The sequence below is a fragment of the Ptychodera flava genome, chromosome 5 (assembly GCF_041260155.1).
Source record: "Ptychodera flava strain L36383 chromosome 5, AS_Pfla_20210202, whole genome shotgun sequence".
Taxonomy (NCBI): Eukaryota; Metazoa; Hemichordata; class Enteropneusta; family Ptychoderidae; genus Ptychodera; species Ptychodera flava.
This window is the reverse complement of record NC_091932.1, coordinates 6530305-6602393: the sequence shown is the minus strand read 5'-3', so window position 1 is coordinate 6602393 and position 72089 is coordinate 6530305. Positions and strand designations below refer to the sequence as shown.

The 72089-nt window shown below is 38.0% G+C and overlaps 2 protein-coding genes and 1 long non-coding RNA gene across 7 annotated transcripts in view; 1 reads left to right on the top strand and 2 right to left on the bottom strand.

The window, feature by feature from the left end:
- LOC139132875 (otoferlin-like) overlaps window positions 1–26733 on the top strand; it is a 56627-nt gene extending 29894 nt beyond the window's left edge. Inside the window, exons 27-47 of one of the 3 annotated variants that reach the window (XM_070699229.1) lie at window positions 226–400; window positions 875–1006; window positions 2384–2712; window positions 3770–3844; window positions 4998–5084; window positions 5434–5518; window positions 6011–6081; window positions 12015–12041; window positions 13696–13833; window positions 14769–14948; window positions 15267–15358; window positions 15982–16152; window positions 16780–16937; window positions 17327–17466; window positions 18087–18274; window positions 19067–19111; window positions 19710–19900; window positions 20299–20477; window positions 20918–21018; window positions 22690–22906; window positions 25182–25362. In XM_070699229.1, the coding sequence (XP_070555330.1) occupies window positions 226–400; window positions 875–1006; window positions 2384–2712; window positions 3770–3844; window positions 4998–5084; window positions 5434–5518; window positions 6011–6081; window positions 12015–12041; window positions 13696–13833; window positions 14769–14948; window positions 15267–15358; window positions 15982–16152; window positions 16780–16937; window positions 17327–17466; window positions 18087–18274; window positions 19067–19111; window positions 19710–19900; window positions 20299–20477; window positions 20918–21018; window positions 22690–22870 (2745 nt within the window). In that variant the 3' untranslated portion in view covers window positions 22871–22906; window positions 25182–25362. Of the gene's footprint in view, window positions 1–225; window positions 401–874; window positions 1007–2383; window positions 2713–3769; window positions 3845–4997; window positions 5085–5433; window positions 5519–6010; window positions 6082–12014; window positions 12042–13695; window positions 13834–14768; window positions 14949–15266; window positions 15359–15981; window positions 16153–16779; window positions 16938–17326; window positions 17467–18086; window positions 18275–19066; window positions 19112–19709; window positions 19901–20298; window positions 20478–20917; window positions 21019–22689; window positions 22907–25181 lie in introns of all 3 variants that reach the window. The other 2 variants (XM_070699230.1, XM_070699231.1) reach the window with 2 other exon arrangements.
- Window positions 26734–37608: 10875 nt separating this feature from the next.
- LOC139132859 (uncharacterized) lies at window positions 37609–48823 on the bottom strand. Of its 3 annotated transcripts, XR_011552460.1 has the most exons (4): window positions 48365–48823; window positions 47606–47687; window positions 44480–44593; window positions 37609–39796 (listed from the first exon to the last, which is right to left on the bottom strand). It is a non-coding gene; the product is annotated as an uncharacterized lncRNA (long non-coding RNA). The 3 variants fall into 3 exon arrangements; XR_011552459.1 differs by lacking the exon at window positions 47606–47687 and having other exon boundaries at window positions 48365–48821; XR_011552458.1 differs by lacking the exon at window positions 47606–47687 and having other exon boundaries at window positions 44480–44587; window positions 48365–48819.
- Window positions 48824–59645: 10822 nt separating this feature from the next.
- LOC139132858 (uncharacterized) lies at window positions 59646–70924 on the bottom strand. The gene is made up of 5 exons (XM_070699176.1): window positions 70661–70924; window positions 68287–68431; window positions 65679–65747; window positions 65202–65459; window positions 59646–64710 (listed from the first exon to the last, which is right to left on the bottom strand). The coding sequence occupies exons 1-5, from the start codon at window positions 70661–70663 to the stop codon at window positions 61775–61777; spliced, it is 3411 nt and encodes a 1136-aa protein (XP_070555277.1). The 5' UTR covers window positions 70664–70924; the 3' UTR covers window positions 59646–61774.
- Between the last annotated feature and the right edge of the window lie 1165 nt (window positions 70925–72089).

Below are 72089 nucleotides of genomic sequence, written 5' to 3'. Positions count from 1 at the left end.
ATCATAACAAAACACCCTATACTACTTTCATCAGACAACTCCTTCCCACTGGTCGTACTGTTCTTGCTGCTTGCCCATTCTCGTCTACATTCAAAGAAATTACGAATGGTATTTTCCACGTGGGTATTTTCATAGTCCCGAAACCTTCGAATGTTTTACAGTCTACATCAATTATGCAAAATAGGCTTTGTGACTTCTTTATTGTGAAATCCATTTTGCTCAAAGGATCTACCCGAAGAGGATATATATTGCCCTCCAATCACAATACGAGTAGTGGATTGCAGGAATTTTGGCCGCTATACTCTTGTTGGCACGCATGTCGTTAACAGTTTGCAGAAATTCAGGTATATCCCAAAACTAAAGGAAGTCGTTGAGGTGCCAACCTTTCCCATGCTTCTAGGTAAGTCATATGGGTCATTATCACGACCCTAAGTCAGCGTTACTGTAAAGAACAAGTAACGTTGTTACGTCTGTCCATATTGACTTCGTAGGTTAAAGTAATTGTAGCTTTTCACATCCACAATTCTTTTCCTGGACAAGTCAAAAGCCCTTTGTAAAGTGTATATTAAAATTTTCTTCGGGTCTGTTATTGCTGAAATTTCGGTGTTATGTTCCGAAGGAATGACGTTAAAATGATAGGACTGAGCAACAATCCTACGATTGACTATGTGTAACCTTTGTGAATTATATATGCGCATGTACAATCTCATCAATTTCTATTTTGCATTTCAAAGTTATATTTACGTGGTTCTCTCTAGACACCATATGAGCGAGGTATCATTTTCAGTGCATAATTAGAATAAGCGTGACTATCAACTATTTGCGGTGGGATAATTTTGAAAACCATTGATCCCTTTTCCGTTACTTTTGCTAGACGGAGACGCCATGACCGGAGAAGTGCCGAATGGTGACGTCACGAACAAAGAAGCCAATGATATGGCGAATATTGAAACTAACTCGACCACCAGTAAACACAGCAATAAAAGTAACAAAAGTAAATCCGGAGGTAAATGCAATAAATTGTTAAATATATATATTCATAAAACATATGTGCATGTATACATACATAATATACATAAAAACACGTCTCTGGCCAAATGTACAAAACGACACCACAAAATAAACAACTGATTGATAGTTGAAAAAAGTATTTATGTCATACTAGATATGGAAATATTAATTTACATTATTGAATTCAAAAATTCTTTCATGTGCTAGATGTACTGAGTTTTCCAAATGTTATCATTTTTGATGCCCAAAATGTAGATAACTTATACACCATGGGTTTAAAATAACAATGAGCAATATGTTTGTCCCTCAGCTGTTTGTGCTCGGGGCAAACAAGGAAAAATGCATTTTGTCCTCAACATGCTTCACGTTACGCATTGTAGGAATCTTAATTCAACGTAAGGTTTCAATGTTAAATATGTTTGAAACAGTTCTAACTTTACAAAGTGCAATTTTATCATCACGATTAAACTATAGTTCTAATGTGACTTCTTTTTAAAGTAGCATGAAGCTCCTATTTTCAAAAATTATTTTATCGTTTCAAGTGTGAATATCACCAACAGTGGACCTCTGTTTGAAAGTTTGTGAAAATACAACTTCATTGCACACCCCTTGACCCCACAATTTCCCTAACTCATAAAAATGAGTAAATATCTAACATTTTTTGACCCAAAAGTCGCATTTATCTACTTCAATCTTACTTCATAAAATTTATACACAAACCTGTTTTTATCCATTGTCTAAATTCTAATCAAACTTTTAATGATTCTACAGTCTCATTGCACCCTTAGAGTGTCTCCACCAAATTCTACCATCATCGTTAAGGGAAGGGTGAGGTGAGGTTGACTGGGCTTGGTTGGGCTGGGCTGGGTCAGGCTGATGTATTGTTACGCACATTCAGAAAAAAAAACTTATTACATTATTGCGAATTTTTCAGTATCGTTAGTAAGAAGAAAACCCAAAACTCATACAAAAGAATTGGAAGAATTTTACAATTAAAGATTTTAGGGCTAACTTATCTGGTAAAGAACCTAATTAAAACAAACAATTCTTTAAATTGAAAAGCACCTTATTAGCCTATCTGTCTATCTATCTATCTATCTATCTATCTATCTATCTATCTATCTATCTATCTATCTATCTATCTATCTATCTATCTATCTATCTATCTATCTATCTATCTATCTATCTATCTATCTATCTATCTATCTATCTATCTATCTATCTATCTATCTATCTATCTATCTATCTATCTATCTATCTATCTATCTATCTATCTATCTATCTATCTATCTGAAATATGAGTATATGAGTATGTATATGAGTATTATTTAACAGTAAGGTTTTCATTTACAACATCTGATGTATTTGCCAGATTCAAAGTCTTCCAAGAATGATGCACTGGGCTCGGGACAGCAAACTATACAAACATCGCCCCCTAACGGTCAGGGGCTGAATGGACCTGTGCAGGGACAAATGCCAAATGGGTCTGTTCAGGGACAAGGGCCAAATGGACCTGTTCAGAAGCAAGGGCCGAACGGTTCTGTTCAGGGTAATGGACCTCAGCCAGTAAAGGGACAACAGCCTGCAACGAAATCACCACAACCAAACGGCAATGTAACTGTCACCAAGCCAGTCGGGTCCAATCCAACACAACACAAAGATTCAACAATCATAAACATACCCAATGATAGCGGTAACACGGTAGGATAATGCCCTTAATCATTTTTGTATTAACATGGTATAGCGAAGTGATGATAAGTAAAATCTTTCTGAATAAAAATGGTGGTATGTAGGTAATAAGGAGACATTCTTATGAGAAATTAATTCAGCTTCTAGCTATATCGTCCATGATCTTGTTTATGAGCTTACAAAACTCAATATCTGTGTGTAACAATATAGTCATTTGCGTTTTCTTGACATTTTTGCCAATTTGCGATTTCCATGATTAATGACATGATTTTACTCTAAGGGCCACTGGATATGGTCCCTTTGAATACAAAACAGTTGAAACAAGGTATCTGTTAACTTTAAAACAACAAAAGTTTTAGAACAGGGCCGCCGATCATGATCAATCTACTTTTCAATGCAGTTGTAAATGAACAATGTATGAGGTTTCAAATATGTTCCAACACTTTTCATCTTTGACCCTTTTACATTTGTATTACACTTAGCATTTCTTAACCAAAAATCTATCACACGCAAAACAATGCCAATCTCCTTGGAAATAAGTAGAAAATCTACTTCATTCGGATGAAACGTAAGAGAAGAAGACTTCCAGATATACAAGGAGTACATATATATCTGTGTGCTTTTGTTTGCATTTCATATGTCTAGTCTTTGCCGTAGCCTGCTCTTTCTGTGATATCTTTTGAACGTGCACTTTGCAATCTAGCATGTCTATCATGAAGTCATGGCTCTGTGGCATCTCCCACTTACCTGACACTTATTCTGGTCCTATCCCAAGCCCTAACACCAATTGCTGGGCGGTAGCTGTCGGATTGGTAGGCCTAAATTTTCAGCGAGTTATATTTCTGATGCCATTTGGTTGGGCTTAGTAAATTTCGTTGTGGGACGGTGAAACTGTGGATAATTACCTATCTGACATTTACCTTTAACCCTATCGATAGTGGTCCGTGCTAGTATAGATGGGACATATCCCTTCGATAACTGTCCAAGGGCAACTGTCCCGACACCGGAGTCGCTTCTGATTTTTATCGCTAAAGCTTCACTCCACTTTTAATCTCTTTTTAAACATCAGAAGAAGAAAGAGAAATTAAACCCTACTGCGAAGAGTACAGCTCCTTCTACAACCAATCAAGCAGCCGATATCATGGTCGGTAAACAAGGCTCACCGTGCATGCATGGTTGTCGTCTTCTAGCAGATTCCAAACATTGATAGATTAATATTTTTATATTAAAAGTAATCAGGTTAATTGCATAGTATCTTACCCACTGAACTTAGTAAGTTGCGGTATGGTATGATATAATATGGGATTATATTGTATGGTGAGGTATTGTACAGTACCGTGTGGTTTGGTGTGGTGTGGTATGGTACTGTACGATGTGGCATGCATGTGGTATGGTATGGTGTAGTACAGTATTTCGTGGTATGGTATTGATGCTTTGGTAAGATATAGTAAGGGATGATAGGTATAGTGTGGTACAATACTGTGTTGTTCGGTTTGGCGAGGTATGGTACGTACGGTACGGTACGATTTGGTTTGGTATAGTATATTATGGTATCGTACCATATTTTATGGTACACTGTGGTGTGGTATGGTATGGTGTGGTGTTGCATTGCATGGTAAACTAACTGTATTGTAAGGTTTGGTATTGTGTGGTATGGTATGGTATGGTATGGTATGGCATGGTATGGTATGGTATGGTATGGTATGGTATGGTATTGAATGGTGTGGTTTTGTCATGTGGTTTGATACAGTATAGGATGGTATGATATGGTTTAAAATGTTCCTTGAGTAAAGTTTGAGCAAAGGTTTAAGTCTTTCACTTTCAAGCCGCATACTACCTTAAGAACTAAATAAGAGCTTCCAGAGGGTTGTTTACGTAAGCAGATTACAATGTGTAAAATGTGATTTTGTTAAACATAATCATAATTTATTAATTATCATAATTATAACAATTTGGTTTCCAGAAGGTATTAACCAAAAACAGAGGACATTGTTTATTAAAAATGTTGTTCTGTAAAATTCATATTAAAAATCTGTTGATACAAAGAATTAAGTTTTGAGCATAACAGGGAAAATCAACACCAATAATGCCTACTTCGCCTGTGGTTACGCACTTTGAGATATTGCATGGTATGGTATATCGTTGTATACTACAATCAATATGAATTGTATTAACGTTCTTTCAATTTAATGTAAGGTCAAAGAATAATTGAGGATAGGTATTCCAAGTGTAACTGCAAGTACCTGTGAACATCTTACCATCCCCTGACTAGTTCCGTTACTGTTCTCTTTGCACAGGTGGAAGAGCCTAAGAAGGACGACTTCGATGAAAGCCAGCTCGATTGGTGGTCAAAATACTTCACCAGTCGTGAAAAACTGATTCTTGTAAGGTCACTTTAAATAGATTTGAAAGAGAATTGCATGTTTCAAATCTGTCAGATTTTCATGACATTTTTACACCATGTAGCCCCTATACCATATATGATGACTAAACTACAGGGCTAGATACTTGAGACATTGAAAATATCACTGAGATTTACGACAATATTAATCGGGGAAGTTGTGAAACTTTGTTCTCGCCGAAAGTAGTTCGGGTTCTCTCCTTGGCGACCAATCGCAGAGAGGGGGATTCTTGGATATGCAATGTCACCGTGGAATGTCAGAATTACAATGATATGCTAAAGTTCGTGGTTCCTGGCGGTACTTAAGTAACCAATATATCTTGTATGATTAGGAACAACGGAAGAAGGCCAAGAAGGACAACAAAGATCAAAATGACGCTGAAGATAATGGAGACCTCGACATACCGGTGGTTGCTGGTTAGTAGTTGTTCATATGTGTTCCACTCTTTAAGTGTAATAATGAAGAAACAAAGCCGTAGTTCAGTCCTTAACAAAGCACCAATCACCAACAACTTATCCTCTTTTTACAAACTGATATAGGTCTTTGGTATTTGGTTTATGGATTAACGATGGATTAAATCGGTCTACTGGTAGTACGTAAAGAACTTGAGGATGAGTGCACGCCTCGATGAATTACTTAAAATATATTAGAAACTACTGTCAGCAAATAAAGAATTTTCATGTCTCTGATACAAAGACACAAGACTATACGAGGCAAACTTGTATAGCGGTGTAGTGGAAATGTTTTACTGAAATTTTCAACCTTTTTTGGACAGGCGGAGTCTGAGCTTTGTATATTATTACGCTGTATTTTGAAACTCAAAACGATGTTCGCAAAGGTCTCTGGGAAATTTTACGTTTGTCTCCTATCATAGTATCTGTGGTTTTCTCTTATCTCACAAACGACAGACGCACCAGACGCAGAAGCAGAAGAAGGGTCAGATGATAAACCTGCTGTAGGTTTAAACTTGGTGGCTGACGTATGTATTAGTTATTAACACACCTGTGTTTACTGATATATAACATCACAGAATGAGTAGAGATTGCTTGAAGTATTACAGAACACGTATTATGCGTACTGTACATGATATTGAAAAGGAATGTCACCAGTGTTTTCTCTGCATGTTCATTGAAAGGGGCAATTTCTGCCCCATACATCAAAATTGAGGGGCAGAATTGACATTTTACATGTTTTAGGGGGCAGTCATGCACTGTTGATGTTGATTTTGCCTTCTTAGGAAGCGCTTCCCCGCCGATTTCATTACGATATCAATCTTCACCAAGTTCAGTTTCGTCGTCTATGTCGCATGCAGCACTCGTACTAACATCGACTTCATGATATTTGTCAGTTTGTGATGTGCTCGGCTGCTCTCCATCGTCTGTCGATTTTTCACCCACAGGTTTGCCCGACTCAGACTTTGACTTATTTGTTTCCTTGCATACGGTTAGGTCTGACTTTCGGGTGTATATCCATGAAAATATGCGCCGATCAAACGATTCTGTTTCATTATTGCGATCGAGATCGATCGTCACTGCAGCCTGCCAACACAATGCTAAAGCTGGAAGTTCCCAGAATTGTTTAATTGATACAGTGTTTCAAGTTCTGCTTTCAAACTTTACCGCTGTCAAAACATGAACATAAAATAATATTTCTCTTGTTTCAATGGAGACTGAACCGCAACAACGATCGTTGGCTGTTCTTTTCGATGTGTATACTACACGTCATATATGTCACCGAAGCTGAATGACTGGGGATAGTTCGTCTTTTCCGAGGGAACATCACTAGAAAGAGCAACAAATTCACAGGTCACTGCACTGAGCGCTTGCATCACCTTCATACATGGGGACGTCATTGCTTGCTTTGTTATTTTTTGCATGATTTTTGCGCTATCAGTAACTTTTCCACGGCAGACAATGGTTCGAAATGCGCAATTTGCGCAATCGTGCAGTCGAGAGAAAACCCTGATCCAATGAGAAACGTTTGCTATCTGTAAAATGAACAGATCGCATAGGGAGGGCGGTAGGGAAAGAGATGGCACGCTACGTTAGTCAAACAAGAATGACCCTTCGTTCAACTTCTTTGACCCCAACTGATCGGTAGGGTAGAACATCTGTGCCTGAAATTTGCATATGCATTGTTTTACAACTCTACTTGATTTGACCTGAATAGAAACAATATCTGAACTGAAATAAAATATCTCTTTTTTGTTTTGACATCGTCACTTCTTGACAAACACTAAACTTATCCCGCTATTTCCAGTATCCTTACGTAATATTTCTATGCAACCATAAACGGTGCGGGTGAAATGGGCGGCTGTATCTTGGATATGAAAAGTCCCTCATATTATGGAAATGAGTGATATGACATATTTATTAATATTTTGAAATTAATGTAATATTTAGGAAACGCAGAGGTTAAAGGTTACAACAAAATCGAACAATAATTTTAATTCGGTAATTAGGTTTTACTATTGTAAATAATATAGTTTCACCGGCCCCTCAAGACGTTATATATTTCTCTGAATATAATTTCTGATATTATATTAATCGTTTCAATAAAGTAGGACGCTATGTCAAAAAGCTTAGTTTTGTTACCCGCAAGGTATTTGTGTAAAGTTGGTCGAAGTATTAGCATCGTTGCTCGAAGTATTCAACTGTGCCGATCATCCCACCCTCATGTAGAAGTAATGGTTATCCCTTGAAAGGGTCTCAAGTGTACTTCTCTCTAAAATCGCTCTCACAGGCCTAAACGGGGTGAATTTTGCGAAAAAAACAAACGATCAGCAAAATGTTTACTTTTCCTTACGAAAGGTCGGATTTCAAGCCTATCTGACAACGCACAAAATCTGGCTTACTGTCATCGTCATCTCAAACACTAGATCTACGATATAGGAATGTTGTCTATCGTAATCTCAACTATTAAATCAACAAACTTTGACATTTTTACTAAAAATCTGACCAAATTTACAACGCTGGTGGCGCGATTCCTGGCCAGGCCTACCCATCCAAATTAAGGCAGTGGCCAACTGAAACCCTCCGGCGGGTACAAACAGTCTGTTGATCGAACTTAAATTCTGCCGTTAGCTTTCAAATGGAAGAAGAAACCTTTGATACAATGATTTGATTTGATTTGATTTTATTTTATTAGGCAAATATTCAGGAAAACGATAAAATACAAAATGATAAAGTAAATACACAGAAATACAAATAAAATAACACCAAGTATAATTAAAATGTTACAATTAAAAGAAACGCCACTGAATATTACTTGCCAAGGATCGCACAAAAAGTTAAAAACTTAGTTCCATTGTGGTTCTCAAAAGAAAACACAAAAATCACATGAAGACAATGTCACTCCGAATATCAAATAAATAACAAAATGGAACGATCAAACAAACAAACTGTACACGCCGAATGGAGCAGGACGCAGGTACCCTAGCCATCCAATTTTGTGTACAGATAGTATTTGACCTTCTTTTTAAAAACTTGGGAACAATGGCTAGTTGTGAATACTCAAAGCGAATGTTATTCCATAACTTAGCTCCTGTAATCTGAAAACGAATGTTGACCAGAACCAAAGGCTGGTGAACGAACAGAATATGAGCTTGATCTGGTATTATACGTATGGCAGTTCATTGTCAAATTGAAATGTTCAGAGAGATAACAGGCTGCAGTATTATTGATCGCTTTATAAACGTGATTTAGTTTTAGCAGCTGTACTCTTTGTTCAACGGGCAGCCAGCCAATCATTTTAAAATGCTTGGTCGAAACGTGTTCGCGGAGGTAAATCTAGAACGAATCTGTACCCCCTCTAGTCACATATCCAACAGTATTACTAAATCTTCATTGAAAGGGGCAATATCTGCCTCATAGATCTAAATTAGGGGGCAGACTTGACATTTTAGGGGCAGTCACTGTTGATGTTTATTTTTGACTTGTTAGGAAGCGCTTCCCCCCCGTGAAGACCCTGATCCAGTAATAATCATATCAGGTGTGTGCTATCCGTGAAATGAACAGATCGCATCATTATTTCTAAAAGATCCCAGCAAGTAACAAAACAATAAAATGACTTGTACAGTCAAATCCTGAAGTTGGAGCCGTAAGAAGCAGGCCTAAAACCAAAGAATGCAAAATGGTCTTTCTAAAAATATCAAACACCACTGAATATGGTCAGTCAAAATGAATGCAACTATGCTGCTATGACAACAACTATCGTCAATAAATACGGTAGGGAAAGAGATGGCACGCTTTACTATGGCCCATGTAAGTCTAACGAGAATGACCCTTCGTCGAACTTCTTTGACCCCAACTGATCGGTAGGGTAGAACATCTGTTCGTGAATTTGATATTTGCATTGTTTTACAACTCCACTTGGTTTGACCTGAATAGAAACAATATCTGAACTGAAATAAAACGATTCTATTTATTATGACACCGTCACGTCTTGACAAACACTAACTTATTCTCCGCTATTTGCAGTGTCGCTTACGTAATGTTTCTATATGCAACTATGAATATTGCGGATGAAGTGGGCGGCAGTATCTTGGAAAGGAAAGTCCCTTCATATTACTAAAATGACTGATATGACATAGTTATTAATATTTTGAAATTAATGTAATATTGAGGAAATACAGAGGTTAAAGGTTACAACAAGATCAAACAAGAATTTAATTCGGGAATTAGGTTTTGCTATTGTAAATGATATAGTTTCACTGGCCCCTGAAGACGTTATCAATTTCTCTCAATATAATTTCTGATATTATATTAATCGTTTCAATAAAGTAGGAAATTTGGAAAAATACTCGAATCCTTCTTGTTTTCAATAAAGTAGGATGCTATGTCAGGAATCTTAGTTTTGTTACCCGCAAGACCTTTGTGTAAACTCTATCGAAATACTAGCATCGTTGCTTCGAAGTATTCAACTGTGCAGATCATTCCACCCTCTTGTAAAAGTAATGGTTATCCCTTGAAAGGGTCTCAAGTGCACTTCTCTCCAAAATCGCTCTCAAAGGCCTAAACGGGATGAATTTTGAGATAAAAATAAACGATCAGCAAAATCTTTACTCTCCGTTACGAAAGGTCGGATTTCAAGGCTGTCAGACAACGCACAAAATTTGTCTTACTGTCACCGTCATCTCCAACACTAGATCTATGATATAGCAATGTTGTTTGTCGTTATGTTAACTATTGAGTCAACAAAAGTTGACTTTTTCACTAAAATTTGGACCAATTCTGCGGCCAGGAACCACGCGACAAATGGTGTTGTTTATTATCGGTAATAAGTTTTATGCATTTTGCAATCCTTAGGACATACTGAACCAAATTTTTCAGTTTTATAGTTAGGACTCACCATTATACTATGGGTTTAGGTGGTTTAGAAATTAGATAAATTGTATATGTTTTGATTGCGATACTTTGAAACCAACTCAGATCGTTTGTTTAGCAGCGTAGATTTATCAGCATTGATTACGTTTGGTTTTTCTGCTAGACAAAGATTACATCGCCTGTTCATGTTAGAGTAACTCGAGTTATTTATGCATGCACATATGTTTATTCACATTTTAAATTTTATTACAATCTTTTGTCAATGCAATCATAGGATGACGATTCGGTAAGCTGGGTCTAGCAAATAAATTGTTCTGTGATGACTATTATTGATGAAAAATATTTTTACAGAAAAGCTCTTTCATTCGCCAAGAATTATTCAAAGACTTGCGTGCAATATACCTGTTATCACTGATTTACAATACTACAAACCAGATCACTGATTGAATTCAAAGTGCTATGTATTGTGTGGGTCACATGATTCTTTCTATTTCGAGTCTTTCTGTTCCTCTGATTATATCTGTGATCGTATCATCAGTCCACCAAGCCATCCATTTATTACATTATTCATTCATCCAGCTATTATCTTATGTCTATGTACGCATGTTGTATGTATTTATCTGACTCTCATTCTGACTGGCCGACTCTCTGTCCATTCATTAAATCTACCCATCAAGGTATATAGACTTACAAAATGACAAAATTAATTACATATCAATGTATTTCCGTCTATTGCCTTGCTACTTCACAGTTACTCTTGATTCTTTGTTTATCAATATGATTGCCACAGATCTGACCATCTATCCCCTGTTCTCATATTGTATTGTTTTATCGTTTGTGATACCTACACCTAACAAGGATCGTTGGGTAAGTCTGTCTATCCAAGCGAATGTACTGTCCCCTGCAAGCAACTTGTGTAATCATGCAATGCCTACACACAAATAGATAGATAGATAGATAGATAGATAGATAGATAGATAGATAGATAGATAGATAGAAATCAAACAACTACATCTGACTGTCTCTTCACTATACTTTTGGGGCTTGAACAAATGACCCATGTATGATTCGTACCCACGTCCTTCGTATTCAGTTCAGATGCTCTACCAACTGAGCTAACAGATCAGCTCAAGTTGGTTTGACGTGCGCCGTCCTGTTGGCCTTTTTTCTCCCCCGAAAGAAACCTCAGATTTACACTGGTTATTCTCCCGAAGGAGTTGTTTTAAGGATTGTAATTAAGTGACCAAAAATGTTTGTAGTATGACAGGTTACCCAGTGTTGTGTAGCATATATATGTGTATCATATATATATATATATATATATATATATATATATATATATATATATATATATATATATATTATATATATATATATTAGTATACTAAAATGTATATGTAAACATCGCTAGTATATTCTGACAGTTCTGTTTTGAAGCATGCTATGTTGAAAGACAACATAAGTATTTCCTTTAAAAAGCTTCTTTAAAATACAATATTTGTAATATTTTTTCTTTCCATCAACCTCGGGATTTCCTTCAACAACAAAACTGTGTGCTCGATTACGTTCGATGATGTTGTTTACCTAGATTGACTCAAGGATCGCCACATTCAAGGTAAGTGAAATTATCACATGCGTCGGTGGGAGTTATTCGATTTGTTGTCTCACAAAGTTTACTCCTCACAAGCAAATAGTGACTAATATTTTAGGAGAGCACATCTTGTAATATTTCAGACGGAATCTTGCCATGAATAGCGTTATCAAGTTGATACTGATTAAGCTCGTATTTAACTGCGGGATTTGATACACATTATGTGTATCACTTCTTTTGAGACACATTATATGTATCACTTCTTTGGAGACAGGAACAGAATATGCATTTACCACTGTACATGGCCACTTGAGAAAGTGAAGACAAAGCTTTTACCATACCTGCGTTGTTATAATTTCGATACGCAACGTATGACTGTGGTTATTCGAGGCATTATTCCAATGTAACATAAACAAGTCATCGTTGATGACACAGTCCCCACTTGTTAATGGGTACTTTGATTACAAGTCCTCAGAGAGGATAGAGTCCTCTTCATTAATTAGGTCTGTGATAAAAATACTTTGATACAGATGGCGCTCAATGGCCAAGAATGAGTTCCATGGTGATGAAAACATAAAACCAATGTAGGCCACCATCCTAAAGTTCATTAAATGAGTCAACTAGGAAATAATCAACAGGATGTTGCAAAACATTTTTGCATCCTATCATAACACTGATAGATTATCACTGGTACCATATTTTATAAAGTTTGATGCAGTGCTTCTGGACATTCACCCTAAAAACAAAAGTTCATCATATAAATGCAAATTAGCAATTAATTTAATTTATTGGATCGTATCACAAAACAAATCGACGTGCATATGTATGACATAGGTCAATGTCCTTGTACCAACTTTGAATAAAATCGAATGAGATATGCCTGAGTTATGGCTTCGTACATAAAAAAATCGTAACAAAACGGCTGCACGGCAGCCATATTGGATCGTATCACAAAACCAATTGACGTGCATATCTATGACATTGGTCAATGTCCTTGTACCGACTTTGAATAAAATCGGTTGAAACATGTCTGAGTTTAATGGCTCCGTACATGAAAAAATCATAATAAAATGGCCGCCTGGCGGCCATATTGGATCGTATCACAAAACAAATCAACATGCATATGTATGACATAGGTCAATGTCCTTGTACCAACTTTGAATAAAATCAGTTGAAACGTGTCTGAGTTAGGTCTCTGTACATGAAAAAATCGTAATAAAATGGCCGCACGGCAGCCATATTGGATAGTATCACAAAACCAATTGACGTGCATGTCTATGACATTGGTCAATGTCCTTGTACCAACTTTGAATAAAATCGGTTGAAACATGTCTGAGTTATGGCTATATACATAGAAAAACGTAAAAAAATGGCCGCCTGGCGGCCATATTGGATCGTATCACAAAACAAATCGACGTGCATATGTATGACATATGAAGTAATCCTTGTATCAAGTTTGAATGAAATCGCTCCAGGCATCTCTGAGATATCTGCGTGAACGGACGGACGCACGGACGGACGCACGCACACACGCACGGACATGACCAAACCTATAAGTCCCCCCGGACGGTGTCCGTGGGGACTAACAAGAAAAACCGTCAAGACCGTTTTCACCAAACCATATTTAGTGTCATATCTACCCTGACGTTTGTTCATTGCATCTGTCCCCCATATTTAGATTTACCCGTATGAACTAGAGAAAGTGCCTGACTTCCATGGTTTCAACGAGTGGCTGCATAACTTTGACTTGTACCGAGGAAAGAATACCAGCGATTCAGAGGACGACGGCAGAAATAGACTTGTAGGGTCGTTTAGGGTACGTTCATCATTCATATTTAATATACACCTATCTATCTACGATGTAGCTGTAATTTCTAACATAGCATACACTGCACTGCAGTTGTTTTGGAAGTCTTCCTTTTTAAGCTGACATCAATTGCAGTAGCACAGAGCGCATATCGTTATTTCGAATCAGGATGAAATTCTAAAATAAATCCGTAACAATGGCAAAAGTACGGCAAACAAACAAACGACACACATATAACACAAACATGACTGCAATTGTAAATTCTAGTGGTATATTTTATGTGTGTGAGAGTGATTCTACCATTGTCTTATTTGTTCACTGTAGAATTTATGGTATTATTATTAAATGCGCCCCAGACACAGGTTTTTGGACAAGTAGCCTATTGTAAATTGTGATTAGGTTTGCTAGTGCGGACTCATTTATGGCCGCAGTTTTGATTGTCTTGTTTTCGTGATAATCACAAATAGTATTTCACCCATATACTTAACACAGTAAACGTTAATCCAAAATATCCTTAGATTTGCTCTGTGACCAAGACCTGATATTTAGTCTTAGGTAAGGAAGAGAAAAGTTGAAAGTTTCGTAAGTAAAGTCTGAGAAAAATGTTTAAAACGTCACATTTGGTAGACTCTCGCAAGTCGCTTGTACTGCTTGGTTTCGCGTATTTGCGTAGCACTCGATCTCGCGCCTTCGGCACTCGGCCTCGCGCCTTTGGCGCTCGATCGCCTACGTTGGATTGCTAACGCACTTTAATAAAGTGAAATCCGGTCAAAGAAGGCACGAGGGACTGTCGACAGTCTACACATTTGGAGGCGCGGCGTATTATCTAAGTGAAGGGACTGGTATCAAATTTCTATATTGGTATGTTGTGTTATACTCTCACATTCCATTATTTGTTATGAATAGTGCAATATCTCTCACACGACATCTTTCATGAAATTTAGGGTTCCCTTGCGCTGTACACATTACCGTTACCCGAAGACATCGATGACGTCACACCGTTCGGGACCAATCCCATTTACGGATATTTTAACAACTTGCCCTCCAGCGAGCCGTTGAAAGTATTGGTGCGAGTGTACATAGTGAAAGCTACTGACCTTCACTTTGCTGACATCACTGGCAAGGTTTGTAAAGATTTTGGCCATTGCGCTGGTCTTACTATTACGATGTTCTAAGAGCAATTTAAACAAATGTTAAATTTGTAAAATACGTTTTTTTGTGAAATAAGTCAACGAATTCAAGTAGCCTCCGTATGGAGGGTCAAAATATCTACAACAGTCTTAACAACGGGAAGCATTTTCTTTACCTAAACTGATATCACGGGCATGTATACAATAAAATATGGCCGTTATTGGTATCTTAGTAATTCTTTGCTTCTTATCTGACGTAATAGTCAGTTCAAGTTGAGTTGACTTAATTTACTTTCAAAACGTCTCCTGTAGGCAGATCCTTATCTCGTCGTAAAACTCGGCAAGCAAGTATACAACGAGAAAGAGAACTACGTATCGAAGCAGTTGAATCCAGTGTTCGGAAAGTAAGTAAACATGAAATGAGAGGGGGAAGGCCGATATCTTGAATTTCAATGACCCTTATGAGTGCAAACAGTAAGTTTTGATATTTCTGGCTTTCTCTCCACAATTTTGTGTCATATCTCCCACTTTAAAGGTATACAGTCACATGTACTCTAAATATGGCCATATATGGTCAGAGGGGGATTCATTGGTATTCAAAATTCAAAAACGGCCACCCGCTTAAAATCTGTGATTGCTTAGATTTTCTCTTTCCATGCAACTGTGGCAAAATTGGAGCAGGTGACAGTATAACTTTAACACGGTTGCACGCAAGGGACAGAAGTGTGTGTGATGAAAATGTCCAGTCTTCAGACATTTACTAAGTTTAAGTCGAGTAAAAATCAGTCTCAACGTTAACATACCTATACCGGGAGCAAGACCTTTGTTTGCTTACCCAACAGATATATCTACTGTTCTGCTACCAACAAATCTGAAGCATAATGCAAATTCCTGTTCGAACGACTTACATGTTTGTTCTAAACAGAAATGTAGCGGATGTCTTTTGTTGTTTCTATGACGTTTTTTGTGTTTTATTCTGTATTCTTATTGGAGACAATAATTATTATCATCTATGCAATCCATGTAGGTGTTTTGAATTTGAAGCGCTCTTCCCACAAGAGTCAATGCTGACAATCCAGGTGTACGACTATGATTTTATGCGGTTTGACGATCTGATGGGAGAGACTCGAGTGGACCTTGAAATGCGATATTTCAGCAAACATCGTGCAATCTGCGGATTATCGCAGGATTACGCAATGTAAGATATTATTAATATTATGTAAAATCGTACTGCTTGTACGTGAAAAAATATTGAACCACGGTAAACGTTTCCAAGCTGCATCACACACACACCCGCTTCAAGACAGCCGAGCGGCCATAGCCGTGTTCTTGGCGCTGCTCACAGTATGTCTCAAAAGCTGTCCGCATGATTTCTGTTTGCACAGTTATTAATAAAATGCATGTTTCACCATTCAATTAAAGACAAGTGCTTTTAAAATTCGCCGAGTGTATAAGTAACAGCAGAGCTAAACGGCCACAGCCGTGCACTGCACTGATGGGCACTGTTTACTCTATGCCTCAAAATCTGGCCGCACGATTTCCGTTTGCACATTTGTTAATAAAACGCATGTTTCAACACTAAAAATTCAGATAAGTGATTTTAAAATTCGTCATGCGCCTATGTGCAGACGAACTCATTTCTGGCCATGCATATCAGCTGCCATGCACCTGTTGTTGCCGTCACCAGTTTCACTCCCCCTATTGACCGTAATAGGAAATGATCATGATAGGAAATCGCCCCACTCACCCCATGGAAGTTCCGACTACGATTTGACAACTTAAAAAATTACATAAATTAGATATGGCACTGTCTTTTCTTCTGTAGCCAAGGTTACAATACATGGCGCGATGCCATTAAACCATCACAAATCCTACATAAGCTGTGCATGGCCCTCAAGATCGATTTACCAGAGTATGACAATGACAAGGTCCATGTAGGCGGCAGAACGTTTACTGGGAAAACTGAAATTGAAGATGATAGCGGTGAGAGAATGTTCATGTCTTTCCTTATAAGTGTTATCACACAGTGCTTTTTATGGATTGTTTCGAGTGAGTGACTATATAAATGCGATTTGTTAGCACTTACTTTGCAATAATCATCATCATCATCATCATCATCATCATCATCATCTTTCCAAATGCGATATCGAGGTATAAATGTAGCACTAATACGTATTTGCAATAAATTTTAAGGCAACGAAGCTTCCTTTTGAAGATACAATTAATCCTTTTTGTATGTGAATATATGAGAGAGAGAGAGAGAGAGAGAGAGAGAGAGAGAGAGAGAGAGAGAGAGAGATATCTTTGTTCACATGTATCAGAATATTACTTGAAGTATTGATGAGTCTTTTCACTTTTATATTAAAATGTAGGACACAGGCACAAAACAGTCGAACACCTTGCACTCGAAGCTTTGAAACACTGGGATGAGGTACCAAAAGGATGCAAACTGGTCCCCGAACACGTTGAAGCAAGATCGCTGTACCTGCCCGATACGCCTGGAATTGAACAGGTGTGAAAGACCTCACGTTTTTGTTCTAACCAACTGCCAAGTTTTACCAAGTTGATTAATTCGCTGAGAGTGACCGACAGCTGAATATACCCTTTATTGGCACACATCAAGTAATCTGTGAGTTTTGGACTATACAGACCAAGGGTTTTAGAGCGGTAAACAGGGATAGACAGACAGACAGAAAGAGAGAAAGAAAGAAAGAGGAAGAAAAAAATATAATAGATAATAACATACGTATACGTACCTGTACGTACATACATACATACATTACTTGTACGTACATCCATCCATACGTCCGCCCGTCAGTCCGTCCGTCCGTCCGTACGTACGTACCTACATACATACATACATACATACATACATACATACATACATACATACATACATACATACATACATACATACATACATACGTACGTACGTACGTACATCAATCCACCCATCCATCCATTCATCCATCCGTCTATACATAAATACATTACTCACTTACTTTCTGACTTACCTACTTACATAATTGTTTATATTTTGAAAACCAAAAGTTTTGATGTCCTTTTAAAGTGTTGAATTCACTGGATCGCATGGCATAACTGTATCTTACCAAAAGTTTATTTGACTCTTAGGGGAAATTAGAAATGTGGATTGATATGTTTCCATTGGACATGCCTCCTCCTGCTGCCCCGGTGGACATAACTCCAAGGAAACCAAAGACTTATGAATTGAGAGTTATCATTTGGAATACCTATGACGTCATCTTGGAGGACAGCTCCGTCCTAACGGGAGAGAAGATGAGTGACATATACGTCAAAGGGTAAAGCACTTTCATTGTTTGCATCATTATTTTTTTTTTGGGGGGGGGGGATTAAATACCAGATGAAACTTGACAGTAGCTTTTTCATAAGTACATTACTTGTGCTGAAATATTACTACTGGTTGTCGATTGAATTCTTCACAGTACTTCTCGTTACTCTTGGACTTTTTTCTCTTGTTACACGCTTATGGTTAGATTCTCAGTGCAGCACTCTTACAAGCAAAATTGACTTTGCTATTTTCTTGCCAAGAATAACAAATTTGGAACATTTACCATGATTTACTATGAAAACTTAAAATAGGTCCTGTAGTTGTTGAGATTTGCACTTCACTATATCACATAACATGGTATTATGTCGATGGCAAAAGGTTGACTTCTTAAACTTTTTTCACCAACATTCCCTTTAATATATGCGCGTTATCAGATAGGCTAATACTACGATGTATCGCTCACACGTATTTACACGGCTAGTTTGACGTTTCAATTCATTTTGTAATTTTCAAGTGATGTTCGCTTATTCTACGAGCTTCCTTTTGCTTACTTTTATTACAAATTTAATCTCACTTTCGCGAGTACCCGCTCTCCCTCCCAACACACACTTCTAACGTGTCACCATACTATTCTATTCACCTAGTGAAGCTATGACCAATATTGAAATGTTAAAACCATTTTGATATTATAGTTGATCTTCAACACTTGCAATTAAATGTTCAGGAAAAGTAATCTCCGTTTTTTATTTATCTGTTTTTTTTCTATCTCTATTATCTAAAAATGCGACTTTTTTAATCACAGATGGTTAAATGAAGATGACGTCCAAAGTACAGATGTCCATTACAGGTATGCATAATTTTCTTATGATCGCGTCCATAATGTTGCCATTGCCAATCAAATTAAACATGTATCATGATTTCTTCGTCGTATTCTCGTCTGCTACTTCAAAATCCAAAGTAATGGAGATAGAAGGGACAAATAATGTGGTATGCCAAATCGTAATTAATGTAGTACAGGCCTAGAAAGTGAAAGACTTAAACGTTTGCTCAAACTTTCCCATATAATCTTTCAACCATTCCCTTTCAAAATCAAGAATAAAAATTGGGGATCACCGTGCAAATTTTGGTACTAGAGAAACAAATTACCCAAGATTTATCGAGATATGAAATTCAAAATGGCCACCAACCCTGTGTAAAATCTACAGAGCTAAATGAAATTTCGCTTTTTAAAAAACGAAGACGGTGAAAGTTTTTCTTTCTCCAAGGCCTTCAAAATGAGCCCCCACAAGTGGTAGATCAGAATAGAATTGAAAAGGGAGTCTAAATATCTTTCCCCAGGGCGCATTCTACCGTAAGGGATGTTCATAACCTTCCGAATAGCATTACATCAGAATCAATAAACATCAGTTTTCAGGGCAATGAAAATGTTGAATGTTTCGTTTAAGGTCACTAACCGGAGAGGGTAACTTCAACTGGAGGTTTGTATTCCGCTTTGACTACCTCTCATCGGAGGAGAAGATCGTCATCGTCAAAAAGGAATCCAAGTATGCACTGGATGAAACGGAATATAAGATTCCACCTCGACTAAATTTACAAGTATGGGATAACGATACATTCTCCAGTGATGATATCCTGGGTGAGTCTTCCTGAAAACATAGCTCTATGAGGTCTTTTTGTAGACACTATTGCCATAGTAACATCGTCGATAATTTGTAGAATCCCTACACAGTTCACAAATTAATTCCAGTCTCTGTGTGCAAGGATTTTGATCGCTGCAATGCATCAGAGAGTGTAAAATGGTGATAGCATCTAACATGTATGTAACAAGAAGAAGTCTAAAAAAGGCACATTTTCGAATTTTGCTCAAAGTCGAACAGAATCTGAATAACCACATGAAAATATCTCATAAAACATTACTTGTTCCTTGTCCTGATATATTGAACCAGTAGCTGATGTGAATTTAAAGTAATGCAAGCGAGAGAACATTAATCATTATGTATCTATAATTGTATATTATATTTTTATGGCTTACAGGCAGTATTATTATGGACTTGAATCGTTTTCCACGAGGAGCCAAGGACTCCAAGCATTGCACCTTAAACATGTTAAAGACAGACGGTTCAGTGCCACAAGTGTCCATGTTCAAAATGAAAAGAATGAAAGGATTCTGGCCGTTTGCCAGGAAAAAGGACCAAGAAGAACTCGAACTTACAGTGCGTACCTACAGTTACTCCAGTAATTTGAACTCACATTAACGAACATAGTTTGTCGTTCATACTGAAAATGCTTACTGGGCTTGGTTTTACGTCATTTGGTTAACTACTATTGTGTGTTGAATTCCTGTATGTATACAGCCGATACGCACATTTTTAAAGAAATTGTTGTGGGTTAAATGTTTTTGGGGATATATATTCACGTTTTACGTGTTAGCTTATCCTCTTGTCGTATAAATTTTGATTTCTACAGTCCATCCCATCCACTAGCGCCCCATTTCACTTAAAATTGCTCAACATCAAAGAATATTCGTCTCAAGTTTAAAAACATTGAACGGTCTTTTAAATTCGGAAAGAAAATTGGAATTCTTAATCTGAAATTGAATTGGACATAACAAGGGGAACTTTTACTTGACCAGTCACTTTTGATCGATACACAGGGTAAAGTCGAAGCAGAATTAATCTTGGTAACAGAAGAAGAATCTGAGAAAAGTCCTGTTGGCCTTGCACGTAAAGAACCAGAACCATTGGATAAACCTAAGTAAGCGTATTGTCTATCAATAGATGTAATATCGAAGAAGGCTATGGAAGTGCAATACTCGCGTTGGTTCGATATGAACTTCGTAAAGCGCAGAAAAGATCAACTATCTCAAAACACAGATTCCAAATTTGATAAATAAGGAAGGGGCGCGTTCAGTTTGCGATAAAATTACCCAAATTTTCAATCAAGTATTAATGTGATTACAATTTAGCGTTTTTATTTAATTGTATCATAAAAACATAATAGAAATTAACAGGTCTCCGATAAGAATTCAAAAAATTTCTGACCAAGCAATCGTAGTGGAAGCAGAAGCGAACTTTTTGGGTTACGCATTGATCCAAAGTTATGTCTGATTTTAAGGTAGTATGCACCTCGAAAGTGAAACACTTAAACTTTTGCTCTAACTTTCCTCAAGGAATCTTTCAATTATTCTCTTTCAAAATCAAGAATAAAAATAGGGGGTCACCGTGCAAATTTTGGTACTAGAAAGAGAAATTACCCAAGATTTACCGATATTTGAAATTCTAAATGGCCGCCATCCCTGTGTTAACTCTATGGAGAAAAATGAAAATTTTCGAATTTCGAAAAACTAGGCCGGAGAAAAGTTTTCTTTCACCAAGAGCTTTAAAATGAACCCCCACATGTGGTATATCAGAAGAGAATTGTAAAAGTTTGAGAGTCCGAATGTCTGTCCCCGAGGTGCGTTCTACCTGAAGTTGTAAAATGTTAGTTTTGTTGTGCAGTAGTAGGCTAATCGCAATGGACTTTTTCATTACCTTGATATTTGACTCATCAAGTCCTGATACGATAGGAGGGATAACTATCAATAATTGATGATGCATATTGTTTCCAGTAATTAATGGAAATCACCATGTCAGATTGCGACATTATCACAGTTTCGATCTCGGCAACAGTCGTCAATATCACCTAAATGACCATGCAGCGATAAGTGTGATGTTTTGCCCAGAAGGGCACGACTTTCATTCATTCAAAGTTGCAGACTTGATGCCTTATACCGCCTTTGACTGATTACGATTAAATATTCAAGATCGCTTGACCTTGTCAAACATGGTGAACAACAAAAATGCTACAACATTTCGCAAAGAGGAGGATTACCGACGCTTTTTTGAGTGTGTGGTCATTTACATATTTTTACGTCGGCATCATGTGACATATGTTACAAAGTTGTGGGTGCTTGATACGACTGTTACTGTCCATTTTAGATCGTCATGACACATGTTACTGTCAAGGTTAAACTAGCTAAACAATAAATAATTGTGCATGGGCCACCTGAATATAAACGACACCGTGCACAATTTCACTTTCCCGCCATACTGGTAACTTGTCACAGTTTTCACCCGAAGACCCACAACACATACCAAATTTCCAGTTTAGCAACCCTTTAGATGTTTGCATGGGTGAGCAGCAGCAGTATTTTGTTTTTATGGGCGATATTGTGCATTCACTTTGTGAATGAAAGCTTCACTATGCTTTCCTTCTTATTCAACCCATCAGCCTTTCCTAATGCAATGCAAAGTTTAATTCTGATTCATTCTTCCGGGCCTTTCATATTTCCAGTTGTCTTTAGAAGATTGATCTAACTTTTATTTAAGCTATCTCGCTTTTAAGCTACTGCAATCTATAAGGCATGATCTATTTATATCCTTTCAGTCGACCAGATAGTTCCTTCATCTTCTTCATGGGTCCACTGCGAGCTCTCAAGTATCTCATTTGCGTTCGTTTGAAATGGTTGCTCATTAAACTGATGATCATGGCACTCATATCGGCTCTGCTAGGCCTCTTCTTTTACTCCATGCCTGGCTACACTGTTAAGAAGATGTTCGGTGTCTGATTGACCTTTGTGTAAACCAAGATCCATGAAATCAAGGTATTCAAAACACACGCTTCGGTTACCGACCGCCACCTTCAGTGTGACGTCAATACACACCTGTTGATCATGTTCGCTTCCTAACCTTTTATAATCCTCTCATCTTAGCTGACCGATAGAAACAACTATTCCCTGCTGTATCCACTCTGTTTACATCTTCCCTATTAAAGTTTGGACATGGCAGTCAATGGCATGTACTCGTGCAATTTAACCACTTACATAGCTCTTCTATATCTTTCAGTCTTTTTGTTGGCCATGTTTTGTCTATTTATATGTAGTGGATTTCTGTCCGTTCTAAGCTTTGTTGTAATGTTTAATCATTACAAACAATTCTTTGTTGGAGAAATGTGTTTTTGTAAAGACATGATTCTTAACTTTCACTTCATAAATTCTAGAGGCATGCTTTCAAATTGAACTTGTATATTAAACTGTTGATGCACATGACGTCAACAAGCCAGAGGAAAAACAATAAACCCATCATTTTATAAGATTGTTTGAACATCATGTTCACATCACCATACTTCTCGTAAACATGTGGTAGTATCGATTACCTTGTAGTTTTATCCAATCATTCAATTCAGAGAAATTCTATGGCAAAGAAGATAGTTCTAAATATTTACGATATCTTCAAGGACATCGATTAGAAAGTAGCGTCAGCGTTCAGGCACTTATCGCACAATGACTTGCACGGTTCGATCGCGAAATGTAATGAAGTCACTTGGTATGTGCAACATTAATATGTCGTATACAGGGATATACAGTATTGTTCGTGAACGATATAAACGTGCCTTCCAATTCGTCACAAATTGGCCCAGCAGTGGGTGTAAGCGAAATATTGAAATAGTTCCGGGCAGAACTGAGGTCAGAAAAGCTGGATACTTTGGGTATAGTGAGAAACATACAGAGATAAACCATATCTTTATCCTGACCTGGGGCCTATATTAAATAGTACAAAAACGAAATACTACAACATTGTCCCTAAAAAGCTAATACAGTTTTAATTCACTGTAAGACACTTCATGAAATCGGGAAATTCAAAAAAATTGGTACGAGACAGTCCGTTGAACTGTTTGACAGCCCCCTACCAATCACGACCGCCAACGACATACAAATGCGTTGACCAACGACTGTCGACTAATGACTTTGAAACAGTTGTCCCAGCTTGAGTACCACCGTAGTCGGCAGACTTGAAACTAATGACCGACAAACACAGCACTACATACACTTACAACTCTGACCGTACTGACTTGGAACACTAGTACCAATAGGGCACAACAGAGGCAACAATTACAACACCAACCAGTGACATCGATGACAGCAGTAACAGCACTGACGACAGAGACGGCCTAGACAGAGAACAAATATCAGAATAAGCTTTTATCACTACTGAATTGGTGTACGCAAGTCCATTTACATTTGACATGATGAAGTCATGCTTGCAAAACACAGTCCTGGATGGTACCACGCTGACAAGGAACTGGTGCTGTTTTGAATGTCTTTTCCGGTAGATCAAAATTCATTCACCCAACACTAACTCCATCGTCGTACACCACGCCCTCTTCGGCGAGTCTTATCACCCAACGCCGAAAATTGATTTTTGATTTTTGCGTAGGTCAGCGGAGCGAAAATTATTGCTCTGGCCTGCGAGAATGCACTAACTCTAATTCGCAGTCCCTACCATGTTACCCAATGAGGTAGCAAATAGTCTGTGTACTACCTCCGTGGTCATACATGGTGAATTACTCCGATACTGAACGTGTTACCCGGAACCTCAATATCAACCATCAAAGTCAATGTACTGAAAACAGTTACATTGAAAATTCACAAAATAAAGCAACCCTGACACACATTTTTCATTTTTTCTGGATTTATATCCACGTTCATTAACGAAGCACGCACCGCAAGCCACCTTATGCATAATTGTATCACGTTACAAGCACAACCTAAAACACATCTTTCGTACACATGTAAAGAAAGGCGCTCAACACGTGGCTTCTCAAGGCTCGTGTGATGCAACGCGAGGCTTAAAGCAGAAGCGACGTATTGAGCGCCTGTGTATGTATGTCTAATTGTTTGCGTTCCTGCCTATGTGCGATGAATATTATGCATTTGTTTTCTGGAATATGTGTTTATAAATGTGGTAAATGTATAAATGTTACACACTTAATACATGCGTAAGAACATTCTTGTGTCATGTAATTGGTGAACGTGTAATACTATGTGTGATTTTCAATTGTGGATTAGTTCTTAAATTCTTGTTTGTTTTCTTCCACAGTCGTCCTGATGCCTCCTTCATTACTTTAATGGGTCCACTGAAGGCGTTGCAATTCCTGATATGTGTTCGCTTGAGACGAATACTTATAAAATTAACCATAATAACAGCTCTTCTTGCCATAATAGTCTTGTTTCTATATTCAATGCCAGGCTACAGCATGAAAAAAATCATCGGTGCCTGAAGATTTTAACTATTGCAAATCAATTGTAGCTTTTATTTCCTACCCATTATTTACATTTTCACTTATCACTGTATAAATTACATTTTACCATACTTTATTATGGCATATTGCATAACGGAATTTTATGTGCATTTTGTATACTTTATTTTGTCTACCCTACCAAAGAGAAATAATTTGTAGCTATTTCTTATCAGTCTATCGGAGATGGCATACGTCGTCTATACTGTTTAGGCCACAAGCCATTTGAAACGAATTGGATTAGAAATGTCAGTGAAATTTGTATGAATGTTCAATTAGCAAAATTTATGAAAATTGTAATTTTAATCATTACTTTTGTATTTTACAATGTATTATGCATTAGAGTTCAATTAAGGCATCTAGCCTGTACCTACACCATCAACATCAGCGTGTGTTTCAGTGTTTATAACTTTAAACAAGTAAACAAGTACGAGTAGGGTCAAGAAATAAACGCCAGATGAAGGACCTTACACGAGCTTGTTAGTTGCAGAGTTTTTGAACAAAATTAGTTGCTTTGGCGATATCATCATTTTCAAAACATTTTCAAAATCCTTAACTTCAGTGATCACAGACCAAGTATTAAGATGATTAAGAACGTTTTTGGCAAAGTTTTAGAAACAAACGTCTCTAGCCAATCGTATAGTTTGATGAGCCTTTAAGTAATCGAGTTTTCACTGAGTTTATGTAACGTATTTGTATTTATGTTGTTTTTTGCGATATACGTCAACATTTGTATCACTCGCGGTATATATATATATATATATATATATATATATATATATATATATATATATATATATATATATATATATATTTACAATATACATCTACATGTAATATTTACAGTATATATTGACAGGTAGAGTTTTCAGCATAAGTCACACAAGATGATGATCGTTTTTTTAATTACTGCGGTGAATAGAAATTCTTTGTGAAATGGGAAAGTCCGAATTGTATCATGGTTTTCTGAAATTGTTGAATATTTACGCAAAACTTAGTCCTGTGAAAGTCTGTATTAAATTGCTTCAGTATCGAAATATCTCTAACGGTAAATTACGCTTCATAAAAAGAGCTAGACGATTACAATTACGCTCTACTGCGCATGCGTCAGGTGACATTATGTTTACTTAATCCTCGATGGTATGCTCAAAATACAGCATATATTTTTGTCGATGGAAATTTCATCGGTTGTATTGCCTTTCTGGACAAGTTCTTGCAGCTTCGTGTCACATCAAAACAAAATCTCAAAATTTCCACAAGTCTTTCAGATTCAATTTTTTGCAATTCGTTCTCATTTAACATTCATTGATCACGTTGGAAAAGCAATACTAATTTCAGTGGATTTCAAACAGTCTATTACTGTATGAAAATAGCCGTTTACACTTCCGGTTTAGCAACGGTTTGTCAGCGGTTCGTCACCGGTTCAATGGCTGATCCGACTGGACCGGAAGAGAACCGTCGGTTGTTTACTTACCGATACGTTACTTAACCGTCAGCTTATCCGCTTTGTAGGCCGACGTATACGACATGGCTTAAATGTCCTTTAACCGGCATGGTTAAGCCCAACTTATACATCGGTTAGGGCCACGTCGGTAATGTTGAATCAAATACTCGTAGCCCGTTCACAACCTCAAAATTCTGCCGAAACTTTGTATTTGTAAAACCGAAGTACTTGCTAGCATAACGTCATTTACCAGTAGTGTAACATAAGCTAGGTATCCGTATCTGCGCGTGTGATTTTTTCTGGGATTTACAGGACATAGTTCATGATTGCATTATCAATGGAGGTATGCTACCTCCATGCTACCTCCACGCTGCATTAATGTAGAGAGTGGCAGCGAGACCTGACTTCTACTGTAGCCTATATTCGCTAAAAGAGTGAGCTTATCTAGGCATGGATGTCTATTTTTTACATCCATGATGTAGGCCAGTTTGTGGAGGGACAATGTGTAGGCCTACGTTTCGAGTATTCTTCAACCAACGGAACGGCTATATGCCGTGAAACACACACGTTTCATAAATTACAACATTTAATGTTTGTCAGTCAGGCAGTCTGTAAAAGGAATCTTACACTGCATACCAAACGTCGGTTTCGAAACTATCGGGAATCGAGCGCAGTCTAGCTCTTATATAGAGCGCTCAATCTGGGGGGAAAGCTTTATGACCACAAATGTAGTCGACTTATCACTTCAGACTAACAGGATCAATGTGAAAAAGCAAAAAGCAAACAACGCTACCAGGCGACAACCGTAACCAGCTAATTCCATATGCATTTATGCAAGGAATGCCGTGACGCGGTTCAGCTTTGATGCAAAGGGGCAAATAAAAAGCTGTCACTCATGGATCATGTGAGTGATTATTTACTTCGATCATAGACGTGTTTTAGAGGGTCTATGCTTCGATGCGAAGACAAGTATCAGTGACAAGCGTAATATACAGTATGGCCACATGGTTCGTTGTCCACACGTGCAGCCTCATCAGCTTGATCTGTCGAAGGTGATTAAATGTGTGTCTGATTAGCCTTAGCTATCAAGTGTTGGCACGCACAAAACACAAAACTTTCAGATGATCACACCACAGATCCAATTTTAAATGCTGGGAAAATGCCAGGTACGCAACAAATGTGCATGAGTTAGGTATATAGACTGGTCCGCAGCACAAAATCTCATGAACCAAACTGCAGGGACTGACGCAAAATTTATCTCTTTACTAATTCTGTCAACAAAAAACACATTGATTACACAACAAACAAGGATGAGCGCAACACATCTCTAAACCGAAGCAATCCGGTTGTTTCGTATCAAAGGCATTTTTCGCTCGGATGTAAAATTTTCGAAAAACTGACGCCAAATTTCTCTCCCTACTTGTGCTGTCAATATTAAAACACATTGATTGCACAGCAAACAAGATAAAAGCGACACACCTAACCGAAGCAACCCATTTAAATTCTCTAAATGCAACTTTATTTCGTAATTCACAACACTTATTGTGTTCAGTCTTTTGTAAACGTGGAGTTTTTACAAATCCCTGTTTCAGATTTTCGACTATTCATCAAAGTTTGGGTTGACGTTATGATTGGGAAATGAATCGGATAAATAAGCATGAAGACATGCGTTTACGGTAGTTCTCTTTTTGGAGGAGGTGATTGCCCTGTAATGGCCATTTACTCGGTTTCAGATAAACATAGGAGGTGGAGCATGCAGACATATTTGCAATCGGAACTGCCGATTCTTTATTTTGTTTTGATAGTCCTATAGAATATAGTTGCATTTTGCCAAGGTCGGTGCCATTAACTTTACCGAAAGCGACATAGCCATTCAGTCGCCCGAGATATAGTCTTAAACTGCAGAACTTGCAATTGTTTCTTTCGACTTGCTGATTCCTGCTTCTTCAAGGGCACGTGTGACAACGTAATTGTGGGATGAGCTACTACAAGATCGTGTTGAAATTTTGCAACAATGGCGACGTCATGACTCAAATTATGAAAAAAAACCCGCAAAATGCCTTTGCTCAAAACCCTATGGCTTGCCTACGAACCTGACCAAGTCCGACAAAGCTGCACGAAAACAACGTTTTCAACGCCAGCTTTTTCATTTACCCGTGATAACCAAGCCTTGCCATTCCGGGAACGTTACTCGGTTGATCTTCGGCATTGTTCGGCAATGGTCGGTTACCCATAGCTACAGGGTATCATTCATACTCGGATAGACACGATTCAACCGTCGGGGGAAATTCGGATGGGGATCGTGACATCGCCATCGTCGCTTGCATCAATGACGGCATCGGAAGATATTTCAATTCACAAAAGGTGAAACAGCCCAAACTGCGGTCAAATTTAATAAGTAGCCATAACTGTCAATTTTACTTGTGGTCAGCTAATCATAAGCTTGCCGCACCGGACGTTGTCAGTTCTTTTCGCGCTGGCTTTGCTCCGAGTCATCTATTTTGCATTGGTCGATCTCTCATTCACATTTTGGAAATGGCATTGTCACTGTGTCAATCGTTCAAGTAGAGCAAGCTTTGAAAATGCGAACACTGACTGCAAAATTAAAATATGATCATGGAGGTAACTGCGCGATACGATATTACATTGTTCAGTACAAAAGACACTGACGTGCGGATAAAGAAACAACGACGGACGTGAAAACTTGAGTAAGTGGAGATTTTTTGGCTATCGGATATGTTGTCGAGTTGATTAATCAGATATCGGCACATGAAAACGGTATCGGGCTCGATACGCTAACAAACCCCTTTGAGTGAACACTACATACATACTGCCGGAATCAGGCAAAACATTTACACTGTAAAGAAGAACCGGGTCGTTTGTTAAAACACGTATTACCACCCGACAAAATCGCTACATTTACGAATCTCTGAGTAGTTTCCCAGTCTACCCATCATGGAAAGGAACTGGCGAGTGAACAAAAGAGAATAATCGATCTGGAACAAGCCTTTGTTTATCAGCTAATCCCAATTAACGAGGATCAGTTAGCACCTCCCGGCAACTGAAAGAAACCGTACTTGACAGTCCGACGTCATAGGCTAACCTGCCATCACACTAATTTATGTGAATACACAAACCGCCAGGTAGACGGTTCATTTTCTGGCGGAAACGTACTTTTTTCATGAAATTTGAAATAATTGTGACATTAGCCGTCTCCGCAATGCGATTTTCACCTCGTAGAAATTTGGATAGGAATCCTAACTGATAAGGGCACAAAGTATTTTTAAGGGGTACACCCACCTTCCTTGAGTGATTTTGGTCATTTTTTGTTTTATGATAAATTTTGAATCCGTGTAATATATAGCCTTTGAGTGGACGATAAGTTTGAAACCATAACATACTCGGAAATGTGTTAGATTTTAACAAAAATGAACATTGTGGGCCAGTTCGCGTGCCATCGTTTATCTTATGTCTTAACCAAATTGGTCATTTTTCTGTCAAATTTTCGAAATTCTCAGAGAATACGCCTTGAAATCAAGGCCATCATTGAGCTGTGTCGCTCATTCATAATAAGTAATTGTTTCCGTGTAATACACGATTGTTAAAATTCAAAACATATGCACGTGGCTATCCCGGTCAAATCGGGGAGCTTTTGTAAACATTGTGGACACATTTGCATTCCTATTTGCATAAACCCTTGAATGACACAGCGTTGCGTAATTTACATAGTGACGTTGTTGGGCTTCTCCAAAACCCATGATCACTCCCACCTGTCAACAATAAACCGTAACAATAATGTTTGTTGAAGCACCGTCCCTCCACCCAGGAGGGACGGTGGTTGAAGCCTAGTCCAATAAGTCAGTTTTCGACATACGGAAGTGTCTCCGCTCAAAACGCATTGCGGCCAAAAACTACCTGTTTTACCGGTATGTTTCACGTCTAAGCTTATCCATACCCGATAAGAGACAACTGTTCTCCATCCAACTTAATATTACGACCTCAAAACCCCAAAATACGTCCAATTCTGTTAACATTTTACATGTGAGTCGACATGCAACAAAGTTCCACACTCAAAATTCTTCGATCCTGCTCTGAATGAAATTAGGGTCGAAAAAACTACCAAAAACCACGACTTTTTCTGGTATATTATGTCGGTCAATACAATGTCTGACATTCAAAAACTGTTCCCAGAATCCCAACCTATGATGCAGAACACCAAATTATTATGTCCGTTTCTGAATATATTTAGCATATCTGCTCAAGTCCGACATCCAAAATTGTACCTACTCCGGACTAATTGGAGCCGAAAAAAACGAACATCTTTTTCTGATGCAGTGATTGTGTTTTACACATCGGTCAACCATGGTCAAACTCGGTAAAGTTCGCGTTGTAAGCTTATGCACCTTCATCATAGCATCTGAACGTAATCACAGTGAATAAAGATTACGTTCACGTACCTCACCAAGGGTTTCAGTGTCGTTTTATTTTGGAAATGGTTGCGATGTCATACAATTTGACAGTCGATCGGGCGACATCCCCCATGAACTCTTTTGAACTCCCCCGGATTATACGCGAAAAAATATGCCGACCTCTCCTCGGACCCTATCGGCAAACGTTGCCAGGGTATTCGTCGATTGTTTTACATTACGTTCGAATGACCTTGCTTTGGTTTGGAATCTCCACCCTCTGACCGGAGCTCAGAGCAATTCAAAAACTGTTTGTTGAAGGCACGATAAAGTTGCTGCGCTACTTGCCAAAATACGGAAACATCAGTCGGTACCCTCCAAACTTCGTATGATAACCCTAATTATACAAGTAAGTTTAAGCTATACCTCGAAAATACCGATAGTTGTGGTTGGAGGATGAACTAGCCGCTTTGCGGTGCTTGACGGTTCTAGTCATTTATTAGATTACTTCTCACAACTTGTGAACAATAAACATTAGTCCGATGTATCTGGGGAACGTAGGCAAGCTTATATTATGAATTAGGACACGTCCGATCTCAGTAATGACTCATCGTCATTTTTTTGCCTGGGTAAAGCCATTAGCTCTGGCGACGTGCCGAAACGAAGGCTCCAAAAATCGGTAGTTTTCCGTGATTTATTTTATTTATTTATTTTATTTTTCTCGGAACTTTTCTTTGAACAATTGTCATTCCCGATCGACATTATCACTAGGTAATAAAATATGCCTGCGTTTAGGTTAATGCACGTTTAATTATCAAATACCGTCGCGTTGAAGTAACAAAACAGGTTTTTTGCGTTTTTTTCTCGAATTGACGTGGTCTCTATGCAAAGTATAGTCTGACATTCAAACTGACCCCGTCTCAATCAAACTTGGCCTACTTCGAAAATCCAAAAATTACGTCTTTTTCTGATAACACTTTACATGTTCGTCTGCACCTAATGAAGTCCGACATTCAAAATCGATCCCGCTCCGAACTAATTGCGACTGACGATAAAAATGTCAGATGACTTTTATGTCTGCATATGCCCAGTGACGTCTGGCAATCAAAACTGTTCCCGCTTTATACTGTACGGTTTAAAGCATGCAATGAACATTACGTTCCTGTACGTCACCAAAAGTTTTCTGCCTTTTTTTGTGAGAATGGTTGCGACGTCTTTTTGTTTCGACAGTTGAGCGAGCAACATGCCTCTCAGTAGAAATTAGAAATAATATGCCAATAGTTCGAACTTTTAAAGCGACAAAATATCGCACCGGTGTCTCTGCTCTGCCCGGTTTGGAAAAGCTTATTGTTATGTAAATTCTATGTGGGTAAAGAGGGAACGTGATACGGGTAACGCACGTAAAGTTTTGCTATATTACATTAGAATGATGCTGTGATTTACAATGTAAACACAATGTTGACCTAGCATTTGTTTTTCAATTTGTACCGCGCTCTTATAGAGCAGACCACGGTCCCTCTATCACGAACAGTTATATAGAGCAGACATAATTTGTCATTGGCGGACTGCTTATGAAATGAGTCGAAGTCCAGGGTCGAAGTAAATCTCGATTGAAAAGTATGCGATATTTCACAGCACAAATTCATGTCAGTATAGCTTGAAAACGATATTGAATAAGGTAATTATACACTTATGCAATAAATTTAAAGAAACCAAAATAGAAAATAATAGAATTATTTCCATGAATTTGAAAAAACTTAAACAACCACGAAAGTGCTTTTTTCGAATCACCAACTGCTTTTTCCTGTTTATAAACTCAATCACGCGGACAAACAGCGTGCTGCTGGGTTGTCTATCATCGTTATTATAGTAGTTCAACGGCCAGTCGCCACCGAAGAACGACGAATGCTCGATTCAACATATCAGAAAACGCGATATTCAACTGTTTGACTGAAGTTCACGTATTTCTTTACTTGTACAAGACTCGAACCTCACGATTTTAGAATGACACATTCAGTTATAAGCAGTGTGCGAAATTAACGTCGGTCCGACGGTCCGAGACCGACAGATTTCTCGTCGGGCCGAAGGTTTTTGGCAACATGTCGGTCCTTATGACCGACTGAAATTTGGAATAAATGATGAAAATTTCTCCGTCAAGACCTGTATACAGATGCAGATGATGAGTGACTCTGAATCATGCGATTCAGACTTGAATGTCATGCACCTATCGATGTTTTCCACGGAGTGCGGGGCAACAGGGGATATTGATCGCACTTCGTGTCCTGGTAGTGGGGAATTTGATCTCTATGGTACACCAGACCGGGGGTGGTGGGAGTTGACAATGTCGCAACATAGTAATTTTTTGTCTTGCGACTTTTTACATTTACAAAAAGTCTAACCCCCCGATCGACGCGCATAGCACGGTGCAACTGATTACATTCAGATCAGTATGAATTACGTCCGTGCATGCAGATTCTAGCAATGATGGAATGGATTGATTTTGGTGCAACAATGTGACTCAATATTATAAAAATACTCGTCTAGAGAGTGTAACCCTGGTAATGTTAGCATATCTGTGTCATATGATAACAACACCCAGTAGGCCTACTACTTCACTAGTTCCACACTTTAAGTGTTCGGAATTTACATGTACACAAATGTACATAATACAGCCCTTCGTTTTATCAAACTGACTCTATTTTCTTTGCTTTGATTTTTCATTGAAGCGTTAAAAACATAAACGGTTCACAGAAGAGTTTAAGACAAAAACCTACTACGAGAACAGTGCTGTTGACTTATCATATTTGGTTTTGAACATGGAGGTATTTGTTTACCTCAAGTTTTGAACAAGGACTAGATGTTACACGACAGCCCAATTGCACTACCTGCAGTCGACAGTCAGTTCAAGTTTCGCTGCGTTTGTTTGTGGACCGCTAGAACATCTTGCTCGCTTGTTGGTTTTAACCAAAGTTCACAAGGCCGTACTCTTACCACGACATATCGTGATAACAAGTGTGCATTTTATAAAACAGAGCGACCTTATCATTAACAGTTTTGTCGAGTTGCACTGTCTGTCGTGTATATTCTCAGAGGCCGAGAGTAGGGCTTCAAATTGTTTCGATGTATACCGTTTTACGACAGGCAGGCAAAACTCAGCGTCATGATGGACTGTTGGCCTAAATGTCGCAAAAGATTACGTCTTTTAAGATTTTACGGTATCATTAACTGATTGTGTCGATGGTTTTCAGCAGTATCGAGGTCTGTCAAACTTTTCAGAGTCATTTTAATAACTTTACGTCACTGTTCTTATTAATAGTCGCGCCAGCGGCTTACTGACTACGCATGCGCTTATTCATAATATACTATGCGAGTAACCGGAAGTGTACCCTTCTTTCTCATGATGGGCGCCGCCATGTTTTTTTTTTTTGAGTACTCGTAAATAAACAAATACGAAACAAATTACTATGATATAACATGCCTTTTATAAAATATACCTCTTTATTAGCCAGTAAATGTTATTATACACCATGTCGCTGATACAAAGTATCGTTGATATAGATAAACGGAGAAACTTCGTGCATATGAACGGGGGCATACGCAAAGAATGCTGGGATTGAATTATAGAAGAGCGCCCCCTGTGTCAATAATTAGATTCAAAAATTGCAAGTTTTTAGACGGAACGCTATAGTTTTCAGCTTGCAAGTGGAAGGTGGGCAGTGCGGTTACCATTGCAATGATAATTATTGCATATACGTCCCTGTTTAACGCCATAGGCTGTTATCATTGTAAAAATTGCCAATTTTTGTCCAAAATTTTTACACGCTACAGAAAATCTATACCTGCCCTGCTGCAGGGTTTGACGTCGTGTAAGTACGTGAACTGCTTTCATCAGAGGGAAACTGGGCATAGTTTTCATATAAACGTTTATGAAGTAACAATTACAGTTTATCATGAATCAATACAAATAACATTGCCAATCTTAACCCCTGGCGCGACACCAAGGGCTGAGCCCTATATAATATTATGCAAAAATTAATATTTGTCCGCATTTTTAGAAATTGAAATTGCGCATGCAAAATCGACGAAAACAAATCTTAGTAGGCGACTGCTAGTGTAACAATGAATAATAAAAGGCATATTCAGGACTCAGAGTACAACCTGCAAAAAACGGCCATGTGTGCAACATTGATAAAATTTGTCCGCATTTCAAGCTGTGTGTCCGATGTCGCGCGCGTACAGCTGTATTTAGGAACAAACGTGTAACCGTGAACAGCGCTATTGTACACAGCAATGTAGAGAACACCATTCCCCATAGAAAGTTACAATAGAAAAAATTTCTCGCTATCATCAGCCACATGTAGCTAGTGCATGAGCCTGTATTCCCCGGCCCCTGGGTGTTTGACATCATTTTATAGTCCGAGAGTAGGGGATTTGACATGGCTAGGAAAAATGTCAAATTCTCCTGTTAGTCCCGTTGTCTCTCCCCCCCCGTGATGGAAAACATTGACATTGATAAATGTGTGCGCATGACCTTGAGGAAGATGAGGGCTGTGATCTTTTTCAGATTCCTGATCATGTAGATGAATATTTCATGATCATTCATTTACACTATTCTGCAATCTATGTGAAAAATAGTCCTTTGGAGTGAATACTTACTGACTCTATTGATAAAAGGATATGAAAAATTAAATATTACAACATTCAAAAGCATAGTATCGGTGGAGAAGTTAACTTTAATGGTCGTTAACAACTGCATTTATTGAGGACCGGCAGTTTTCTGTAAGGACCTGAAGCTTTGGCTTGGTGCAGGTCCTTATGACCTGAAGCTATTTTCTCTTAATTTTTTACATGCCTTTCACAAAAGTAATATAATTATTTCTGTTCAGGGCGACACGCTTCGTCCATCGATAGTAGTCGATTCGCGACCTTTCACAGGTAGCTTGTAACTGCGACCTTGTTGATTTTTTACATGATTCCCATATTCAATATGTTTTAATTTGTGATTTACGACATAGAAAATACCTGATGAAGAATTAGTCGATGTCGGGACCTCAAAATAATACTCTAATTAATGGGTGACCATCCTTTGAAGCAGTCTCTTCTACCGCCATGCACATATTAAAGATGTCTCTTGTAAAATTTCGTGATTGACCTCTCTATTTTATATCGGTGGCGTTATTTTCTTATTTACTTCGACGATTTTGAATTTCAATCGTATTTTGTGATACAATCATGTAGCGTTCAACAGTAATATTGGGTCAGTACAAACTGAGTACGCTGGGTTTTTAACGCCCAATTTGGCAATAAAGTGAATACGTTTGTCCATTGACGCACATGCATAAATTTCAGCCTTGAGACAGGAAAGTGAACATCCGCGTGGTCCGACAAACGAAACTAACTATGAAATGGCCACGACGTCGATGGCTCCTGAAATCTTTATCACATGATAGATGTTTCATGTTGTTATCATAAACAGTAGAGTGGGCTCCCTCTACTGTCTATAGTTGAATTGCGTTAATTTGGGCATCTTTAGAGGGGACGGTGAGAGGGTAATAGAACCAAACTCATGATCTGTGACAGAATTTTGTTTACTTACTATTTTACCATGGGTTTGGTTTGTGTTGATCTGGTTGGTTAGCCGTCCCAGGGCCTGGGAACAGTAGCTGCAGGCTTGTCAAACACTAACTGGTGTCAACTACTTATCTAGCCGGTACACTGTGCCAAAAGTGAAAAATCCATTGAGGATTCTTCTGTATATTGTTCTGGATACTTCAAGAATCCACCAGAATACTACAATATACATTATGTATGCCAGTGGATTCTGGTGGTCAATGGTTTCTGTCGGATACTGAACAGAATCCATTGCTTAATCCATTGCAGGATTCTGCTGGATTCACGTGTTATCCATTATATATGTATTTCAGGATACTACTGGATTCTCTAATTTATAGAGAATCAAGGGACCAGTACTTTTGGCTTGATTGATTGATTACATAATAATGGGAGGGTCAGTTGCCGCATATATCCATACTTATTATTCACCAATTTTTACATAATTATCCAACACTGGCTTCGGGGGAACTGGGGTGTGGGGGTGGGTCCTCAAATAACAGTAATGCTTTGTAGCTTTTGACTCATGTATTTCTACTCATACAGGCATCACATACACTATATATATATATATATATATAATATATATATATATATTATATATATGTGTGTGTGTGTGTGTGTGTGTGTGTGTGTGTGTGTGTGTGTATACACAATGAGTACTCTTTTTACAAGTGAAGACACCAATGTAATGATGCTTTCTACAGCAAAATAGAGTACAGATTGCATCTGAAAACTATACTGCAATTTAGATACACAAATCCAAGATCACTGTAAATGATTCTTCTTTATTCCAAAGGAATGTGTAAATGTTAGTAAAATAAATAAAAGGCAATATAAAGCATTATGTAAACTACACTGATTAAAAAATACAGACAAAAAACATTCAGAACAATTTTCCTGAGACACATTCAAAGTTATCTTCAATACTGTAAAAAAAGAATTTCCATAGCCTTGATAACTCTAATATCAATTAATGCAGTCACTTTTAAATATGCCTGAGCCTAACAGGGAGAAATATGGTTCATCAGAACAATTTGATATCTTACCATTATCATCCTTATTGACCTGTATACAAAATTTTGAAGCAATCTGTTGACTGTTTCAGAGAAATTATTTTAAACAAAAAACAGGAAAATAACCCAAAATACAACAAGCAACTAAAAATCTGCTTAATTAAACCCCTATGACAATTTTAAATTATAATAGAATTCATTGTTTCACGGCCTGATCTGTGAAAATAAAACCAGTGAATCATGTGTCCCAAACAGCAAAATAGTGAAATTAAATCCTGGTGAAAATTAATGCTCTTTACAGTATGCTGTAAATTTTGGCATACGTTTAAAGATATACATGTGTAGTATTCCTAAGTTTTGTACATTTTAATTTGTGTCAATTGAGATGTGTCAGCTAATGACTGTGTAATTCACCAAATTACAAGATCAACTATGTGTACCTTTAAATATAGGAATAAAAAATCATTTCAAGAGTTTCTTGATTGAATATGAAGCACTCAAGCTATCTACACAGCAAGAAAATGCAGACACATGCCTGTAACAGAGGGATAATCATTACCTGTAACAGGCCCAGATAAATAACCTTTTTTGCAAGACCAGTAAAAACCTGTCAGATTTTAGGTTGTGTAAATTCTGATTCATGGTGGTACAGGATTGTATACAATGCTGTAAATTCTGACTGTATCAAGACCTATAATTGCAGCACTGAACCACCTGACCACCGGTGTGCGTACAGTGGTGTGTAAGCTGCAGGGCCTGAAAATCTGTATGGATTTCAGGGTGTAAATTTGTTGTAAAAATTGGCAAATTTTGATGATAGAAGCAGAAAGAAATGTTATTGTTTGAACACTGAAAAATTTCAGACCCTGTTAGAGATCAGTGTTCACAGCACTGTGTACAGGTGCTGTAATTGGTAGAAATACAGCCATGTGTTTACAGTACTTGATACAGACATGTGCATCAGCCCCTGATAGAACTCCTTCTGTATTTGCTGACACAGACCTGTAACACAGTTTGTATCAGGGCCTGTGCAGGAACTGTCACTGGGGTGAATTTTTTTGTAGTGTATGTTTAATTAACTCTTACTTATCACATACATGTATGTGCACTGTTAAATCGTAGCTTTTGTTCAGTTAATCAAAATCTCAAAAACTAGGAAAAATTGCTCTGAAAAACACAATATTGCATATCTCAGGACAAACTGATTACTGCTTCAATTATATTATCCTAAGAGACCTGCATTTAAAATTTCAAAGCAATCTGACAAGCAATTTCAGAGAAATTTTTGGACAAGAAATAGAAAAAATACCATCAGTAACACGGTGTGGCTCACATTTGTTTCAGCATGTTTAAACACTGTAACTGCACCTTGATAAATTCTTGAGGACACAAATCCAGATACGTCAAAGTGACAAATTTCAGCAGTACTTCAAAGATGTACTTGTGAAGTATTTGTAAGTTATGCCTTGGTTATACTAAACTTTTCTTGGTGTCAACTGACCTGTGCCAGCTAATGACTTTATATTTCACTGAACTTACAACACCAGCTCTGTGTACTACTTTTCAAGTAAAGCAATTAAAATTGAGAACAAATCAGTTGTTGACCAACAGAGGGATGATGGATAATTACTCAGAAAAGCTATGCATCACTGTTCTGTCTCACACAATTGTCACTGAACTGTTGTTATCAGGTGGTCTCTCACTGGCTCTGCCATACTTCCTCTGCAGTATGTAGTGTCTTGAATTAGAGTCATTAAGCATTCGCTGATTGAGTGTGTCTATCCTATCAAATCGTTTAGTTTGTCAGATCGCCAAGAAGGCCTGGAGGCAATTATCCTTCCATCTGGTGGGACCTCCTCATCAGACATCAGGTCTGCAGTTACATCATTCCAGAAACCCTTCTCATCTGCATTGATCACTGCACTTCTCCTCTTTAAAATCTGTAGGTAGAAATGATAAATGATGGTTATTTAAAATCATGCAAAGAGTGAGATAAATGATGGCATAATACATAAAGTCACTGTCATAACTAACAATATGGTACATTTGATATTTTAAGAACAACTCTGGTATCATGACTTATTACTGATTTGAACATATTATGTTGCCTTCCATTCCACCTATGCTTAGGAACATAAGGAAATTCATGTATCATTTTAACATTGGCCACCCTTGTCCAAAGACCTTTGAGCACATCAGAATGGAACTGTCAATTTACATAACCCTCAACTAAAGTAAGTTTTGCTTTGTTAAATTTTATTTGAACCCATTAGTACATTTGTACAATTATTGTGACAAAATTGTTGACTCTGTATATCTAATAGTGCTAACTATGCAAAGACCCAACCCATACTACAAATATCCCATGATTCATTCTGATTTGTACCAACAGAGATTCCCTAGTCAAGCCAGGCATAGCTCACATGTGTAGAGAAAACTGTAGACTACTAAAAATAAAAATTTTGAAAAAAATGCTTTGAAGGAGACTCATTGTCAATTACCATTTCAAATGATTTTTCAATATCATGCATTATTTGAGTGCATATAACACGATGGGAACTAATTTGGGATAATTGGATGAAGTAATGTCGATTTCATCTACAAATGTAACCTCATCTACTTTTCTTTTTACGTTACGCACTTGTTTTTATGAGTATTTTGTAATATTGCAACATTCAACTATAGGGCACCTAACATCTTTGAGAAATTTGAAAAATATGAAAATCCAATTATCCCAAATTAGTTCCAATCGTGTTATATACATTTCATATAATTTTCAAGAAATTATATAGACAGCCATACAGAAAAAAGTTTGAAGTATAATAGAGATACTTGAAGCATGGACTGACTGTTGTTGAATACTGTTCAATAACTGTCAGTCCAGCCACTAAGTAAATACTAGTTCAAAACTATATCCTTGTTCCCAGCGGGTGCAACACTGAAGCTGTTTTGACTATGCAAATGTTTTTATGAAAAAATGTATATTAAGTTACATTTTGTGAAATAAGGCAAGAGTTTTCTTGCACACAGTTGGTTGTTCCAAAAAAAAAACAGTTTCGTATAATGTTAATAAAAGATAAAACTATGGTTTTTTAGCACATCGTGTAATCTGGAACATGTTATCAGAGCATACATTGTAAGCTTGTTTCATCTTTCAATATTAAATTTGCAACTCTTGGACATGAGTTTGTCTTGTGATATTGTTTCAAAGTTGTGTTCCCAGGCAAGGTTCATAAAATACACTTCATGGATTCCTTCAACAATATTTTGGCCAGTTAAAAGCTGTTAAAAGTGTTAAAAGCTCATCCTGAGTTTGACTATGCTATTATTGTATGTTATGCTATGTACATTTGTGTTTTGAACTCAATCTAAGAGCCCCTTAAGTTGTTTCAACAATACAGATAAAGTATGGCATAAAACTTCGCCTCAGATCACCTCTGTATCATTTCCGACATTGCTGTCGCATCAGTTTGTTTATTTTCTATATCGTTTCATTACCGCCTCTGTATCAGCCTTGCATTGCTTCCGCATCGTATCAGCCTAAACATCGCCGCTGCATCGTATCAAGTCAATTTCATGGTCCCAATTGGCCACGGCATATTATTCACTCAAAAATGCAACAGCAAAGTTGCCGCCTTCGGAAATTTCGCCGCCTGGCATTGCCGATGTTTTTGAGAGTAAAGGTATACAAAATGAAAGATCAAATACATGTGTCCGACCCCATATGTCCGACATTATCCATTCATGAAATGTTGCTTCAACACACAAAAATGGGAACAAAGTTGAAACATATTGTGATTATAATGCGTTTCTTTTACGAATTGCTTTATTTGATATGAAGTTTGTATACCATTTTATTTGCGAACATTTTTGTAACAAGATAGCACTCTACCAGGGACAGACATTAACGGTTGCAAGTGAAAGTCGCGTTTGGGCAACTGCAACTGAAACACCAGTACCGGTTGCCCGATGAGACAAGTGTCAAAAAATGACGTGGGACAACTTTCCACTGACTAGAAACCCAGAAATGTGTGGTACTGTGTGCGGAATGACCATTTTAAATGACTGAAATTAGTATTTTTAAGCTTTTAAATACATGTACGTCCTTGAAAGCGCACAAGAAAAAACTGGCCATACAAAGTAAGGAGAATTGCTAAAATAATAACTGCAGTGTATCATATACTAGGTTAACACATATAGTGATGCCACCTTGAATTCACCTAACGCTTTACACAGTGACCTTTAAACCCGATTGACGTGAATAAATTATGATGTAGAGGAAGTCCGTGACCTTTAGTCACAACACATTGATAACAATCTGATAGCGGGAACTTCCAAGTGTTTCAATAATTGCTACGCAATTCATACTATAGAGTTACACTCCGCAACCAATTATCCATCAAAAATAAATTAATTTTAGGCAAAACTATCGCACCGTGCGCATACGGTATAAATCTGAGTAGGCCTACATATGTCACGCCGCGCCAATCACTCTAAATCACGTACCCACATCGTCCAAGACGTTCGAATTCATGATTATTAACCGATCATTTACCTTCAACTAGATGAAATCTTGTCTATATTCTCAATTTTCGATGACTTTTGACGAAATGACATCGACTTTTCATGCCCGATATCTCATATCTGATGTCTTTGAGTTCCGTGAATGAGGCGATGCGCTAGTGAAACGATACGGAAACAATACCAAACAACCGAGTGATGATGTTGGATTTGGGGTTGGGCGATGCGGAAACGATACGGAAACGATAATGAGGCTAAAAAAAGCGAAGCTTTGGGCGATACTTTATCTGTATGTTTCTCTAAAATAATTTGCAGGGTTTACACATTTCATTGTGATCTCAAAATTTGACATTGAATAAGCTGCATAACAATCGATTACATCTGTATCTTCAAGGGAAGGTTAACAAGCGACCTAGCGGCCGATATAGCTCCGCTGTGTTTATGTAGAGAATAACTATTTTTGACACATGTTGGTGAAGAAGGTGGAAATCTTTGATAGCTCATTTCAATGGCCAGAAAAAGATGCTAAAATATCTGCAAAAATATACAATTGAAGATTTCATCATAATTTGAATTTTTACATCGGATCATTCCAAAGAACACGTCCACTAAAGCTATCTGACGAGTAGTTTTTAGAGAATAAAATTTTCTGACCAAAAATGGCAATAATTGTCCCCCAAAATAAAAATTGCAGATTTCACCATAATTTCAGTATATCACATATTACAATAATCCCTTGGAACCTGTATACCAAATATCAAAGCTATCCACTTGCAGTTTTTGAGAAACAATTTTTTTAACAGAAATGGCAAAAATTGCCCCAAAATATACAAAATTGCAGATTTTACCATAATGTCAAAATATCAAATTTAGTTAATCTGTACGAACCTGCATATCGAATTTCAAAGCTATCAGACCAGTACTTTTTGAGAAACACATTTTCGACCAAAAATGGCAAAAATTACCCATAAATAACAAAATTGCAGATTTCATCATAATTTCATAAATATCATTAAGTTCATCGGTAGGAACCTGTATACCAAATTGCAAAGCTATCAGATGAGTAGTTTTGGAAATACACATTTTTTGACCAAAATGGCAAAAATTGCCCCCAAAACACAAAAATTACACATTTCATCAGAAATTCAATATATATTACTTAGTTCGTCTATACAAACCTGTATACCAAATTTCAAAGCTATCAGACCAGTACTTTTTGAGAAATACATTTTTGACCAAAAATGGCAAAAATTGCCTTAAAAATGCAAATTTGCATATTTCTGCACAATTTGAACAAATCTGAAATAGATCATCCCTAGGGACCTATGTACCAAATATCAAAGCTATCTGACTGGTAGTTTTGAAGAAGAAGATTTTTACAGATTTTTTTTACCAAAACGACAAAAATTGCCTTGAAATACAAATATGCAAATTTCACCATGATTTGAACAATCTGACTATAGTTACCCTAAGTAAACTGCACATCAAATTTAAAAGCAATCGGACGATCGGTTTCAGAGAAGATGACTTTTTTACCAAAAACAGGAAAAATTGCCCCAAAAATACAATTATGCAAATTTCACCACAATTTGAACAACCTTGACTGGGGTTACCTCCAGGAACCTCTATACCAAGTTTCAAATTAATCTGACGTGAAGTTTCAGAGAAGAAGATTTCTTGACCAAAAACAGGAAAAATTGCCCCAAAAATACAATTATGCAAATTTCACCACAATTTGAACAATCTTGAGTGAGGTCACTCCTATGAACCTCCATACCAAATTTCAAAGAAATCTGACTTGCGGTTTCAGAGAAGAAGACCATTGTTGACGGACGGACGACGACGAACAATCAGTCTATCGGATAAGCTCCGCGTCTCTGACAGCGGAGCTAAAAAGGCAGATTTTGTCGCTTAAAGCTGTTGGTGCTCTGCAAATGTATAACCAAATATCAAAGCTCAACTAAGTAAAATTGATTTTACTTGTGTCATGATGGTTCTACCATGTACTATAATTCACCAACACTGGTGCTTTGGTTACCTTGTCCTTCAAAGTTCACTGGTTTAGACTAAAAAATTATCAGTGCAGACTTTGTAGTACATACCTCTCTTATTCTCCTGTTGTTGGCATGCCTTTTTGTGTAACTCTGTCTTTCCTTGGGACACTACCCTTTCCCTACTTTTTCAGTGCCTAATAAACATCTCCAAGGGGCCTGCAACTTGCAAGGATATAAATAAAAGAGTTAAAACTCTTACTGTGAAAAATCAAAATATCTGAAACACAGATGATGAATCATCATATTTCATGTGACAATATGACAATGAATAATCATATTCATCTGGCTATCAATTGGTATTCACATTTGAATCAGACAATAGCATTCCCAGGCCTACAAAGGCTTGACATCATCGGATTCCCATGCACTAAGCATGGATGAAAGATTGACTCTTTTTACATCCATGGTTATACAATAATACAAAATGTTCATGTTGAAAATAAGACCACATTTCATTTGATACAGAAATTGCATTAATTTAGAAAGTTAGAAAGTTGGAAATCATTAATGAAGTGATGCAAAATAAAATGACATACCATGTTTAGGTAAGATCAGAATTATTCTCATGTTTACTTTAAGGCAGATGAGTTGCAACTTTTGACATTATTTTTATGATTTTTATATTTAGATTAAAATCAGTTCATAGCAAATTTCTACATAACTCAGAGATGTTTACTCTAGTGTAATTATCCACAGAGTTGGACTGCATGAGGAGATTCTTGTAAGACAAATAATAAATGGGTGCCGCACCCAAATATGGCCGCCTACATGCAACTACATGATAAACAGCGTAAATGGTGGATGTACACATTTAAATCTTTACAAATACAACATGGTGCAACCCACTGAAAGGAAGGGAAAGGGATTCACTCCACTTAGAGGAAAAATTCTTGTTTTCACTTATTATGGCAAGATTTTGAAAATTGCGGGAAATTTAAAATTAACAAAGATGTGCTCAATTTCTTGTCTATTCTGCCACAAGCAAATGCTGTTGAGGCACAGTTAATGACTATATCGTTCAATTTGTAGATTGCAATGAATATCTGAAGAAATTGAAGGTACTTTGAGGTTGGACAAATTTCACAGTGTTGCAGCTCACGGCCTTTTAAAGCCCACTAGCAGTATCTTTAAGCATTATTTTATGCGCTAACCTTTTCCTGCCAAGTCCATATTTCACCATCAGGTCAAGATGGTTAAAATAAATGAAACACAACATATTCCATATGGTGTATTTTAACATAATATTATACATTTGAAGGCTGTAGAAAACATAAATATTGTAAGCTGATTTTTTTGGACTAAGATGCTATAACAGGCCAAGCCAAGCAGGTGAAAAAACGCCATGTTTGGGCTCAATACCGCGTTTTACTGACTTGGCTGATTGGGAAGTTATAGTCTTAATACTGTCTGGCAGGAAAAGGGTGAACTTTCAAGTTGAAATAAGTTTGTGAGAGTGTATAAGGTGGTGCATAAGAAGCTGGGTAGAAAGGACTGATGTAGGGTAGAGCTGTGTGCATGTGACATGGCTAATGAATGTAAACAAGACAAAATAGACTGTGCATAATGGCGATAGGCTAGTTGCGACTTGGATTTTAATGCCAGTAGTTGATGCACCCCTGTTTTAGACAAAGATGATGGGGCATGTCCTCAAATTGAAGCGTCTGCAACGTCTACCACCCATACAAAGGTTGAACACTACAAGGCAAGCATCCATTAGGGCCAGCTATGATCGTTTTGAACAGCAATATTTTAGGTCGGACATATCTGATTTTCCAGAACATTAATTTCCAAATACATACAAGTTAACAGTATGTTTAAGAGTTGATATAAACTTTATTTAAAGCTCCATAAGCTGTATCTTTTGGCTATTTTTTCAGAACTTTGTTTTGTGGTTTCCTACACTTTATGCATTGAATCCCTAATTCGTAATTTAAAGCCAAGTATTTAGCATATCAACACAACCTAAATGAGTATAATCTACGAAATTACGGTATTGTTGAAAATTGCATTCAAGCCTGGACTAGAATTCATTTGTAAACAATAAACAATGATCACTACACACATACAAGCTGTGTTGACAAAAAGAATACTTGAAATTTCAGCATGACAAACTTTTTAGGATCAGACACAGTAGTTGATACAGAAGCAGAACACTGAAAAACTTGCAACAAGTTACAGCTTATGTCCCTTTAAATCCCACGTTGACAGAATATAGTATTTTCCACAGAAGATTCAAGGGTTTTACATGTGTGTTGATGTCCCCCGAATTTCTAAAATGGTCCCCTTGGGACAGGAGTAGGGGTTTACAGTGACCCCCTGTTTTGACATCCCAGATTGAACACTGACAGAGGTGAATGTTTTCACCTGTGACGTTGCATGTTCTGTTCCTTAGGAATATTACCAAAATCAAAATGACTGTTAAAATTTGAATTTACTCATCATATGTTTCACAAATGTATGGTTTCCTACTGCAGTAAAAGCCAACATCCTTCAGAGCTGAAGTAAGTTTGTGAAAATACAGTAATTTTGGTGTATGTGCAATTTTGCACAAGGTAAAGATTGTGCTGTGATTAAATATTTGCCCAAACATGCAAACACTGAGGATACTGTGCATACCTGCACTGAAATCTTCACATAAAGTGCACAGAGTAGTCTAATGTATAATGCAGAGCGCTGAATGTTTTCAACTTAGACATTGTATGTTCTATGTCCTTAGTAATATTACCTATTTTTGAAAATGGGGAATTGCGAGGTGTAAGTCTTCAAAAAGTTTATTTTCTAGAATCGATTTTCATTCTAACATTACTCAAACCTAGCGGCCGATATAGCTCCGCTGTGTAACTAAGGGATACTGTCGCATACAGTTGTCTAGCAGCAATTCCTTGCAAGCTCTATTTTGGAGGCCAAAAGAGTACGCGACAGCTTTGAAAAGAAATGAATTTTTATGTATAAAAATGTGAAAGAACCTTGAAGCTCCCACCTCAATATCAAAACGCTTATGTTACAATATATTTTGGTCTCGACAAGTTTATCCAGCAAAATCGCTGTAGTGAATATCGCCATGCATTCTGGTCATTTTGGATAAAATTAGTATATTTTTAATGCGAATTCACGTACTTGTCACACATTTAAGGTGTCAGAGATTCAGAGATTTTTTGTAATTGATATATTTACCAGCAACGCGGCTCGGAGCAAAGAAACAGGAGCTGTTTCCAGACCGGTGGGTGGAGGGACGGTGATTCACTTCACATTGTATCTATGAGGAAACCATTAAATCTTATTTTTCAATACAGAACTAGCCACATCTGTGTATTTATAGATGCTTGATTATTGATATTAATGTACTTAATTAGACTGAGCTGGTTACTAGTGAATGTTGGTGCAAGAAATTTGGTTTTTCGAATAGTACCGGATGGTGAGAATAGCGTTTGAAAGCAGATGTGAACAACAAATATGCTATTGGACTTTCACCCAAGTGATTACATGTTTCTAAAGGTTTAGGGTATTCTTTGAAAGTTCAAAGGTCAGATAAGAAATTTTACGTCAGTTATTAATAAAACATCAAATAAGACTGTGACACAAAGGACAAATGAAAGTTGGGGGCAATCTTTTCTTGAAAACACTTTTGAAGGGTGATTATTCTACATTTTCGAAACACCAACCAACACCCCAACCCTAGCCCCCCCCCCCGTAATTTCTGTACAGTCCCTCGCCACAAAGGTACATTAGCATGAAGTTGCCTGGGAATTAGATGTTCATTGTTTATTTGAAATTTTATCAGCAATATCGATGATTTAAACAACACAAACGTTAGACATTTTTGCAAGATAAAGACATTGCTGAACACGTTTATACGAGAAGGAGTAGACGTATGTAAGAAAAGACACTTGGGCTGGTTACATAAGACAAAGAGGACAAGTTAACTATACATACCTGTACCTGGTATGTACACGACCACCGTCCAGCTGATGCAGAACTCAGCAGCGATCGAGGGGGTCGACCTTTCGCTTGTGCGAAAAAGAGTTGCCCTCTTCCGTCCAAATTGCTAAAATGGGTTGTCGAGTTTCGTCCCGATTGAACGGAGAATAAAACTTGCTGCTTGTCGAACCATTGAGCTTCTGGGTAGTAGCTCTAAAACGTAACTCAGTTCATGACATCGACACGATTGGACGACTCTCCAGTTGTACTAGATTAAAACGTACAGCGTAGTCGTCGAGATGGTCCAGGATTTCAAGGGTAGACTGTAGACATTCCTAAACACGGGCGGGACATGTCAGTAAACGCTAAAAGATGAACGACTGGAGATTTTGATCATTGTTGGCGGTACGTGCAAGCGACGCCACGCCAACACCACACTGGGTCTTCTGATTGACCTTTGACCAATATGGCTTACGGCTCCTTAGGTTTAAATATTCACGAAACGAACTGCGAAGAATTTGATGATAACTATCATTTTTTACTTAATCTTGAAGAAAATGTTATTTTTTCGCTCTCGTTAGACAAGAATATTGCTAACTTAGCCCCATCTTCGTCTTACACCAGATAAATGTACAAACTCAAGGACAGCAGGCTAGAGGGTCAAGTTTTGCCGTGCTATCAGACTGCGGCTTGTACTGTATTTACGCAATATTATCCTCATGAATATTCTGTGTTAGGCACACAGACGTGCCAAACCCGTGCACAGAACAGGAACATCGAAAAAAGCTGTTCGGAGGCGATTTTTGAGGGCAGAGGAAATTTTAATTTTGCTCAGGCAGGGAACATGTTTTATAAAGTGGCAGGGGAGCAAATTTTAGTGTTTGTTTTGTAGGGCAGGGCAGATATCGGTTGATTGTCAGGGACAGGGCTTGGCGAAAAACGAGGAGAGAGAAAGCTACTTTTAAACGGGGACAGGGGAAGTTGAGCCATGGTGTTTCTGGGATTGGGACACAGGGCTAGTACTTATAACTTTTCATGTCTGCAGGGGAAAAGGAATGACAACATTTTGAGGGGATTTTTTTCCAGGGCGGGGAAATTGGCAAGTTTTTTTCGCCACAGGGCAGCTTCAAAAATTCATAGTAGGGAGGGGGAACGGGCAAAAATAAGTGGGGAGTGGGTTTGAGTGCGGCAGGGTAGGTCGAAAAAGTTTTAGTGGGAGGGCAAATTATGAATTAATTACCCTCTCGACTGAAAATTAGTCAGTTCACATTGCTTGCCGTGCACACTATATACCTTATCATTAGTAAGGACCCCTTTAAAAGTGAATTGTTCGTTGGCTGCACCTGGCTGAACCGGATATTTGGCGAGGTCTTTTTCAAAATAGTAAAAAATAGCAGCAATTAGGCCTAATTAAAACTTTGGGTAAGGCCTGTAATCGTGTGTCAGTCATACTACGAGGTACCAAAACGACTGAAGACAGTATTTCCGAACCAAAAAAACGGGGGTGTCAAAGAAAGTCGATAACTAAATTTTAAAAGTTGAATAAAATATTCATGGTCGTTGCTCACTGTTGATTAATTCGTGGAAAGTATCGTGTCTCCCGACTTTGATTCAACATACCCTTTCTTTCTTTTTTTTTTGTCGATCGATAAAAGTATTTTAATCTTTAATATTCCATCATTTATAACCGATGTCATATCCAAACCTACTGTATTAAGTTTCTGACGAAAATACAAGGACGTGTCCAATGCGCCAACGTGGTGCAATATGTTTTGAGACATTGAAGAAATATTGTAGTTCGGCCGCGCTCAACAGGTTGCTCCAGAAGTAAGGATGTCACAACAAGGTCTAGGCGAAAAGATAACGAATCAGTTGTATAAAACACGGTTTTTAGTTGGATATCGTATCTGTTTCAATTTCTGAACAAGCTTTGGAATTAGCCTGGTATAGCCTAATAACTATCAACCTGTAGGCACCCCCCTATGACGGGAAAAGCGAAATATAAGCACTTTTTTATGCAATTCATCATCATCGGGTCACGGTCGCGATTTCACATGCGGAACTGAGCTTGGTGTTCACCACAACTTGATGTGGGATTTGATGGAGCTTGGAGGTACCGGTGTATGAGTTAGGTAGTCAGAATAACAATTAATCACAAAAGATTTATGCATCAAAATGTAAAGATTAATGTGACTGAACTATCTTATGATTTGTTTGCTGATTGACGTTTGGGGCAAGGCGGCGAAAGTCCAAGGCCAAAAGAAGAAGTACGCAGTCGAATCACATATTTTGTAAGAAATAACCACCGGTACCATAGGTACTGTGCTCAATCCGGCCCTGACTTATGCTCCCGTCCTGTTTCCAAGAATAAGTTTTCGAGCTGCGTTGCTAAGCAATGTCGCTAAACAACCTTGACTCACGTCCGAGCCGATTTTTGATGTCGTTGATGCCCCTGGTGAATGTTAATGAGAGTGTATTGGCAATATTCGAAAACACACCGGTACAAAATGTAATGCAGCTCTCCTATAGTTATGTGTCAATTAATCAATTTTCGTCGCAAGTCACATCAATTTTAACAAAGTTGAACTCACAAGAGAGTGTCGTCTGCTGACTGCACATATTTGTCATAAAAAATGAGCGACATTTGCGATGGCAACCCTAACAAATCGAAACGAGAGCATTTTGCTAAATATTATGATCTTAGTTGTCCGCGGATTATAGGATTATAAAGTTGTTATAAAACGTGCCTGTCTATAGAATTCTTTGGAAGTCTTGATCGCTTACGTACAATGATTCATAATAAACTGGACAAGTAGAATTCGGACGTCCGTCAATTCTAAATCTCTCACGCAGGATTTTTTTACTTAATCAGGCAGTCTGGTATAGACCATCTTGTAAAACGCTCCATCTCTATATACTCGCTAACTCTTTGCAATTGGAATTCTATGCCTGGGAAAACAATACGAAAAGTTCAGACATGTCGCCATACGGTATATTTTCTATACACTTCGGGGGAAGAACAAAATATAAAAAGCTTCATACTTCATAATTGATTTTATTGGTAATATAAACAGATGAAAGCCGATGTACATCAGCTCTCCTCAACTTTATTACATTTGACTGTATTTTGGATAGTGTGCGGTTGTTGGTGTACTCTTTACATGTAGCTACCGCGAGACACATCTGACTGCGTTCCGCTGTATATCGTAAATGTTCTTGTTCTGTACAAGTTTACGAGCATTTTCTCTCGCCAGTCGTTAATAACCCGTTCCAAACGCCAATCATGTGATTTTACCCACCCAACAAACAAACAAAATCTGCCACACATCCAGTTAAAATATTGTTTCACTGCCCTTAAAATATCCACTGCCATTAAAAAAATAAAACGATTCCCCTGCCCCTTTTCGATGAACAGCTCCGTTGACTACCTGTACCTGAAAATTTAGCGTTCTTTCAACTGTCACTATGGGTCTGGTCAGTTTCTTCGGCCTTGGGGATCCCAGGCCATGGAATTTTACCCGAATAACCGCCGTCACCCCACAAATGGAGTGGCCATGAAATTAACAAATCACACAAATTGCGTAACTTCTCACCCGTAGGATGGGACCGTTAGAGACTAGTGACAACTGCTTCTGAGAATTAGTCTTTGACTGTTGTGAAGATTTTGCGGTCATGTAACGTCTCTTGTCTTACCAATCAGATACTGTTCATTTATATGTTTATCATCAAGGGGAGGCGTTAGAATCTAGTTTCGCCTTACAGAAGTTTAGCTATGTTTTGTTGATCCTTTGACAAAAATGCTATCGGCGCGTGCCATGGGACCGCAAAGTCATGCAAACACGTGCTTTGATGCAAATACTGTATTGCTGATGCGTCAGTTTTCGGTGCGGAGCTAAATCGTGGCGATCAACAGTGCTCAGTGAACGATGGCTTGAAGCAGGGGACCTGGGCGATCTTCACCGCTCCTAAAATTAAAGGCTGTTTTTTTCAGTGAAAACCGACTGTTTTGGAGAATGCCCGAAATGTCACCACCATTATCGTTTCACCTCTTTGACACTGATAGTACTCGCACCATACACCATAGGCGAAAGAAATCAGTCCCCTGGGGTAGGAGGGAGGTTTTTTGTGCAACGGTTTACCTTATTTTATTTTATTAATTTTGACTGTGATATTTCAAATAAAGTTCAACTCCAAACTGTCTGACTGCTTTCTTGATCATCGAAATATTTATTTGAAATACCACAGTCAAAATTAATAAAATTACTTTTATTAATTTTACCACAGTCAAAATTAATAAAATTACTTTTATTAATTTGACTGTGGTATTTCAAATAAAGATTTCGACTCCACACCGTCTGACTGTTTTATATATTACCCGACAAGTCCTTATCTCCTCTCCAACGTGTGTATTGTAATTGCTCCGAAAACATTGCCAACTTGCTAATCCTTGTCGGTATCAGCGGATTAAGTGATTGAGTCAACACCACAGCCGCCCCACACATGTGGGACGGATGTGGTGTTGACTTAATAAGCCAATCCGCTGATACGCTGATACAAGTTGGCAATGTTTGCGCAGCAATTAGAGTGGTATGTGCACTGGTTGAAGAGGAGATAAGGACGTTGGAAACACAGTCAGACAGTTTGGATTCGAAAGCTTTATTTGAAATATCACAGTCAAAATTAATAAAATCAAATAAGGTAAACCGTTGCACAAAAAACCTCCCACCCCGGGGACTTTCATCTGCCCCCTGTGCATACACAATGAACCATTAATTACAACACCGTCCCTCCACCCAGGTGGGTGGAGGACGGTGATTACAACATCGCTTCAACCCGTGAAAACGACAGGTTGAAATCTCATTTCACATGCATATGTGCAAATCCAAAGCCAAGACGGCTTCATTTAGATGCAAATGAACGAAGGGTGCAGTTGCTAATCATAATATCAAACAAAGGACAGCCGACTTCTAAGAATACCTAACATTAAAGGGACATTATTTGTATCTTTTGATTTTTTTTTTTCATTTTTTCGATGACTGAAATCCCCGGTCAAACCAATAGGAGACCTAAATTGTGACTATGGACGGCTTCAAGGATATGTAAAAACCACCTTCTTGCTCTTTACGGCAAGGTTCAATGTTTGTAACTGGGCGTCCGCGCGATTTGAACCAACTGCCATGATTGAACCCCAGCACATGACCAATATTACTACGCATTGGTCAACTATCAAGTACAGCTAGAACGCTGAGCGGCCGTCACCTACACACTAACTTCAGCACAATGCATATCGAGGAGCTCACGTCGCATAAACAAATGCACGTCTCACAAACTACTGTCAAATAGTGAAATAAACAGGGCATTTGCTTGTAAGTTTGATTTTAGTATCGATGATAGGGACTGTGAAACAAAATAAACCATAAACCATAAACGCAATTGGGTCAATGGTAAAACTAAAACGATGTCAGATGCTGTGGGATAGTGAAACAGGTACAGAGTAATGCATTTTCTGTGCATTTGATCGTTAGCAAATCTTCGGCAACTTTTAAGATTTTTAGGGCATTTTCTTGCCATTACGTTGGTTTGTTTTACAAACACGACATGATCACTTGTTGAACTTGGAAACATCGCACTCGGACAGAACAGTGCACGGTGTAGCATCTGTGACATCGTGACACCGCGCCGAGCGGGTACTGTACTGTCGATTGATACTGCTCGCGATTGGAGTCACCTCTCGACACACAAGATCTGTTCGAATGTTGTTATTCTCAATGCATCGTGTAATTATTTGTATCAGTTGAATAGCATTTTGAACCAAAAGTGAGTAATGACAGCGCCTAGACCCTATACGTCGTTTACGGCCTCCGTCCCACTCCCAAAGTGGGTTTTGCGTAGCTGAGCACATCGTGTACCTAGCCCTGCGTACAGGTCTGTGTTCCTGGCGTTATACGGCCTCCACACCGTATAACGCCGGGAACACAAAGACCTGTACGCAGGGCTAATCGTGTACCCAGGCGAGGCGGGTGTGCTCGAAAACGAAACTCAGTGCGAGTTTGGGATTAAAAATGGGTTGTTTTTGTGGAGAAACTGCACGCCGCGACCGAGGTGCTGCCAGCGATTTTGCACAGCCGTGTTACGCAGAGCTAGCTTTCACCCAACAATGTACATGGTGTACGGTACGTGTCAGTCGCCAAAGCAGCTTCAATCACAGACAGTAGGGGCCCTCTGTTGTATATGCTTCAATTTCGCGATCACCTCGACAATAAAGTGACTGCATTCTACTGAAGTTTATCCACTTCATTTTCCGCTGTTTTGACATTTCTATGCCCACAGGCTTTGGGCAAGTCTACATATGGAGGTACAAACGAGACGAAAAAAATCAGCAATTATAGGCCTTGTCGTCGGCTTCTTGCAGCTTGTAGGCATTTGAAATGCCCATCACAAAAATGTGCTCTGTAGCAGCAAAGAATGGTGTATCTAAGAGCAGGATTGGCCGTCAAGATCTCCATGAAAAACTGACCGTCAAAATGTAACTGAGCAAACGGCATCGGTAATAGGGAATCCCGAAACTGCTACACTGCGCTCTCGACTTTCACTTCGTGTGGTTTATTTTTTTTACACTCAGATCCTTACAGCAGCCTTATAGCAGTTAGCAGTGTGGTCTGATCGCAGGTCAACGGTAGCCCACCATTAACCTCTGACCAAGGTTTTTCTATACAGTGTACGCAAACGGGATGGAAGTTGTCTATGGTCGACCGTTCTTTAGACATCTTTCAATAAGTCGAACAACATTATCAACTTCTCGTTTGCAATAATATAGGTCGAAAGATCAAATAATGTCCCTTTAAACTATTTCCCCATCGATCTGCGTATCATAATATGAAACAAGTTCTCTGGGAAGGAAATCAATTCTATAATTTTAGCGTAGCATTGCGGTGTTTTTGTCCAACAGTAAAATCATATACAGAAACAAAGCCTGTGGTTAAAAATGAGCTTACGCGGACCACGGTCCCTGGGTGGAGGGACTGTGCACGGACAAGTACAATGAGACATACACTGATTTTCTTGATTTCGTTAATGCTTTCCTCTGACTAATTTTTCTTTGATTTTTTCCTTCTGAGTCCACCAGTAGAATTGAAAGCCATCTAGTCGATCGACACCCGTGACACACTTGTCAGATGTTATCTTCGATACCTCTGATGTCCGATGCAACATTCTCTTCGACAAGCTTGCTTGACTTATTCTACCTGCAACTTAAAACTTATAGTGATTTTGTAGCTCATTCTTTACTATTTTGCGTAGTATTTGATAGCCGGTACGTTCTCTCGATACCTCGACACACTTGTCCGACAACCTCTCAAATGGGTTATTTCTCCGGGGAATATATTGGCTATGAAATGCGGACCTGTGAACTTTATCTCATTTTTGTACTAAATTGAACTGACTTGGTTCATTGCAATGTTGTCGGCTGAAATATTTTTTTCATGATTGTTTAGAGAGTTTACTGGCGCAATGGTAATTGACACGTTTTGTACAAAGAAAACACCGTTTGAAGGACTTCCTCTGCGGGAAAAGCGTACCCGTTTCACACGATCTACATTTGTTCACCGTCCCTCACCCACGGAGGGACGGTGATTTGTTGCATAATTGTTCATGTCAGTGGCTTTTCTGCATTTTGGAAAAAAGTTATGTTTCTATCATTTGTCTTTCACTCGTAGTTCTGACGTCGCGAAGGTCGGACGAATTCTGATCGCATCGTTAGATGTCAAAGGAAAGTTTCACAAACGGCGATTTTCAGAAATTCTCTCGGATATTTGAGGAAGCCATTAGGCCGATTACCTCACAGCCATGATATAGCTGAATGATCTGGGCCTGACCTACACTTTGACAACTGTAATTACCACGATAAAAATTTGCGTTAAAAAGACTGATAGCTTGTGGAATAAAAGAGTTTGCGTAGCGCTGGCTACCGGTGGCCTACCGGTGGCCTCCAGCCAGTCGTTTCAGCCCATGTCGTTACGATCTCAATTTCCGGCCGCAAGTCACATCGGCATCGTGACCTAAGTCGTTTCAGCATCCCTGTTTCGATTTTTGTTTGTTTTGTTTTTCTTGTTGTTGTTGTTGTTTTGTTTTTTGTTTTTTTTTGGGGGGGGCAAACTTATCAGTCATTGACTGACTAGTCGTATTCGTAAGCTTGATTGACCTTTGCCTTCTTACCTTTACTTTTACGTGCATTTTGTTTTTTCTCCAACGGATCCGCCTTCAAGCTTTTGATTTATCAGCGGCTAGTGCTATCGATAAACTTGTGTCACAGAATTGAAATGATGTGAAGATATTACTGTGTTTTACCATGTTCCCTGTAAGATAGAACATGCTAATGTTGACACTATACGTTTTAGAGCTTTACTTTGTAACAACTTTAATCTTAGGCTTTGTAGGCAGTCCATCGAGGTAGCCTGTGATAAATAGATGTCGCGGTGCCGAAACGACTTACGTTAGAAAACAGAGAGGCCGACACGAAACGGCTTGCGGTCGGAATTTACGACTTTATGCCGAAACATCTAGAAATTTAACCCGGAAATAAATGTTAAAATACGTGCCAGGAGGGACCGTGGCCAGTATCATGGCGTTTCCAGTCAGTGGACTTTTTCAGGAATTTCCCAGTTTTCACTGAAGCGCCATTATAAATTGACGAAAGTCCATCATGTGTTTTATGATAATGCTCATTGCATCTGTCTTTGAGGTTGCGGTATTTTGTAAGTATATCATAGTTCCCAGCGATATAAACATGATAGTGCTGGTTTGCTCACAGTGGCAAGAAAATTCATATCATGCAATTGCAGATTCCATCGCGAAACATGAGGTGTCAAGAGGTTAGAACTACATTTACACATAAGTACCAGATACACCTCCATGCTCTATTGTATTTCACATTCAGAACAGGCGTGATCGGCGTTTGCGAAGAAACGCTTTGCGTTTGCGTTGTTCATGTAGTTTGTGTTAGGGACTGTCGTTGTACATATGATTGTCAAATTGATAAATTGATGTATAAATTAGCGACATTTCCTATAGTATATGTATTCTTGGCAGCTATTCTATTCATTCAAGGAGATTTTCAGGGGGATAATTCACTTCACTCATGGAAACACGGTCCCTTGATCGTTCGAAACGTCAGTCGTACCGGCTTACTGTCACTCACAACTTTTTATCCTGTTCGTCCTGTAAAACATCGGAACATCGTTCCGTCGCAACTTACTGAAACCACGGTATTTAGCGGTTCACTGACCTTCAAAAACAGGAACAATTGTTTTCGAAAGTTTGCGTAATATGCCTTTTTTTCTATAACACGACCCTAACTTACACTAAACTTTTTTCGCATTTCAAAAATTACTAGTGAACTTTCTTAATTTTATAGTTTTTTGTGCGTCGATATTGACCAGCCAGCGTTTTTGAATGTAAGTTTCGGGAAACTTATTTTAGGCTCAAATCAAAAGTAGCACGCGCGCACCTAAGGACCTCAGTAGGTAACGACATCGTCCAATTACTGATCAACGTCCAGCCAGAATTATTGCCACTTCGATCCTGATCATTCTGACCGCCAAGCTGTTTGTGTGAGCAGTCAATCCATGGCTAATTACAAATCAAATCAGAGTGGGTTGAAATGATTCAAAGTTAAGTACATGTATAGTTATGAGGTAAAGAAGGCGCTAGGCGATAATGCGTGCTGGTAGACACTAATGAATGCCATGCTACCGTGCCTCGGAGTGAGAGTTAACACGTTCTTGAACGTACTACATGTAGTACTAGAATTAGCTTCGCCTTAAAACGTGCGTTAACATGAAGAAAAGGAGTGAAATGAGAATTTCCCTTGTTGGAAGTGATTAAAAAGGGGAATCAATGTGGCCGCGGCAAAACTAGACGTCGAATAACTCCTGTCGAAATGGTCCGGGTGTCCAAGTGAAGCTGGCTACCGTCAGCCTTTAGTTACTGGGAAGACTACATATTTACTGGGAGACATTCTGTGCTAAAATTGACCGAGGCTGCTCCACTATTAATGTTCCTTTATATACCAGAACTAAAAGAGTGTGGTCATAGTATTAGTAAGGCACGTAACCGAAGCGATTCATACTTCCTGTGTGTTACCCGAGCGCGTTGCTTATGTAATCACAACGGACAGTGGTGACAATTGCCCCGTCTGTCCACTGACGCCACTCGCTAGCAACTTCGACATAGTTGAGTAACCCTGCTCGAAACCATATTTTCTATCCAGTTTTAGCTCCGTAAACCACAAAAGTGCATGTTAAAGACAACGTAGATCACTATGTTAGCACTATAGTTGAAAATTGCAACGAATCACCCTGCTGAAACGTGCATTTGGGCGTATTTGTAGATTCGACGTACACGGCCTGTAACAGCTTAAGTGTGAGATTTAGGATGTGTAAGTTTCTGCCGGTCACACCCCTAGGAAATATAAGCTGGCTTAATCGACGGGACAGGAAGTGGATAAGGCGCGTTTACGTTAGCTTATAAAATCGTAAACGCCCGATTTCATACAGGCTGTCACGTTTGTACATTTAATTTCCCAGACACAGGGGTGTTCTTACCCTGGTTCATCTGGTGGATTCATGCCGAGGAAACCATTAACCGATGGCTACGAACATTACAGAAAGCATGTAGTAAATATGAAATGTTTGTAGAATAACTGTCGATAACTTATAGGATAATAGAATGAAATAAATGTTTACACATTGTATCTGCACATGTATTTATGTCGTCTCTTTTTTTTGTCAAAGAAATGCAAAAATCCATCGATTTTGCTGTCCAAATACGTAATCAGCCAATTAAATGCAGCCGTTCACATACATTTCCTGACAGTTTCCCCGTTCATTACTTTTTGACTCTTCTCTAAAATGCTAATCATCAAAATTTATTTGTATTTTTGATGAACAATGGACATATTGCGAAGATTTTTGTTGCTTTAAGCATGGATATCAAATGAGGAACTCAAGCCTATAGTGATTCTTTATTCTTTACGGGAATCTGACTTTGCATACAAAGAATGCGTTTACCCGAAGGAGACATTCGGTTTTATCATTAATAATACAATAACATTATTAATCCATTTGCCCTTGCGATCCCGAAAAACCAACAATGCAACGACGATATCAAACAAGCACCGGGTGTCAACAAAGTAATTTTTCATAGTCTGCACTTTTATTGAAAAATACTCATCCGTCTAGGTCATTTCCACAATGTTTTGCAAAGTTCATTCCAAAATTAGCCACACTGAGACGATGCCTCGAAACGTGTCTTTGATTTTATTGACTTAAAAGCTACAATTACAAACTCAAGGTACAAATTCTTTTTACAAAAGCTAATACTACAGTATGGAAAGAGATACCATTTCTAGAATACGCTATCCGTAAATTGAAAACGATAAATCAACTTGAGTAAACGTCTAGTATGATTATCATTTATGATATAACACCTTAATACTGTATATGACGTCAATAGACATCGTTGGTAGACCAGTAAGAAATACACTAGAAATTTACCAGAGATCAACGCAACAAAAATACGACATCAGGTGATTTCATTTGCTTATCTTTCTACAACATATGAATAAAAAGTAACAATTCTGAAAACGTGTTATTGTTTATTGAAAAACGTCAAATAATTTTGTAAGTAAGAATATTTTAGGTTCCTAAATGTTAAGAACTAATGCAGGCAATGGGAATATTTCTAGATGTCGTTTTTAACAAATACATTTCAACACCAGACAGACATTTCCCGTCTTGAATGTGTCTTTTTTACCTCTCGAAACAATATCACATCAGAATTGTGAGAGGGACACTATCGACAAGATACGTTACTTCTCTTATTTTCATGATTCGTCAATATTACTCAACAAGCTCTAACACATTTTAAATCGTGGGTTATGTGTGGTAGTGATTTTTTCGTCATAAAATACCAAGAGAACATTACTACTGTTATTCACAAACACATCTCAATAAACGTCTGGAATATTTCTATCATTCCTCTGTACTCACAGATGGATTAAATGTTTCGAAGCATTAAAACAATGTAATAGCTTTTTAAACTTTTCATGCGAGTGCAAAACACATTTTAAAGCGCTTACAGACAAGCCTTGCCACTTCGATGCCCTGTATGCATGTTTTTTTACACGCACTAAACGTTTTCATATCATTAACAGGAAGGAACCTAATGACTGGATTGTTTGTACAGGATAAAGAACAGAAAACCAACACCGAAATATATCTGACATGTAAGCCTTGAGACAGAATACTATCACCAGTCTGGGGTGCAAATTAATGTCTTTACGACCAGATTACAAACAATCCAGTCATTAAGTTCCTTCCTGTTAATGATATGAAAACGTTCAGTGTGTGTAAAAAAACATGCATACCAGGCATCGAAGTGGCAAGGCTTGTCTGTAAGTGTTGTAGCTGAAATAGGGCTTGTTATCTAATAAAGGAAAAGCGTTCAAAAACTTTACGTTAAATGTAAAAGCAAATATTTTATATTTTGCGACATCCATTACAATGATCGATAGTAAAATACACATTCAACATTATATAATCACAAATACGAGGCTTTCAGCTTGGAAAATGACAAATATGAAAGAATATTCTGTAACCTTTAGTATTGGTTTGAAAATGTCAGCTTCGATACGGAATAATATCAGTAGATAATTCTAAAAATGACCAGTAGTTTTTGAATTTGAACCGGTAGTTCAATATAAAACAAGCTAATACAAGGTTCACGTCATAAAAATGTTATGATTTCTAAAACATCTATTCATCATTTGATTTTTTGCGGTCTGTCTGAATCTGACGTATCAAATGAATGACAAATCCAACATTAATTACATTTATGATAAATATCGTATGTTAATTTTCTACACGGTAGCTTTTTCGAGATGATGCTGCCACATACTGTGAAAAATGTGAAAATAGTGTACGTATTCACAGAAGACTTCATCAACATTTGTTGCAGTAGCTCTGTGCTCCTCTTTTAATTATACGTGTTACATAAATTATTATTGTTAACATGGATTTTTTACAATAGTGCAATCGACATCACATTGAAATCAAGAAAACACGTCATAACATCACCAACTACTAATCAACTGACTCGTTTTTTGAAAAAATATATCCGAGTAACTATAAAGCACATTCCTTGAAACACAGCACAGACCACATGATTTGTACGTGATGGTTCTATTTTGATTTTTAACATACGACACATTTTTCATGAACACTACGAGGCATTGCCAATGTTCATCGGACAAAACAGGACGATGGCTTATCACGCTTACCACGTGTTTACTTTACCAAGGTTTTATCGCAAAAATTGAATATGCGTTTTCAATCACGATTGGTCTCACTGAAGATATAATAAAACCTTCTACTCAGCGACTTTTCCGGCTACGATGTTACAGTTATACACAATATCGGAGTCACTCCCACAATGGTAGAGTACATGATAAGCTATGCGCGTCAGACTATGTGACCATTTACAAGTCTCACTGTCTACAGCGGCAGACATCACGCTAGAAAATTGTGCGAGTTCATCGGTTTTAATTTTAAAGTATTTTTCATTATACGCAACGTTGTCAATATTGTATTTCCTCATGATGTACCCGGTCATGTGAATCGTGAAGGTCAAGGACATAAGTTCACACCTACTGTTACCAATCATGGCACCACACGGCCCGATAAAGCTGTCTATGATCGTTGATATCATGTCGGTTTCGCCCTGGCGGTCAAGGGGCAAATCAGTGGTACTAGTAAGTGGTACAAGTTCGCAGTGGATATTCTCGATTTTAGAATTTGAACGGAGAGATTCTGACAGCTGCGAGCCAACATCTTCTGAGATACCGTCCGCGAGAGTGAAAGATAGCGACTTAAGATGTTCATTAGACTTGATAAAGCGCGCGAGTGGAATTAAATCTTTCTGACAAAGTGCAAGACACAAACTTGTCAGAGAATCGTGCATTTTTCCGTTCACAGAGTCAACGAGTTTTTCACAACTCCAAAAAGGTTCGCCGTGGTCTGATACGACGTAACACCCATACGACGCAAGGTTTGCACTCGGATTAGAAATCGCCTGAGCTACAAGGGATTGCGGTACGTTTTGCTCAACGCCTAATACTATCTTAAGATGTTTTGTGAACTTCAGATTGTGAACGTAATTGGCCAGTGCTTCGTATTCTTCGGGGGTTGTGCCAGCACAATGCACAGCCAGCGTAACTTTCTCCAGCCTTTCGTCGTCGAGTAGTTTGTATGGCAGCATGTCAATGGAGGATGTGGCGTCATGCAATAGTATCGAAAAGTCCGAAATGGTTTCATTTATATCAACTTCGTTAACCAGAGAACTCAAAAGAGCTTGTGTAGGTGCAATATCCATTTCACCTTCATCGTGTATCATACAAAATGCAAGTTTCTCGAGCTCCCGTGTTCTCCGAATGCATTCATTTAAACTATTAATAATTTCTGGGTCTACTTTACTCTGTATTGTCAATGACTTCAGGTGGATTTTGTTAATAATCTCACTTAACTCCTTCAATACCAGAGGTTCCGGGTTAACGAACTGCAGATGAATATCTGGCAATGGCTTATTTTCCTTCACTCGCTGTTTAATGCGACATTCTAATAATTTGAAGATTATCTTGTACTTTGCCATCGAAACAACATTGAAAGTGTCGTACGTGTATGTTAATGGCAAAAATAACGATCTTGTCAGTTCGTCAAACAAGTCACCGTGTCCGAGAAACTTCTGACTTTTAGACACTGGCGATTTTATCCCTGCAGTGTTCAATTTACCACGAGAAGAGCTTTCTCCGGCATTAGTATCTGTTGAAGGGTTGTTTCTTTTAATATCACTTGGTCTATCATCTCCGTCTTGTTCGTTCTCAAGACGTATTTTTCTCGGAGTCATTTTGGATACTAATGGTAAATACGAATTGATATTTTCACAGGTTTGCAGGTGTTCGGCCATTAATGCAAAGTAGAAATAGGATAACATAAAGTTTCTCTGTTCTTGTACAACGCGCATAGTGGCATGGTCATAAATTTCAAATATCTTGACAGCTTTGTCTGTGCCGCAAGATAATTCGAATAAAAATGTGAACATATTGAGCCACATTGCTGCTCCACGTTGATTACGTAACAATTCCTCAAAACGACTCTGTATATCAGGACTGTCTGCATTATCAAACAAATACTTAGCACAAAAGAATTCCAACCATGTTTTATGACAAAACTGGCAATTCTTCACCGGTTTCGTTCGGGAAGACCCCCTATCTTTGACAAACAATCCTAGAGACAATAGGGTAGGGGGTTCTATGGTTTCCTGTTTGAAAGAATTCTTCGACTCTTTCAGTGCTTCAAAGGCTAGCTGCGACAACAGAGTGACCGAATCCGTCACATTTTGTGGAATGTTTTCATCAGACAATTCTATGGCATTTTTTATGCAATAGCGCTTCAGGAAACATTCTAAAATTTCAGTGTACAGTTTAGCTTTAGTTTTGGGGAACTCGTTTCCTTCTTGCCAGTCTTCAAAAAGAAGGCAAATGAACGCAACATGCAGAGGTACAGAGAGAAATCCATCATCCATACCCTTATATTGAGATAACTTCTCAATCAGATCCTCGGCTGTGTCATTTTGACTTTCAAAATGCCTTTGTATGTACTCTTTGACATAGTCGAAAGTAAAACCTTTGATTGTAAACCTATCATCGCAGTGTTTCAAATCTACGTCACATTCATGTGGTCTGGAGGTCACGAGGACTGTGCTTTGAGGGAGCAACTTCCGGGAAATTATCTTGCAGAAATCGGAATCGGACTTGTACTTCGGATCAAATTCGTTTAATCCATCAAACACAAAAAGGATTGAATCGGCATTCAATTTCAAAACATAAGACAATTCATGTTTTTGAAATTTCGTGTCTTCTGGAAGTAAACGATCTAAAATATATTCTTCAAGAGATTGATCTCTAACATACCTCATTTCTACCAAAATGAGAAGCTTGAATTGTTCAAGCTTGCCACTGGCCCATTCAATCGCTAACTTTCTACTTAGTATGGATTTTCCGATTGCAGGAACACCTTCGACTCTTATGCGTTTGTAACCACGCCCTCCGGTGTTCATGAAAATTGAACACACATCCTGCAACGGCTGTCTTGCATCGGATCCAGTTTTCCTGCTTGAATTTATCACCACTAAGTTTGTGTATACGTCACCAAGGTCAAGGACTAGTTCTTCGTTCCAAGGCAATGGTTGAAATTTGGCAGCCTCTGTCCGATAATATCTCTTTAAATCTCGAGCAAGATCTTTGACTCCTAGAAATAAAATATAGTCAACCCTTCCTTATTCCCTCTCAGATTAAAATTATTCCACATCACATATTATGTGGAATATTGTCTCTAATGTGCCTTTAAACGAAAAGTAAAGAGCTATTTACACAGTGTTCCTGTTGCAAGATCCAACAGTGAGTTCGATTAACTTTGTTTTGGCATATTTTCTTGGGTTACTTTGTTCCTTTGTAAACTGTCAATTTTGCGTGTGTTTTGTTCACTGCCATTTGTGCTTGTGTATTCTTTTGGACCGCAGTGGAAAAAAAAGGCTTGTCACTTTCCTGCGCTATCCATGCACAAACAGCTTTCGATCGTAAGTGTTTTATCTTTCATATTACTCATCTGTGTTTGTACTATTTTACATTTTTTGTTTACTCTTTATGCAAGATAAATAAATAAATATATAAATAAAAATGAATGAAAAAATAAAAATTTAAAGCATGAAATTTCGTTGCCTATTCATTGTGAAATCTTACCTTGTTGTGAAAAGTCGAAGTGCTTGTCTCCGTCTGAGGTATGCGGAATAGTTATTTCTTTGATGTATTCTTTCACCTTGTTTACCAAATCAACTCTTCCTATATGTCGGAACACTTTGACGAGTTCAGAAGGATCTTTCTCTTCTATTATTCCACATTTGACAAGTTCATTGAGTAAGTCACGAGGTTCTGTCATCTTTTCAATTTTCCCTGCACCGATCTCTTCTTCGTACAGCTGTTTCAAGTCTCCGAAAGTGTCTGACGACAAGAAATGACCACAACAATAACTATAGTTATGTCTTGTCATACACAAGGTAATTGTATTGCAAGCTTTTTTGGCATCCTATATAAAATTTCAACTCTTGCGCATTACTTAATCAAAATTAATTGAGTAATTAACGAATCAATGAACTTCTATAAATTCGTATTTTTTTCCCAACCTACATTGAAAGAGTAAACATTATATACTAAAATTACCTTCAGTAATGTTTTTAGCCAAATCCATCAGAAATATTCGAAACATAGATAGGCTTGAATGTTTTAAACCTGAAACAGAGAGAAAAATACTAACGTAAGAGAAAATCGCCAAAAACCGAAACTTATGATAATTTTATTTACCATAACAAACGATGGTGTCGTCACTATACATAGAAGGGCTTACACATTGTATCAATCAATTGTCTCTTTCTGAATGACCATAATTAGTGTTTTAAAAATTCTACATGACTGAGAACAAGTACAATAAAAAAGAATACCACGAAAACTTGTGAAAAGTAGCACGCCGAGAATTTTATTTCTGACATTCCTGGCCACTGGGAGTCTCAGTGTTTAATCGACGCTATGGGAATAATAGAATCTCACACCCACAAGGACCTGGGATCAGACTTCTTACACGAATTAGGGATATTTTGTCTCAATTGAGCCGAAGCTCCTTGGTTTGTGAGATTCTTTTTCTCACATGACCACGAAATGCATTAAATTCACTTTGGAAACATTTAATGTTTAACTGTATCAGCGACTATCCTACTCTGTGGCCATCTACAGCATTCCATGTCACTAACGCGAACTTTTGCGAGTTTCATTGCCAATACTTCAATTTCTGCTACGGACGGGATGTCCAACAGATCTGCTACGGACGGGATGTCCAACAGAAAAAAATGGCAACATGTATCAAGTGACCTATGTTCTCCACTTATTTTGAAAATTCGGCCAACACCAACGACGTACAACTATCACCAACTGTGTACAACATTATCCAAAATCGTGACAACGCTGTCGTCTATCACCGTACTCTGACCTGCTTACTTTTTAGTTTCGGTCCGTGTGTTACTCAGAGTGCCATTTGATAATATTTTGCACTCGGAACGAAAGGCTGTTTATCATCCAATCAGAACTCGTGTAATATATACTGCAGGCTGTGGGACGGTTTCTGAGAGTGTGGGATCGATTTTTCCCACACCGGCGATCCCATACTCCCAGCGGCCAGGAATGTGAGACGAACTGATCAAACACTGTGTATAATGGCTAATATACGAAAGCAGTATAATATCATTACAGTTACACGAGCTCTACATTGATAATAAACACTCTTTCGCAAAATATTATCTAATAGCACGATGAGTAGCACACTTACCAGAACTAAAAAGTAAGCAGGTCGCAGTGCTATGCAGACGACGGCGTTGTCACGATTTTTGATAATGTTGTACAACGTTGGTGACAGACTCACAAACAACGATCGGAATTTCCAAATAACAAGTGAACATAGGCTACTTTGAATATACCGCCAATTTTTCAAAATTTGTATCTCATATAGAGCAGACGTTGCAATATCAGCAGTGAAACTCGCTTGGAGTTCATGTTAGTGACGCGGAATACAACATAGCCACGACGTAGGATGGTCACTATACACTATTCAATGCTTCGTGTTAATTTAACACATTTTGTGGTCATGTTAGAAAAAGAATCTCACACACCAAGGACCTTGGATTAGATTTCTCACACTCGTTGCGGATATATTGTCTCACACTAGCCTGTGGCTCGTGTGAGATAAAATTTCCCCAATTCCTGTGAATAATCCCAGAACCTTGGGGAGTGAGATTCGATTAATCCTTTATAGTTGTCATATTTCTAAAACCGACATAGAATTACGGAGCATTCGTTTTTAGTACGGGGAGGGTGGGGGTGTCCGGTGGAACTGTAGCGACAAATGAAATGGAAAAAGCGCCCCTCCAAATCAAATTTCTCAAATTTGACCCCCTCAAATTCATCAATTGTATAATGTGACCCCAAAAGAAATTCATCAGATTTGATCCATTAACCTTTGGCACCCTATGACCCCGAGGTAAAAAATTGGGCCCTTAAAATGTGTTGGCAAGAAAAATAGAGACCCTTCCAAACTTTCATGCAAAAAAACAACGGCCCCCCCCCCCCCCCCAGATGTCACAGTCCGTATCAGTAATATCTTAATTGACATATAATTTCTAATTTGACCTTTGGACTTTTAAAGAATCCTTTTTGAACTTTACAAATAATCACTCGGGTGAAATTCCAATATCATATTTGTCGTAAGTTCAACAAGCTAGAAGGATAACATCCTTGCAAATATCCAACCCAAGTTTGAGAGCAATTGGGCCGGCGGTTTCGGAGAAGAATTTTACTTAAAATGGTAAAAATAAAAAATAAAAATTTCCGAAAAAAAATATTAAAGATATCTTCACGATATACATAGACCTGTATGAGATCCACCTAAGGTACTTGCACACTGATTTTCAAAGCAATCAAAACAGCGGTTCTTTAGTTATTCATTTTTTTACAAATTTCACATTTTAAAGCTTATTTGCATAATTTTAGCAAGGCAAACTTCAATCTATAGACTATGATGCATCTACACACCTAATGCCAAGCTAAATCGTGCAGCCGTCCTCATGTATTTGATGTTGACGGACATACTGTTCGTACATACATACACACATACATACATACAGATACCACCGACTTCAGCTTATACGATAACCTCACATTGGTATACCAAATGTGACCTAAAAATGAGAATCCAAATAAGTCAAAGAATATACAGTATTAATACCGAACGATCGACGGCGATGTAATCCTTGAACCTCATCTGGAAATGTGTCACCATGATTTTCTTCATATTCTGTTGAAAAGTTGTTTCCAGGAAGGCGGAGAGGCGGCAGGCCTGATCCTAGATTTGGTCTTTTCGGCGGATAACTCTGAGAGACAGTAAAAATGATGTCAATTGTAATTGTAAGTACTCCACAAAAGTTATCAATTGAACTGAAGTTACAACATTAAGTGGAAAGTTAGTATCTGCTGATTAAGCTTTTCATTTGCAAATACCTTATCATACTGTTGTGAATTACTTTGAAGTATTTATTGATTCGCAAATGTAAGGTATTATTTACAGCTTGACGAACTTCTCAAATATAGTTGATCCCGGTCACAGGTTTGTTAATGAATATAACTACATGCTCAAGATATCGAACTCTGCTGAGTTTGCATGCGTTACTGTCCTTGCAGCTTGTAGGATGGTCAGAGCTGTTCATGTTTTTTGTGTTCATCGTTACATCGACAATCGCTTATGTAGTTGTATTTTCGTCAATCTTGCATGTGTAATTCCCAAAAATGTCATCTAAATTTACGACAAATAATTATTTTTTTCATGACGTCACTTTTAATGTGTTTCTAAAGAAACTACGCTAAACGCCTCGCCCAAAATCGACCATTAAGTGATATTCTTGATAAGCTACAATAGTTAAATGCTTCGATCACCGAAAGAAGGAAAAAAAATTATCTCGGCAACACTCTTGTCTTAAAGGTGAAATTCACCCACTTCTGCTTTATATTGCTACATATATACATTGGAATCTGAAGTGGCCGCAAATACCACGGATTCCTAGTACCGGCCATAAAATACTCAGCTCTTCTTACATTCGTGAAAAGTAAAATTGGCATTTTGCCTAGAAATAAACGATATACAGGCAATATTGTTTGGTACATAGTAACAGGATAAAACATCGTCGTCCCACTTATTATCCATTTCTCCTTATAGCCATGAAATTTCTTACTTTTAAGCTAAATTTCGCCAACGATTCCGAACGTTGAAATCAAATTATTCTCCGCATGTGCGCATTGGAAGCCAATCATCTTGAAACTATCAATATAGTGATGTGACATGGTATTTACATTTCAAACTTGCTCAAGTTGGGCTTAAAACTAGGATCAGATAAAATGTCACTTCTACACTTTTTGGTTCTTCTTTATTTAGACTTTAAGTACACGACGCTCGCTGTACATGCTGGAGCTTATTTGAATAAAGTGTAATTTCAGCGGGCCGTTGTTATTTATGTGACTTGGCCGAGCTATTCTATCGGTTAAAAGGTTACGTGTTCGTCGCCAAATCCCAGACTCTAATGCTCACCCAGGTCATTTGGTAATAGGGCAGAGTACAAACAAACACAGGGGTTGTTATCAGGCTTTCGAAGAAAACAATGTACAGTTCAATTTTTAACACCGTATCCTAATAGTTATAAATCTTTTCAACAGGTAGCTATTTATTCATGCATTTGTATGCATGTATTAACAAATACCAAATACTGATGCTTAACAAAATTGAGCTTTTGGGAATAGCTTTGTAAAGTAATATGACCAACGCCAAGTTAGTTTCGACAGATCCAGACATAAATCATAGTGACAGGTATTCAATAGAAGAATAGAAATGTGTGACAGGTGACAAACATCAACGAAATGTTGTGTCGTTTTGCTTTTTCGTTTTCGTTCTGCCGAGAATTCTATCAGAATACATTAACGAGAGCAGTGTCATGGCAAACAACTGTTAGATGACTATTTTGAAAATGCGACTGTATGATAACCTTTGGTGTTGTAAACATGTCATCGTTGTTATCGACACTCTGCACACGAATCATTCTAGAGGTTGTTGTGGGTAAAATCACGCAGTATTCAATATAATAGAGTTGGCATTTGTGAACAGTCTTTCTCTGACTTCGATCATGTTTAGACGTGATGTCTTTCAGCAAGTCATGAACAAGTGAAATCAACTTAGAAGATAAATTCCAATCACGGATGATATACATGCAAGATATCATAGGACTGAGACGCAAATTATGTGTTTCCTGTAATATGTCTCTGGTTGGTCAGACACGAATTGTTTAGTTTTATTTCCTCAATAAATGTAACCTCAAGTAAATAACCAAGTTGGTAGGTTCATAAGTAATAGGATATCTCGATTTAGAATAGGATACTTGTAAGTAGTGTTTTTCATTTCTCCCCGAGCCTGAAAAACTGGAAAACTCAGTTCGCTTTGAACAAGTGCCTACGCTCAAATACAAAATTCTTTCTAGAAAGAAGGTGACATGACTATTACCATCCGATGAAGTATCGATTATTCGAAACTACATGTGCCGTCATTTTACCGTACTTACCATAATGTCCACCCAGCCACTTCAATGTGATGGCGTGTTGTTTATATATTAACACTAACGCAGGATAACGAATCTACTGCAGTGTAAACTGTGAACACTATGTCTACGTCGACCAATTCATCAGGTACCGAAAGATGTGTACAAGGCCTTGGTTTAGTGTGTGATCTTCCTAATTCCTTCGAACTAATTGCGTTGAGTTTCTCCTTGTTGCTGCCAGGAATATGTCGCTGAGTGTGTTTTGTGAGCTACACCGAGAAAGCCCACGTGGTACATTTTGCAAAAACTGTGTTAATAATTAACCATAAAAGTCAACTCTCCAACGCCAAAAACACGGTATGCTTTAAAATAGGGAAAACCCTGCAAACGCTTTAATGCATACTAAAGCCTTTGCTTCGATATTGATAGAAAGAAACTGTGTTTATAGGATTACGAATTTAAGAACAAGAATACAGCGTCTATGATTCATGCAATTTATGATGTCATAAAGTTGGCTCTGCTAAATCGACGTACTAGGCTGACCTTTGACACAGTCGCCTTGTCAATCAATTATCTGACCCATTTTTTGTTTCTGAAACGAAATCATAACTTTTGGATGATATTTCGGGTGCGCGGCAAAGATGTTTCTATACTCGCTTTCCAGTTGCCAGAGCCAGTCATTTTTCTCATGCATAATAACCATAGTAAATTCTGCACAAGTTGGGAGTGAAGGATCTACCATCATCGAGTTGCAAAGCTACAATAGTAAGGAGCCTCTTCGCTTCGCTCCTTGCAATTTGTGTCCCCACTGCCATCGGCGCACTTACCTTGATAATTAAATTGTGTCGACGAAGTAATGAGGTCTTGAAAGCGAGGCTAAGGTGTTTCAAGCTGATGAATCAGTGTCAAAGAGAAACAATCTACTGGTAAGGTTCAACTTGATTTCCAACAAAAAGAATCGACGAATTCGTAAGTTATTTTCTTTCGTCAGTCACGTAACACAATTACTTTTGACTTCTGTGTCGTCTCATTAAGATAGGTAAATATTTTTAACTCATTTCATGCCTGTTATGAGTGCCCGTCATGGTCAATTCAAAAAGATCAATTTTGATGAGATTTCTGCAGAGCTGCCTCACTTTTTTTTAATTTACCAAAATATCATTGCTAGAGATGCCTATGAAGACTTCTTTACCTGAAAAAGTGTGACGATCTGACAGTTGTTGTGAAAATCACGTCATTGCTACACCATAAGTTTCAAATTCCACCAAATCCCTGTCAATGAACTGTACGATGTCCACGACAAATCTTAGAGACTTAGAAACTTGGAAACTTGAGACTTTAATGATAATGTCCGCTTGGATTGTAGGGCCCGACTGCAAATTTGACTAACTGTCATAACATGAATAATGTCAGTTCAATCTTTCATCCTATCCTTTATCCTTTCACTTAACTA

Excerpts from the sequence above, each read along its gene's own strand:
- LOC139132858 (XM_070699176.1), bottom strand. Across the intron at positions 65,748-68,286 it reads ACATCGCCGTCGATCGTTCG|GTTTAAAACATTCAAGCCTA; the intron begins GTATTAATACTG and ends TCTCTGTTTCAG. Across the intron at positions 64,711-65,201 it reads CTTCGACTTTTCACAACAAG|GAGTCAAAGATCTTGCTCGA; the intron begins GTAAGATTTCAC and ends TTTTATTTCTAG.